The sequence below is a fragment of the Onychomys torridus genome, chromosome 21 (assembly GCF_903995425.1).
Source record: "Onychomys torridus chromosome 21, mOncTor1.1, whole genome shotgun sequence".
Taxonomy (NCBI): domain Eukaryota; kingdom Metazoa; phylum Chordata; class Mammalia; order Rodentia; family Cricetidae; genus Onychomys; species Onychomys torridus.
Window position 1 is genome coordinate 47,349,902 of NC_050463.1, and position 70,033 is coordinate 47,419,934.

The following is a 70,033-nucleotide window of genomic DNA, read 5'->3' on the forward strand; positions in this document are numbered from 1 at the left end:
GGAGGTCCCTTCCACTGTGGATCACACAGGAACCTAACAGTCATTCTGGTTTAGCTATTCATACCACGGGGCACATGATGCCCAGACAGCAGACCCTGTGTCCCTGAGCTGGGGTCCAGACTGAACAAAGAGCCCACTGGACATTAACATTACTCCCTCCCTCCTTCCTGACTGCAGAGGCCACCTGCCCCTGCTGCCAGGTCATCTCCACCATATTAGACTGCTGTCTTAGTTAAGATCACTACTGCCATGATGAAACACCATGACCAAAAGTAAGTTGGGGAGGAGAGGGTTTATTTGGCTTACACGTCACACCACAGTCCATCATTGAAAGAAGTCAGGACAGGAACCTGGAGACAGAAGCTGATGCAGAGGCCGTGAAGGGGTGCTGCTTACTTACTTGCTCCTCATGGCTTGCTCAGCCTGCTTTCTTTTAGAACTCAGGATCAGCAGCCTAGGGATGGCTCCACCCACAGTGGGCTGGCCCTCCCCCATCAATCACTAATTAAGAAAATGCCGTACAGCTGTATCTTATGGAGGCATCTTCTCAAATGAGCTCCCTCCTCTCAGATGACTCAAGCTTGTGTCAAGTTGACATAAAACCAGCCAGCACAACTGTGCACCCTCAAACTGGGAGCCAGGCAGACAAACCCTTCTGAAGGTTGCCTTTCTCAGGTATTTTGTCACGGCCGTGAGAAAAATACGGTCTCCACACCTGGGCCTCCCTGGGCCTCCCCTCTGCCCCCAGCTTCCACAGCTCACTGCCAAGCTTTGTGGGACTGCCCCCTGCACAGGTGCAGGCTAGTAGTTACTGGAAACTCAGAAACGCTGTGGAACTTGCTCCTCGTCTGTTCAACTTTCTCCTCTTGAGCCGTACATACTCTAGCCCCTTCTGTGACCCTGACCCCTACCCTCTGTTTCTCTGTTTTCTCACAGCTTCTCCGTCTTCTGTTCTCCCTTCCTCCCTCTCTCTCTCCCTCCTTCTGTCTCTCTGTGCATTTGTGTGTGTGTGTGTGCACACACACGCGCGTCAGTGCCTGTGCAGGCTGCTTCTAGGCAGAAGGCTGACATGCCATGGGTCCTTCTCGAGGGCCACAGCTCTGTGATGTTTGCAGTGTCAACTAACCTGTCCAGCTTCCTAGTTGTACATCTGAGCCTGTGGACCTCTCAAGGATGCAGCCAGGGCTGCTCCTAGAGTTCTTCAGCTTATAAGTCTCGTCCTAACTGGATCATTCCATGAGCCAAAGATCAGGCTACAGAGTCACCCCACAACAACCATGCCCAGAAAGCCTATTTTTGGGACTCTGTGCACACTCACTCTCATTTCTGGAATCCTGACACCTCCAACACACACTCGCACGCACTCCTTCGAGGTCTGCAGCCTCTGTTTAGACTCCCAGGAAGTCTCTGGCACTCTGGCTGGGCCTAGATCTGCTCTGTGTTCCTTCCACTCCTTGGGCACCTTTGTGACAAGTGACTTGTGTGTGTGACTCCCCTGTGGCGGAGGAATGTTGAGGCACCTTCTGTCCTGTGTTATTCCTTTGCCCTGGAACACTTCCATGAACATGTGCCAAACAGTCAAGAGGTACCCTGCCACCCCGCCACATACACACCCAGTTTGTGCATTCTGCAGACAAGACTGCATGTTCACACATTTCTCAGGAGTTTCACAGGGCCTCCTGGTCTCTGCATTGCTAGGGCCTTCCAGATGCCACCCTGTGGGGGGACTCCAGACCCCTACAGGTCCTCTTTCAGCCCCCACCAGCCCCAGGGGTGAGAGGAGAGCCTCATGTGACTGCTGTGTGCACAGTTCTATCTCCAGAGCAAAGGCCTTGGTACAGTTGGGCAAACTAAGAGAGTCTAAATGTTTGCTCTTGGGTCCTTCTGGGAACCAGAGGCTCCTGCCTTGTGGGGGGGCGGGCCTTGGCTCCAAGTCTTCGAGAAAGGCCCTGTGTGGGGAAGACAACCTTCTAAGACAGAGCCTGGGAAGGAGGGAGAGGCCAGGATCATCTGAGGTCAGCCGTTGGAGGTGGCTTGATAACCAAGTTGCTTTTAAGGAGGTTTGTTGTTTTGGTAACTGGCATCTTCTGAGATAGGTAAATTTGGTCCGGCTGGATCACAGACGTTGCTGGGTCTCGGGCTGATCTTCCTTTGACTCAATCCTCCTTTTGGTCCCTGGCCTCAGACACTTCTGCTAGGTGTCCCAACTGCAAAGGGCTCTTTTTTTATCTTGTAAATGAAACTGTATTTAATGGATGGGGGTGTGTGTGCTTTGAAATTACATAAATTCCAAGTTACAAATTTATCTTGTGTATTAATCTCAGTATGAAGCTGTGATATTCTATTTATTTGATGATTTATACTTTACATTTATCTATTGAAAATTTGATTTATTTAACATTTTGGTCTTTTTTCTTTCTTTCTTTCTTTCTTTCTTTTTTTTTTTTTTTGAGATAGGGTCTCACGTATCCCAGGTTGGCCTCAAACTAACTGTGTAGCTAAAATTGACTTTGAACATCTGATTCATCTTGCCTCTCCATCCCAAGTGCTGACATTTCTGCGTGTGCCACCGTGCCGTTTGTGTAGTTCTGGGCCTCAGACCCAGGGCCTCATGCGTGCTGGGCCATCAGTCTACCGACAGAGCTACATATAACCCGGGCTAGCTTTGATCTCAGTACCTAGGAAAGCCAGCCTCAACTATCGCTCTTCCTGCGTCCACCTCCCGGCTGTACTGACTCCACCTTCACACAAGCCCTAGAGGGTGGATCTCTGTGCCACTGTCAAACTGCAGAAACTATAGCTCACGGCTAGGGTGGCCACTCACCGGCACATGGCCAGCAGGAAAGGGCAGACCCCAGGCAGCCTGCCTGCATGTGCCTTTGGTCTAGGGGACACCTCTAGCAATTAGATTCCCCTCTGTACTTACGGCTGTGAGCCCCTGAGCTTTGAAGCCTCCTCCCTGGATGTAGCTCTCCTTGCAAGGTTTTATCTAAGAAGCTTTCTAAGCTCCAGGGGACCCCTCCAGCGTGTGCTGGAGCCCTCCTCATAGGCTGGAAGGGGGTGGGTGTGCCTGTCAGGAGGGAGAGCTGTAGGCAGAAGCCCAGGAGCCTCAGCCTGGGAAGGGCCAGGCACCAGGAGCTGGAGGGAAGGAAAGCCTGAGGGGAGCCCCCGGGACAGCACTTCCTGGGTGGTTTGCTAAGATCTGCCTCAGCTGAAGCTGCAGAGCTGCCCTGGGCAATGGGGTGGTGGTGGTGGTGGCGGCGGCTAAATCTGACTCTCAGGCCCTTCTCCCCCATCACCAGCACGTCCTCATCACATCACCAACCCTAACATCACCCTGTCAAGCCCTCTCCGTGGTACCACCATGCCATCACGCCAAGTTCTGCAGATTCCATTTGGGTTAGGTGTTACTTTCCTTCTGTCTGTCTGTCTCTCTCTGTGTGTGTCTGTCTGTCTGTCCATGTGTACACGTGTGGCGGTCAGAGCTTGAAGCTGGGCATCTTCCTCCATCCGTCTCTACTTCACTTTTTAAAATTTCACAAAGTTTATTCCAATCATCGACATCCTCGTCGTGTGTGTGTGTGTGTGTGTGTGTGTGTGTGTGTGTGTGTGTGTGTGCGCATGCCTGCTATGATGCACACGCAAATGTCGGAGGAATGTTTTAGGAGATGGTTCTCTCCTTCCGCCTTTATACGCTCCTGTGCTTGAACTCGGGCATCCAGGCTTGTGCAGCAAGGACCTTTTCCTGCCAAGCCATCCCTCCAGTTTTCTTGTTGCTTGTTTGTTTGGAGAGGGTCTCTAGCTCACCAGTTTGGCCGGACCGTGGCCAACAAGCCCCAAGGATCCTCCTGCCTCTACCCTCCCAGCACTGGGATTCCAGGCACACCCAGCTGCATCCATCTTTCCCATGGGTGCTGGGGATTCAAACCAATGCCCTTGTGCTCATGAAGCAAGTACTTTATCAACGGAGCCATCTCCCAGCCATGTATGGACCAGTTTCTACCCATGACCTTCTTTCTCTTAAGGAAAAAAGAAAAAGGCACATTCCTGTCCCCACCAGAGGCCCTTGTTGATAGAGGCAGGGTTAAGGGACACTGGCTGTGGTGCCTAGGTAGAGACTAGAGTCTTAGGTGGCTCCTACAGTCGGGACTGAGTTATGAATACAGCATCAGCACCTGAGGCCCTGGCTAATAACATCTGGACTGAGCTTTCCCTTTTCCCCTCACCGCATGGGTGCCTGGGGTGGATAGAAAGCAGCCGTGTTAGGGTAGAGCCTGGGGCAGAGGGCTTCTGAGGTCCCTTGCAGGTAGACCCGTGCCTGGCTCTGGCGCTGCAGGGCACTCCTGTCCTGCAGGTGGACCCTGCTGGCTGTGTGCTCTGCTCTCTAGAGCAGCCTGCCAGCCCAGAGCCAGGAGTGGGTGGGAAGCCTCTGTGCCAGGAACATGTGATGTCTGCAAACTTCAGAGGCCTGGAATCATCTGGAGGCCAGAGATGGAAGTAGGAGAAAGGTCACGTGCCTTCCAGCTGTACAGCAAGGCTAGTATGAATAAGGCAGCCACTGGCCAGTCGGGTCAGACACTCACAGGCCAGCTCCTGGCCTGGCTGTCAGCCACTGGGAAAGCTGTAGCCAGCCCTGGCAGGCCAGCTAGTCTCTGGACTGACTGGCACTCTGGCCCATGTGTGGAGGGGCCCTCCTTCCTCCAGGCCGCAGACCGGGCTGTGCTAAGGGTTTCAAGGTTGCTGCTGTGTTCTGAGAGGCACAGCAGAGGATCTGGCTGGATGGGGTTCTGACAGATGTTCGGCCTTCCAGAGCTTCAGCTAAGCTCTGGTCCTCCTCACCTGGGGGCAGAGACTCTCAGAGGAGAGGCAGATGGAGGACACAGATGGTCGCTCCTCCTTGAGGCCCAGCTGGGCCTCTCCAGGCAGGCTGTGGCCAGGGGCCTGTAGCAGTATGTCCAGAGGGTACATGCTAACTAGGAAACAGGTCACTGGGTGACCAGCTTGTGACCTAGTTACTTTTTTAAATGATTTATTTATTTTATGTACATTGGTGTTTCGCATGAATGTATGTCTGTGTGGAGGCGTCTGATCCCCTGGAGGTAGAGTTGCAAGCTGCCGTGTGGGTGCTGGGAATTGAACCCAGATCCTCCCTGGAAGAACAGCCAGTGCTCTTAACTGCTGAGCCATCTCTCCAGCCCTGACCTAGTTATGAGGTGTCCTAGTTAGCTTTGGTTGTCAATTTAGCACAGCCTAGAGTCATCTGAGAAGACAGTCTTAATCCAATAACTATCTTTTTTTAAAAGATTTATTTATTTATTATGTATACACAAGAGGGTGCCAGATCTCATTACAGATGGTTGTGAGCCACCATGTGGTTGCTGGGAATTGAACTTAGGACCTCTGGAAGAGCCGTTAGTGCTCTTAACCTCTGAGCCATCTCTCCAGCACCCAATAACTATCTTTATCAGGTTGGTCTGTGGGTACGTCTGATTTTCTTATTAACTGATGGAGGAGGGTGAGCCCACTGCGGGTGGTCCCATCCCTATGTAGGTAGTCCTGGGCTATATTAATCAATGGAGGAGGGTGAGCCGACCGTGGGCAATCCCACCTCTATGTAGGTGGTCCTGGGCTATATTAATCAACGGAGGAAGGTGAGCCCACCGTGGGCAATCCCACCCCTATGCAGGTGGTCCTGGGCTATATTAATCAACGGAGGAAGGTGAGCCCACTGTGGGCGGTCCCACCCCTATGCAGGTGGTCCTGGGCTGTATAAGAAAGCTAGGCAAGCATGAGCTTGTGGGCAAGTCAGCAAGCAGTAGTAATTTACAGTTTCTGCCCAATGCCTGCTGGAGTTCCCACCTCGACTTCTCTCAGGAATGGGCTGTGACCTGGACGATGAAACGAAACCTTGCCACCTCCAAGTAGCTTTTGGCCAAGGTGAGAGAAGAACATGAGGCCTCCTGCCCTCTCACCTCCCTGCCCCCAAGCCAAGGTGCCCTTAGTCCTTGAGACCAGCAGGGCCATCGGTACACCGCTAGATGCCAGGCCCTCGCTAACTGATTGTTCCCACATTTGATGAGCTTTCTGAGGTTGGCAGATACTTATGCCAGGGTCTCCCAAAGCGCTTTCTGGAGTCTAAAAGAAAAAGCCTGGCCATCCTACCCTCCCACGACATAGAGGAGTCTGGTACAACAGGGATGCTGAATGGGGTCTTGGGAGAGCACAGGGTTGGGCCTGGGCCCCACAGTTTTGAGATGGGAGTGGGTAATGTTGTCCAGGAAGAGGGAAAGGGCTGGATTCATGGAAGACACTGGCCAGGCCAAATTTTCCATGGAGAAGGCCCAAAGGCAGATAAGGACCTGGGAGGGGCCTAGTCTTAGTGAAGATCTTTTGGGCTCTGGATGAGGGAGGCTGGAGCTGTGGGTGTTGTGGTGGGGTAGGCTGGAGGAGCCAGTTGTTAGTGGGCATTAGATCCAACTTTTCAAACAGCTTAACTAGCTGGGCATGGTGACACACACCTTTAAACCCATCATGGGGGGACAGAGGCAGGTGGAGCTCTGTGGCCAGCCTGGTCTAAATTGACTTCCAGGACAGCCAGAGCTATATAATGAGACCCTGTCTCAAACAAAATAAAACAAAACCAAAAATCAACAAAAGGTAGCTTAACTGAAGTTACATAATTATGCACCCAAACTGCTCTAATTAAGGTATTTTAATGAGTTTTGAAACTACGCTTCCCTTCAGAATGAACCATCCCAGGCAATTACAGGTCTTTCTGTAACAGATTATTTTGCATTTCCTAGAATTTTATGGGAATGGACTGTTCAGTGTGTCCCTTTTGTGGTTTGACTTAACTCAGCACCCTTGAGGCTCCTGAGTCTTCCTGGTGTCCGTTTATTGTCCCTTCCCTCATGGCTGTGGAGTGGTCCATTGTCTTAGGCTCCCTAGGGCTCAGCCAGCTACCAGAGGCAGTTTGGGAGAGGAGTTACCATTTGGCATGCTGGTGGTTCTCTGGACACCCTGTTTGTAAGGCTGATTTTTTTTCTTTGTTTTTGTTTTTAGGGACAGGGTTTCTCTGTGTAGCTTTGGAGCCTTTCCTAGATCTTGCTCTGTAGACCAGGCTGGCCTCAAACTCACAAAGATCCACCTGCCTCTGCCTCCTAAGTGCTGGGATTAAAGGCATGCACCGCCACCATCCGGCTTGCAAGGCTGCTTTTAACTTGGTCCAATTTAAAGGTTACCCAGTATTCCCCAAGGGGCCTTCATCAAAAAATATTTTAAAGTAGCCTGATGTCATGGCTGACAGAGCAGACACCAGACTAACCAAGGAACTTAAAAGGGGATGCTGGGGAGATGGTTCAGTGAGTGAGGATCAGAGTTCAGATACCCAACACCCATGTAAATGCTGGGCAGGTGTAAGGACCCACTGCAACCCGAGGGCTCAGGAGGAAGATATGGGGGTCCCTGGAACATGTTGGCTAGTTAATACTACACCCCAAACAGCAAACTCTAGATCCAAGTGAGAGACTTGGCTCCAGTGGAGAACAACGGATAAAGATGTATGTTATCAACTTCTGGCCTCTACATATACAAGACACAGGTGCATATATACCACCCTCACATGTGTGGCCCCACACGTCAAACACACCCATGCACATACATGTAAAAAACAGAAGTTGAAAAGTGAAACTGGACAGGGAATGGGGCGTAGGTGCTTTCCAAAGCTCAACCACGGTCTGGGAACCTAGAAAGCTCCGCACATTCACAAAGGCGCGTGCTCGGGAAAGGACCCTGGGAGGCCCTGGGATCCCACCTCTAGCTGATCTTCAGGCCCTGAGCGAGGAGCAGGCGAAGGCTAAGCAGAGTGGTTCATGGCTTGCCTGTGTGACAGTGAGCTCTGCTCCCCACAGAGCCCCTCAGCAAAGACCAGGAGCCTTTGGTGTCTACAGCCCACCACCATGCTGGTGAACAAGATCCAGGACATGCAATGTGGCCAGCACAGAAGCAGCTTGGAGAAGCCAGTTTTGAATAGACACTGAGAAAGGGGGACCTTATTCTAGAGGTGTCACACCTTATCATTATCTAGAAGACCCAGTATGGAAAAAAAAGACAGAATATGAAAACAAAAATGAGAAAGTGTGGCCCGTACACAGGTTGGAAGCATTAGGGACTGATCTTGGGCTCTCCCAGACATGGGGCTAATTAGACAATGCTTTAAGTAATTACTTTAAATGAGTTCCAAGAGGGCCAGTGAGAAGGCACAGTGAGTTAAAAGCACAGATTTGACGACCCGAGTTCGATTCCAGATCCCATGGTAGGAGACTTGCGACTCCTAAAATTCGTTCTCCGACCTCTACATGTACACATGTACATACATACACTATGGCACGTGAACATTCACACATGTGCATACATAAAGACACAATAAAATTCTTTAAAACTTAAAACATTTTAAGTGCAAAGAAATAAAGGAAAACATCTCAAAAAAAGCATTGTGTGTGTGTGTGTGTGTGTGTGTGTGTGTGTGTGTGTGTGTGTTATGCAGGTTGTGCATGCATATGTAGGCATGCAGAGGCCATGGTCAGACATCAGATATCTTCTTCCATTGCCCTCCACCTTTCTACTGGAGAAAGGGCCTCACTGAACCAGGAGGTCACCTATGCAGCCAGCCTGGCTCGCCAACAAGCCCCAGGGATCCTTGGGCCTCTGCTTTCCCAGCGCTGGGATTACAGCGCTGGTCACAGAACTCCGGAGCATCCAAACTCGGGTCCTCATGCTTATGAAGGTAAACATGTACCTTGCCAACTCAGCCACCTCCCCAGCCTCACCAACAGCCTGTTTGGATGCCCAGAGCTCCTCGGCACTTTCCTCCTAACTACTCATTCTTTGAAAGCTGCTTGAACATGGCTGCCAGGTGGAGACAGGCTGGGGAGACTCCGTTAAGCCCCCCTAACAGCTAGCCCAGGCCCGAGGGAGCTACAGCAGTGGCAATGGAGCAGGGGGACGCTGGGCAGGATTTTTGGGCTGGGCATCTGCTGCTTGGAGGGTGGGCTCCCAGAGAATAAAAACGGAAAAGGAGCCGGCTACCAGGAGAGGGTAGACATCGAGAAGGGCACTGTGCCTTCACACGAAGGCTCTGGGGATGTGCAGGGAAGACAGCTGTGTCTGTGGCTGCGAGACAAATAGGATCCCTGGGGACACCAGACTGCCTCTCTGTGTAATGGAGATGATGACCTTGTCCAACCATGCTCTGTTTCTAGACTCTAAGAGAGAGCTGATAATGGGCACAGGGTTCCCTCTCTCCCCTGGGGACTTCCTGGATAGAGGCTGCCAGGCCCCAGGAGCACCAGAGTCATGATCCCGCCTGCAGGATGTTTGCTTAGCCTTATCTCCAGCAAACATGCACACAGAGATGGAGTACTCCGTGTGGGGCCCTGGTAACAGCACCAGTGCAGGCTGCTGGGCACACCATGTGCTCCATCTGCAGCCGGCAGAGCGAAAAGTCCACTCACTCACGACGCCCTGGGAGGACACGGACTTGGAGGGTGAGGCCAGGGAAGAATCCAGCGGGTTGGGAGTGAACTACAGCCATGAAGGGGACCTGAGGCCCCAGGAGGTCAGGGAGGCTGTGGCAGCCAGGGCTTCCACCTGGGCCACCTCCCTGAACAGCTGAGCCAAGCCCCTGGTAGGATGAATACACGCAGCTTTTACGTTGGGCACAGGGTCACCCCTAGACACTGTCGAGGCTAGGGAGTGGGAAGGCGGGCTGTTCATCGGGAAATGAGAGATCTGTGATTTTCAGTGCTCCGGAGAAACAGAATGAGCAGGAGCTGCATAACCAATGGGGATGGATGGTAGACATCAGCAATAGAGCAAACGATAGGCAGACAAGCTATTCACCCATACACACGTGCAGACAATCCCTTGTTGCTAAACAGTCCTTCCAGGGGAAGATAGAAACCATGTCTCTCTCCTAAGGCCCCAATCACAAAGCAAGGTAAGAGTCCACCAGAGTCCACATCACAGAGCACCGGGGAGGGGACAGTCCTACAGGAGGTCACACACCACAAAGTCTTCTCCACACCTGCAGAGATGGGGCCCTGCCCACTACACACTCTAGCTCCGCCCCAAGGCCAGGTGATAGGGAGCAGCTGGATACCCAGGTGAGGTCTCTTGACCTCCCCACCCCTCTGTGAGGGGAAATAAACACAACAATCCCGTCCGGGTGATGGTCTGAGAGTGGGCACAGCTGAACTCAGGATGACGGTGCAGAGGACAGCCCTGTTTATAACCATTTATGGTCATCTTCCACTGTCTCCTTCACACACACACACACACGCACGCACGCACGCACGCACGCACGCACGCACGCACGCACGCGCACGCGCACACAGAATTATCCAGGCAGAGAAGTTCCACCAACACTCATTTGCTTACTGGAGACCCAGGGGAGCTAATTCAGTCTTGGTCTGGAGACCTGAGACTGTGGGGGTGGGGTGAGGTGGGGACGTGGAAAATGCCGGGGTGGAGTGTTGTGATTACAGGCATGTGCCACCATGACCGGACAGAAAGCAGTTTTCCTGGGATGGGTGTGGTCCAGTGGTACCACCCCACTCCACTTCCCCTTTTGACCCCTGGATGGGAGGGGTCCGGCTACAGCTGAAACCTCAGCACCTGTCCCATGCTGATCCAGAGCAAATTCGGCTTTCCGGGGAACCTTGTCTTAGCCCCATAAGGACTAGGGGGCCTTGCGACCAAGTCACCAGAGGGACAGTCCATACGTAGTTCTATTAAGATAGCCCTAGGAAGAGCGAGGAACGTGGCAAGACCTGAGAATCCTATGAACATGGGCTCGCTGGAAGACTTCTTGGGCTGCAGTGAGTGTTCTGATCAGAGGCAATGCTGTGTGGAGTGTCGTGGTAGTGGACAGGCACTCTGTGCAGGTGGGAGTTTTAGCAGGACCGTTCAGCAAGGAAGGAAGGCAAAGCAAATCCAGTGTTTACTCCAGGAAGAGTCAAACACCATCCCTTCTAGGACTGAAGATGTGTCGGAGCACGGTTTAGTGCCAGCCTCTGCTCATGGTTGACTGGGCACTCAGCAGCAGACATGGTCACATCAGCCTTGGGGAGTCAAAGGCTGCCACTGAGCCAACGTATAACCTCCATTCCCACCACGGCATGCTTTGCTCAAGGCAGGTAGATACCACTGTGGGTGGGTGGGTGGGGGGAGGCCACGGCCACTGGGGATGGGGAGGCCACCTCTCTCCAGCTTAGTCTACCTTCTCACACGTTCTCATTCCAAAGTACAGAGTCGCGTGTCGCCAAGGCAATCCATCTCCTTGCATTAATAACAGACACGCTGCGTGGCTCTAACTCAATCATAGACGAGGCCATCTTTCTGATGTCCGCCAGTGGCTCTGCTGCTGTAGGAGAAACGGCTCCTTCCAGCCCAGACTGAGGAGCTCTGGGTCTACACAGCACCTGAACTAGGTCTCTGGACCCCAGAACACATCTTTTCCGTCCATCATTTTGTCCCTTGGGACCAAACAAACACCGTTTTATTTCTTGGCTTTCCAAATTCTCTAGAAGACCTGCAGTCAGAGCCGCAGCTTTGTTCAGAGGCTCTAGGAGTGTCCAGTGGTGAAATTCACACGTCCCTGTCCACAGGTGGTGCCTTCACCAGTGTTCCTTAATAGGAGGACGGTGGCGGAGTCAGTAATTCCTCTGGAGAGCCCACTCCAGAAACTCCACTGCCTTAGGACCTTCTCAGTGGTTATCTTAGAGAAGCCCAGGGGCCAGGGGAGGGGGTGGGGTTAAACCTCCAGTCACCTTCTCACAGAGCTGTGACGTTCATTCTGGTAGCTGGTGGGATTTTCTTTCCTTTGTTAGGATGCTACATTTGTATTTGGTGCAGATTTGAAGCGGGTAGTAGCTACAGGAGTTCAGAAGGCAGGGGTCAGGTGCTTAGAGTTCAGAACCAGGGATCACATGCTTAAGACAGAGGAGACCCAAGCACAACCCGGGATCCCCTCTGAGCACCAGGTTTGACCCCCAGGAGGCAGAGGTCAGGGGGCAAAGCCTGGCTGCACTGCTGGTGACCTCAGGTAGCACGTGGATGTCACCAAGAGGATGACAGTCACACACTCCCATCCTGGAGCACACAGAGCCACAGAAATGAACAAGAGCATCCTCTCCACACTGTCCTCCCAAGCGGGGTCTGTTGACCCCTGGGAACCATCCTTCCCTGAGCCACTCTCTCTGGTCCTCTTAGCAATCCCTGTTCACTAGACAGCCTCAGTCAGAGCTGAGTGAGGAGGGAGCCAGTGGCAGCACTGGGGCCTGGGCTCCCCAAGCTGGACCCGCGCTATTCAGTCACCAGTAGCCCTGGCTGTGGGCACAGGCTGGCCTTTGGGCCTAAGGGTGAAGGTGCAGAGAATGCTCAGAAGTCACGGGAAATCTTCCAGGGGAGTTGGCTTCATTAATTGCATCAGTTCATTAAAAGCATGTTTTGCACGCGGCGGTGCATACATGTAATCCCAGCGCTGGGGAGGCTGAGGCAGGAAGCTTGAGTGCAAAGGCAGCTTAAAAAAATAAATAATGCTGGGCTGTGGTGGTGCATGACTTTAATCTCTGCACTTGGGAAGCAGACCTCTGAGTGTGAAGCCAGTCGGGGCTACATAACACGTTCCAGGTTAGTCACGGCCAAGGAAAAGGATGGAGTGAAGGAGTCTCCGAGAAACAGGGGCCGACATCTTGTGAAACAGATATATAAAATTCAATCCCTTTAGTTTAAAACACATTCAACGATACAATTAAAACAAGTAAAATTGATTTCATAAAACAAAATATAAAATAGTGTTATGTGACCCGTATCCCATATCTTAGAAAACCAGCTATCTTGCTCACATACTTCATTAGAACAGTTTTTACCTAAGTATACAGCTACTGAACCTACGCATACAAATGACCTATTCTAGTTCCCTGAACCTAAAGAGACCCGCAATTGTATTTGTTATAAAATTACATTGTAAAGTTGTTTTTTTTTTTTTTAATATTTAAGTGTGTACAAAACATTCTCCTGCCACAGTAATGTAAATGCACGAGAGCTTTCTAGGTAGCACCCATGGTAGCCGAGGCTTGAAAGCTCTGAAATGTGGTAGTCGCAAAAGCAGGCCCATTTTGGGATGTGTCGTTGGCTCGCCATGGCAGCTGAGACTCCGCAGGGCACAGCTTGCTGACACCTGCATACACATCTCACACACTGGCTGCAGCCGAGTCTTCCCTCAGTTCCTCTCAGGCTGCAGAAGCCCGCGGGATGAGGACACGCTCCAGAGCAGGCGGCTCTGCCACCCGCGATGGCTTTTTGCTATGCTAGGGAACGACACTTGCTTGTGTTAGGGGAAACGCATTCTACCTGCTTGGTCCACGTCATCCAAAATTACCTCTTCTCTGGGGAGGGTTTTCAAAGGAGATCTTCCTGTTCGCCTTCACTATCTGTACACAGACACCGTATTTATATATTATATATTTGTATCAGACATGTATGTACACATTTACAGGCAGACCTTCAAAACGATATTGCACTTATATACAACGCAGCTTTAACTGAGCTGACTCCACACGGTCACCCACTGAAGTTCTTCATAAGAAAGGCAGTCGTGACATCCAAGGAGGTTGCAAGAAAGGTTCCAGTGATGCACCCTATTCAGTAAACATCGGAGGAGGGGAGGAGAGGGGAGAGGGCTCAACCCTTTATTACTCAGGGCTGGGCCCGCTCCCCAAGGCAGCTGGAGTTAGACTGAGGTCAGGAAAGACAGCAAATCCTCAAAGACCAGCTACTGCCTGCCCAACTTGCCAGGCAGCGGCCCACCGCCGTCATGGACACAGGCAGATCTCCCGAGACTTGTAAGTCATGTAGCAGATAACCCAAAGGTTCCCACCGTCTTATATCCAGTACAAAGTCCTCACGCTTTGCTTTCTAAGCACATCAGAAATTCAAACACAGCAACGTATGGATTTCTATCACATGGGAAACACCAACACAGCATGTTACACGCAGCGCCATCTCCTACGTGGAAGGTTCCTTCCCTGATATTCAAGGTGTTGGCAGGGTGGGTGCCCGGGCTCCTCAGCTGGCCAAACTGTAAGTTCTACGGGACATTTTCACTGAACTCCCACACCTGGGGGCTGAGTGCCCCACACCTTAGATCTCTGTCAGGGTGAGCTTGTAAGACCCGCCGGCTTCTTCGATCTGCAGCTGAAAGGTGTCTTCATTTGAATAGTGTTTCACGATGTTGTCGTCCATGTTCACCAGGATCCTGGACAAAGACAGGGCATGAGTCCCCACCAGCCTACTGGGCTCTGGAGCGAGGCTTGCATTTGCTTGATAGCTGGGCATTGACTGGCTGTGACTCGTGGGGACATTGTCACATCCTCCCATGTTGTGGCTCTCTCATTCAGAAGACAGAGAGCCCCATGGTGCCTACGGTAGGGACCAGTGAGAGCCAGGTAGGGAGGGAACCGAATTAAGGATCCCAGCGGTGGAAGCAGGTGGCAGATGGGGACCGTTGCCTGTTTTATCACATCTGGCCTGGAGTGTTCATGCACCAAATGGAACCCGATAGGGGTTGTTCTACATTAGAATCAGTAGAACTCATCCCCAGGGAGTCAGTCACCTGACAGATGACTCTTCCTGGCAAGCCAACCTCAAAGTTTAAACAAAGTAGTTAAGCTTAACCCTTCCTGTCAGATTCAGATTCATCTAGAAAATTCCAATTAGCATTTGGTTTAGAAATAAGACAAAAAGGTCTGTTTTGTTTGTTTGTTTTTTGTTTTGTTTTGTTTGAGCTGAGGATTGAACCCAGGGCCTTGTGCTTGCTAGGCAAGTGCTCTACCACTGAGTTAAATCCCCAACCCCAAAAAGGTCTTATATTATGTATTGTGCTTATTCATGCCAAAGAGCACAAACACTTCAAGGAAAACAGAATTAAAAATCGGAATTTCTGGGGTCAGCAAGATGGCTCAGCAGGTAAAGGTGCTTGTGGCTGTGGCCAAGCCTGGCAACCTGTGTGGCACCCTCAGTACCCACATGGTAGGAGAGAACTGACTCCTGAAAGTTGTCCTCTGACCTCCATGACACACACACACACACACACGCACACGCACACGCACACGCACACGCACACGCACACGCACACGCACACACACACTCTATACTAAAAATTAATTTCTGGACAAGAAGCAATTTTCTGTAGCTTGAAAATACGGCCTAGGGGAGGAGGTTCAAGGAGAAAGGGAAAAGGCTTTGGGGTCAGTCAGAACTGGTTTGAGTCACAGCCCCACATCAGCAAACCACACAATCACAGACAAGCCCTTCCTCCTCTGAGCCTCAGATACCTCATTTAAGAACACTAAGACCCATCTCAAAAACATGAAGTGGAAACCAGGTGAGTGGCGTGGGACGTGTGACAGGAAAGAAGACCCTGACCTCCTCAGGCAGCTTCCTTGCACCCTGGAGGGTGGAGCCACTTTACGGCTGCCGGGCACGGGAAGGGCGAATACAGATTTCCTTTTTCCCTCAAAAAACTGATCTTCAAATTTAATAAGGAAAAGAAAGTGAGGCATGGTGGTTCATGCCTACATTCCCTGCACTGGGGAGCCTGAGACAGGAGGACTGTCATGAGTTCAGGGCTAGCCTGGGCTACAGAGTGTGACCCTGACTCACTCTTCCACTTTCTCCTACACAAAGAAAAGCAGAAACCCCAGATTTAACATTTGCATTTTCATGGCTGCTTCTGGACGGCATGCCACTGACAGCATGTCACATCAGAGCTAGGGATGACTGTCTTCAGGGGTACACAGTGCTAGGGTCGACTGTCTTCAGGGGTACACAGTGCTATGGACGACTGTCTTCAGGGACACACAGGGCTATGGACTACTGTCTTCAGGGGTATATAGTGCTATGGATGACGTCTTCAGGGGCACACAGGGCTATGGATGACTGTCTTCAGGGGTATATAGTGCTATGGATGACTGTCTTCAGGGGTACACAGGGCTATGGATGACTGTCTTCAGGGGTACACAGGGCTATGGACGACTGTCTTCAGGGGCACACAGGGCTATGGACGACTGTCTTCAGGGGCACACAGGGCTATGGACGACTATCTTCAGGGGTACACAGGGCTCGGGATGACTATCTTCAGGGGTACACAGGGCTTGGGACGACTGTCTTCAGGGGCACACAGGGCTATGGACGACTCTTCAGGGGAACACAGGGCTAGGGATGACTATCTTCAGGGGTACACAGGGCTCGGGACGACTGATTTCAGGGGCACACAGAACACTGGTCATTACTCACCCTTTCTTGCACTTCTTAAATATTTTCCCGATCTTGTCATGGGGGACATCATACTTGTCTGAGATCTAAAAGAACAGAGAACAAGAACGTTGTTGTCAAAGCTTTAGAAAACAACCCCACAATTATACTCAAGTGTCCATTTTATCCTTTTTTTTAAAAAGATTTTTATTTATGTGTATGTGTGTACACACATTTACTAATTTTGAATTTATGTGTACAAGCATTTTGTCTGCGCATGTGTCTAGGCACCACATGATGCCTGGTACCTCTGTAAGCCAGAAGAGGGCACTGCATCCTCTGGGACTGGAGTTCAAACAGCTGTGCGCCATCATGTGGGTGCGGGGAACTGAACCCAGGTCCTCTGGAAGAGTAGCCAGTGCTCTTAACCACTGAACCATCTCTACAGTCTGTGTGTGTGTATGTGTGTGTGTGTGTGTGTGTGTGTGTGTGTGTGTGTGTGTGTGTGTATGTGTGTGTGTGTGTGTGTGTGTGTGTGTGTGTGTGTGTGTGTTTTGAGACAAATTCTTACTATAGCCAAAGCTGGCCTCAAATTTGGCATTCCTTCTGTCTATCTGCCCCTCCCAATATTAGGTTTCTCTGTGTGGCCCTGGCTGTCCTGTAACTTTCTCTGTAGCCCAGGCTAGCCTCGAACTCACAGAGATCCGCCTGCCTCTGCCTTCCGAGTGCTGGGATTAAAGGCGTGCGCCGCCACTGCCTGGCTATGGATGACATTTTTAAGGTTTTACTATCGTCAACTTCCAAGTGGTTTGCTACACACACACACACACACACACACAGAATTAAACTGCCCCCCCCCCAGGCCATCACACACAGAATTCAGCAGAACAGACATGACAGAGTGATCCGCCCACCAACTCCAGACTGGTCACAAGGGACAAGACTGACCAGCAGTCAAGCAAGGATGCCCAGGGCGGGCCAGATGCAGGTAGTGCTACAAACACCCACAAAGACAGCTGGGAAAAGAGGTCAAGGTTCCAGTGCGGCAGAGGAATGGCGTTGTCTAATAAAGTGCATCAGCGGGGCTGTGAGGCCCCCTGCATTTTTACAGAGTGACCGTGGTGTGCGTCCTACTTACTGCCTCCATCAGGCCCTTCAAAGATGGCGTCTTGAGCATCAGAGCATCGAAGACTTCTTCTGACTCCTTTCGGACATAGAGCAGCACTGGGTGGGGGCAGGGGAGAAAAGCAGTTAATTCACAGGAGCAAATTCATGAAGAGAGATCACAGGTACTAGTTACGACGGCCAGACACAGCCCCATGAGGGATGGCAACACACACCACCACAGTGCGAGCCTCAGGACCCGACTGCGGCTTCCCCTGAACTCTGCCTCCCCCCGCCACTCGGGGAGGTGGTGGTCTGAAGGGTGGTCTGCAGGGGGTGAAACCAGAGAAGCCAAGTGCAGGAGCTCACTGCGGGCCAAGTATTCCCACTTATCACTGGGACCCAGTGTACCTCTCTTCGGTTCCTCTGTCCGGGTCAGCTTTGCAGGTGGAGGAACTATGAAGTCATCATCGGTTCCAAACGGCCCCCTTTTCAAGACAGACCTGTGGGTGAGCCGAAGCACAGTTAGGTCATCCGCTTCAACTCCGACTTCCGCCTGAGCGGAAAAACCTTTCATTCTTTACGTGGTCCAAGCCAGGCGTCGACCTGGGAGGGGCTCATTAGGCCTAGGCCACCCAAATGACATGTGGATGGGCTCCGTTGCTGGACATCCTTCCCTAACTCAGCTCTGAGCCCAGGAAAGCAGAGCCAGGCCTGCTGTGACAGAAGACACCTAGGCAGGCAGGCTGGCCGCCTCCTCCGCTCGGCTTTAAGGAAGCGTGGGTTTTATGTCACAGGTCAGGGCTCTTCAAGATGTGTCAGGTGGACAGTTGTGGCCGAAATGTATGGTCTACGCTGCAGGAAATTCCAGGCCCACAGGCAGGACAGGCCATTAGAAGGCCTGGGTGACAACCACAGTGTAGCTTCTAAAGGTTTCCAGGAAATAGCGGGGGAGGGTGGACAAGGAGCCTGAGAGGAAAGGTCTGCACAGGTCTGAGGCGCAGCCGGCAAAGGCATGTGTTCTGGGGAGGGTCTGTGAGGCCGGTGAAGAAACAGACGAGTGGGAATAAGGACCACAGTCCTGTTTCAGAACGGGCCTGAAAGTAGCAGTACACCTCAGCTCCTCGGTCACCACAGGTACTTGGTGAAGGCGCCCGCAGGAGCCGTGTCTGAGACACCATCAATGGAAGCAGTGGCACAGGCCTGGTGCTCAGACTAGGCACACCTGGCAACAGACATGGGCTGGGAGCAGGTCCGAGAGGAGGGAAAGCAAAAACAGAATCCAAAAAGCCAGGCACGGGGGCTTGAGCCTGCTACCACAACACTCAGGAGCCCGAGGTGGGAACTGTTCCCGAGCCTGACTCCGGACTGGGCTACACAGTGAGTCCTAGGCCGGCCCGGGCCAGGGTACGGCCCCTCTCAAAAGCCAAAACCAAAACTGAGATGCAGAGAGAGAGGGCTAAGGGAGCCACCAACATCTGGGCGTTCCATCTCCATGCACTTTCGTGTGAGTAGACAAAGAAATGACCAAAGCAGACTACTATTTCTTCAGAACTCAGTCCCGGAGTCATCATGGCGGACGAGCCAGGCTGGGGGTCTGCAGAGAGGAGCATCAAGGCTTCAGAGGGACATGGGCTCCCTGTCCTGGACTCTACACACTGCCTCCCTATGGGGAAACCAGCATTTCCTGGACAGGAGGCTGGGTCTATGGCCAGACAAGGAAAACACTAGAACTAAAGAGGAGTCAGGGCCAGGGGCTGCTCCAGGGGACGGGAGCCCCATGTCAACAGAGGCCATGGGTGAATCCCTGTGAGTGAAGGGGTGGCTACATCCCTGCACTGATACAAATGAGTGAGTACACTGGATTCTAGAGGTGAAAGAGGTATTTACAGGGTACAGTGCGCTGCCTCCACAGCACACGGGACAAAAGGGAAGACGTCTAAGCAGAGGCTTAGTCACGTGGTCACCGTGGGTATGGGCATGAGATAAACGGAGCGGGATGCCAGGGGAGGAGCTGTCAGAGGACAGTGTGGCCATAAGCAATCCTGCCACTGTGCACATCTGGAGTGCACCATGAGGCCTCAACTGCAGAGGCCCCGAAAGCTAAGTCAAAGCAGGTTGGTCCAGACTGAGGTGTTTAAACACACCACCTATGGGAGGCTCTCAGCTGGATGTGGCCTGCCATAACGGCGTTACTGCACAATCAGTGTGACCTGAGCGGGGGTGTGCGGCTGAGCGGGCAGAGTTCCCTCCCACACCGTGGGACACAAGTGAGGTCCTTGTTAATAGGAGGTGGACACCTGGTATTCGGGAACAGAGGGGCTCTGGGACAGCTCTGCATTCTTTCATTGGAAGCGGGGTCTCGCTATGCCGCCCTGGCCTGAGACCCACTGTGTAGCCCAGGATGGTTTCAGTGCCCATCTCCCTGCCTCAGTCTTGCAAGTGCTAGATGTCAGTGGGCTTCACTACACCTCGCTGAGAAAGTTGATGTAAACAGCTCAGAGGAAAACAGGCTCTTCGTGTTGGAGTTGGCAAGTTTGAGTTATTACAGAAAAAAAAAAAAACAACCAAAAACCAAAAAACAAACAAACAAAAAAAACAACAACAAAAAAGTTAAGTCTTACCCTTCACCTTCCAGTTCTTCAGGGGGGATGGGAAGAACCTAAGACCAAAACCACAGATTCAGACTGTTTTCCAAACTCGTTCAAATAGTTCAGACAATAGATAAGTAAATTAGTCCCAAGACAGAGATCATTTTGAGTGTGACCAGTCTAACACCAAATCCTTCTTCTAAAGGACACGATCGTGTATCTTCCAACGCCCAGATATTTTAGAGCTGCCTCAGGGGCTGGTTTCAGTGGCCTGTGGACCCAACCTGATGGAGGCTGGCTGATGTCAACGTTTAGTGGAAGGATGCCCCACTCATTCAGTCCCTCCCTGTGTGTGTGGCTCCCTCTGCAACAGGATGGCAGAGTGGAATAGGGGACGATACAGAGCAAATAATCTGAACCATTCCCTGGTACCAGCCTTCACAGGAAGAGCCAGCAGACTGCAGCTCGCCCTGAGGTGTCTCAGTGGAGTCAGAGTAATGGTAATGCTTCTGCAAACTCTTTAGTCCCTTTCAAATCTGTCTGGTAAGTGCATGGCAGGGTCTCTTCTGTGGTATCTACCTCAGTTAAACTGACCTCAGTTAAAAAGAAAAGCCACACTCTCCTGAAGCTCATGTCCCGCAAAGCAGGGAGTGGCTGGCTTTTAAATGTGGCATGGGTTGCTAAGACATGGCTGTAGAGCACATGGCACATGTCAATGACATCCAGCAACAGGAACTACAGGAAGGGGGCCTTCGGACACAGCTGTCACCCAAGCTGAGTTTACAAGACCACAGACTCGAACTCGCAAAGTGATGCTACTGTCAACCTCTTCAAGTGAGCTACGACGTGAAAGAATCCAAGTGGGACTTAGGTGACAGGTCCGACATTCTGTCTTTGGGTCAGCACCATTTACCATTTGGTTGTAATGGGTAGCACGTCACCTTGACTGAAAGTTCCCGAGAGCTCACTAACTGGTCAAGGGCCACTGCAGTCTGACTATGAAAAACGCCAGGAGTTTCTGCCTGCAGGCCCTGCGGCCTCTCCCAGGAGGCTGGTACCTACGTGACTGCCCCGCTGCAGGTTGGTAAAATGCACATCGGGGATGAAGAGGACAGGCTGGGTATCCAGATCCAGGAAGGGCTTGAACACCGTGATGTCCGTCCGCTTGTGTGAGGGAAGCAGTTGCACCTTAACATCGGGAACTGGGGAGCAAAAACAGGCCACCAAGAGATTAAAGTCATGGGCTGCTGTGTGCGGTGACGCACGCACGGCTTTAATCCCAGCCCCGGGGCGGGGGTGAGGGGTGAGGGGTGGGGTGGGGGGGCAGAGGCTGCTCCAACTCTAGGATCTGGAGGCCAGCTTGATCTACAAAGTGAGCCAGAACCAGCATCCAAAAAGCCTGAGCCCAGGATAACCCAAGACCCCGACTGTCCTGCAGTTCTGTGAGTAAGCCTCGTCCCCATCCAGTCCACACTCTGCAGGACACGCCACCTCCAGGCGTGCCCGGAACCCGGGTCAGTGTGCTTGCCTTTTCTCTTGCTCTGCTTCCGCTCTTCGTCCCTGATTTTCCGCTCAGCGCCCTGCAGACAAAGGAGACAAGAGCCTGCAGGTCAGGTCCTCTGGGAATGACGAGGCTCTCTGAAAGTGAATGCCATCATGGGGCTTGCCACATGCGTTTCCTCTCAAAAGCCCAGCCCTCTCACTGAAGTACATCCTGAGCATGTATGGAAATGTTATATGGAAACCCCTTTCTAACAATTAACATACCTAATACCACTTTCACAACTTCTTAAAAAATCATTTCTGGCTGCATCAATCACAGGGAACATTTTAAACACAAGTAAAGCAAAACTGCTCTTGATAACAGGTTAAAGGTGAAGCTGAGAGAGCCTGCTAGCATACCACATTGCCTGCCAAGGTGTGGGTACCTTCCCCTATCTCACAGGAGGGGACCATGAAAGAAAAAAATAAAATTTGGTCCTGTAAATATCCCCTGTGTGGCAAGGTCATCACAGAGGGCAATGGCTCTGTCCAAAGACATGGTGGCCATGAGTGACAGATGCAATCAGGTATCAATCACAAAAACAAAGATGTCACTAGTGATCTTTGGGCTGTGTCCTGTAAAAGGACTTATTGGTGCTACATGTATATCAACTGTACAAAGTGGCAGCATCATGCAACTAAACCTACAAAAATAGTCACAAGCCAGGTGGTGGTGGCGCACGCCTGTAATCCCAGCACTCGGGAGGCAGAAGCAGGTGGATCTCTGTGAGTTCAAGGCCAGCCTGGTCTACAGAGCTAGTCCAGGACAAGCTCCAAAGCTACAGAGAAACCCTGTCTCGAAACACCGCCCCCCCAAAAAAAGTCACAAGAACTTTACTAGTAAAAACCATGACCAGAAATCAAGTGACATTCCACTTATCAACACTGAATCATTCCCCTTTGTCTAGTGATAACGTCTCTGGACTGTGCAGATGCCCAGCAAGGTAGAAACTGTTGGCTTTGTTTCTGTTAAATATACTCCCTGATAGGAAGGAGGAAGTGAAGAACCTCTCATCAATCTTTGGCATCATTACATGATAAGGATCAGGTTTGAAAACAGGACACAGAACCTCTTGCCTGCTCTAGAAGGTGCTAACATCTTGTACAAGGACATGGTAGATGTACAATATGGTAGATGTACAGCCCGCTTCTAAGAATTGCTATATATGGGGCCAGAGAGATGGCTCAGCAGGTAAAAGGCAATTCAAGGGTAAGGTCTAGAGTTCAGGTCCCCAGAAGCCATGTAAACTGTAAACTGTGGGTGGGCACTACAGCCCTGTCTACATTCTCAGGGAGCAAAAGATAGAGACTGTGTAAGTCTGGAGTAAGCTGGCTAGCAGGAGCTGCCAAACTGGCGATTTGGGTTCAAATGAGAGATCCTGCCTCAACATATACCATGGGAAGTAATCAAGGAAGATCCAAATCATCAAACTCTGACCTCTTATATATATATATATATATATATATATATATATATATATATATATATATATATGTATGTATGTATATGTATATATATATGTATGTATATGTATATATATATATATATACACACACACACACACACACACACACACACACACACACACCATCTCACGTGAATATCCACATGCAAATAAATACATACACACATGCACACACACCACACACAAATAAAATAAAATAATTGCTACATGCCACTGACCCAGACTCCCCGATACAGAGAAGCAGGGCAGTGACCCCAGGCCCCTAGCCAATCCTGAAGAGAGCTGTATGTCTTGCAGTGCCTCCTAACAGCCTTGGAGTGACTTCAGTTAGATGAGGAGCTAGTCCTCCACCCCAAAGGTAGTCTCACAGACCTTGTCATTAGCCATATCCAGAAAGAATAACAAGAAACTCGGGCTCACAATCGATTCTGAGCTGAAGGCCCCTGCAGAATGGGAGGGGGCAGAAGAGGCCCTTCAGCTGTAAACCCCGGCCAGTGGCTCCAGAGTGCCCGCTGAAGAAGAGTAAGGACAAAGGGCACAGGGGATCCCATCCTGAGAGCTCAGCAGCTTCCAGGTACACGGGGTGCGAAGAGGTTCCTCTAAACACACCCCAGACACAGAAACACACCCTGACATGCACACAGGGCGAGCATACTGTCTGTTCTCACCAACTGGACTGGAAAAAACTTTCCTCTCTCAGGGCACTGAGCCAACACCCAGGAAAGTCCTGCTCAGTAGTGCAGGGTAATGAGCCTGACACAGTGTGGCCCCAGAGTCACATATCGGATCATAAGATGACATCTGAACAAATCGACTGTTTCCAAGAAACTTAACGAGGTCTCAGGACAAACCTGAAGAAGAGTTCTAGGTATAAAAACACCCAGCCGCAGCAAGGCAAAATGCACATGGCCAGATGGCCAGCAAGACAGCCAGGTTTCCATCCAAACAGAAAGGAAATCAAACCACGGAAGTGGACCCAGACGTGGGTACCAGGCACAGACATTAAGCTGGTAATGTCATTTCATTCTGTATGTCAAAAGCTATCAGAAAAACTAAGCCTGGCCTGAGGGTGTGGCTCAGTGGGACAGCAACTGCCTAGTGTGCACAAGACTCCATGTTTGCTCAGGACAACAGGAACCACCAAAAACAGTAACATCACTACCAACAGCAAAACCAAACCCACCGCTCCCTAAGCGGAGACATGATTTAAAATGGGTCCAGCTTGAACTTTCAGAGATAAAAATGCCAGTGGAAGCCGGGCGGTGGTGGCACACGCCTTTAATCTCAGCACTTGGGAGGCAGAGGCAGGTGGATTTCTGTGAGTTCGAGGCCAGCCTGGTCTCCAAAGAGAGTTCCAGGAAAGGCCCAAAGCTACACAGAGAAACCCTGTCTCGAAAAACAAAAAACAAAACAAACAAACAAACAAACAAAAAGCCAGAGGATAGAGTTCAGCTCAGTGGTTCAGACCTGGCAAAGGACCAGCAAACCTAGGACCTAATGATGGGAACTCTCTGGAATGAGGTAAGAAAAACCAAACAATGGGCCATCGTCGAAACTCAAAGTGCTCCACAGCTGTACCTGGAGAACCTGAGAGGAAGGAGCAGCCATGTCTGAAGAACCAAGGGCCAGACATGTTCCAAACCCAACGAAAGCCACAAACACACAAATGCTCGGCAAACTCAAGAACGTGGAGCCGCATGGGACTCAAATGTTCACAACCAGTGCAAGAGAAAACTCTTGCTAAGTTACAGACAGGAAGCTCTTAAGCACAGAATAGACCAGGGTGGCTGCAGCCCCGTCAGCAGCACCAGCTGTAAGTCTGTACATCAAGCACCTGTGAGCCGACAGACGGACATCACACCCAGCACAAGACCTTAACTCGAAATAGCACCTCTCACCAAGAAGAGCTGAAGGGTTCACGCCCAGTTCACAGACTGGTGTTACGGGAAGTCCTGGGACGGTATGGGGACTCTCTTCTCTTCACCTGCTGGAAATGTGCTTGGCACAGCACAGGGCTGGCCCCAAAACGCTAGGCTGAAGAACCTGCTGCTTGTTCGGGGGAAGATGACGATGACTCTGAGGAGGAGCTGACTTCTGTGGGAGATGGTGGCACAGGCCTTCAGCCCAACCCTTGGGCAAAGAGGCAGCAGGCTCAGGAATTCAAGGTCATTCTTGCTTCTATAATGGGCACAGGCTACATAAGACAGTGTGTCAGCCACCAAAAGGATGGGTCGGTGAGACAGTAGAAAAGGCAGCGACCCAAGTTCCACTGGTTTAGAAATCCAAACTTGGCCACATTTCCCCTGAAAATGTGCCCAGTGGCTGTTGTTCCCAAAAGATGAGAAACTCACTCATCAACCAGCAAAGTAGCTCATAACAAAGGGATGGTAAAAGGTCCTTAGGAAGGACATACACTGCCCATACGTCAAAGGATGCCCCAAAGTGCTTCACTTCTCATTTCTGACTACAAGTGGGAGTTGAGAGCCGGGAGAAGGCACCGGAAGGCGGCAGCAAATGACAGGGGGGTCAAGCTCAGAGGACAGGGCCGCAGGTGGGCAGCGGAGAGCTGAGCAGCTCCGGTTTGCAGAGGCCTTATGAAAAGAACAGCACGTCCAAGACACTCAAAAAGTGAACTCACGAAATCTCAAGAATGCCCAGGGAAATTATTAGTCAGGAAAGATGTAACAGAACACCAGATGTTAAATTAAAAAGTTTGGATAGAACTGCAGTTTCTCTAGTTTTATAAAAAGAATGCCAACATCTGATAGCTCCTCCGAAGGGCTCTTCTTTGTTGTCGTTTTTTTGAGACTGTGTGTGTGTGCCTGTGCATGTAGCCCAGGCTGGCCTCCGTCTCCCAATTCTCCTGGCCTCTCGGGTGTTGGTGCCACACACCTGGATCATCAGCTTTTCCCTGGGCTCCAGAGGAATGTGGTCAGATGGGAAGAGCCTGACCTGCGACACAAGGGCTCATCCCCACCAGCTCTGACTCACTGTTTCCACGGAAAGCCCACGGGAAGCACCTGTCTTCCACTAATCTCCACCCCTGATCCGGGCCCCGGGAAGGAGCAGATTACAAGGCAAAGGGGAGGGACAGCAGCTACATGACTGACTGGCTGGAAGATGGGGAAATGATCCTGGTCAGTGTGGGAGCCCGAGGCGATCACAAGGGACCAGAAAGCGGAACAATAAGAGGTATAATGAAGAACAGAGAGGGTCTGAGTGACCCAGTGTGAGCCGATGCAGGCTTGAGACGGATGCAAACCGTGTCCGGCAGCAGGCAGAAAAGGGATGAAAACAGACTCTGGAGACAGTCTAGAAAGGAATACACACCTGCTCACACCTCGATGTCAGCTCAGTAAGAGTGAGCTACCACTGGAGAGTAAAAGGGTGATGCTTTCAGCCACAAATTTGTGGTCATTGGTTACAGGTGGAGCCCCTGGCCTGCAGATGCGCCCAACCTGGCAGGCTGTGGAGAAAGGTCTCTGAAGGCGAAGGTCCCAGGCGCCCTCTAGTGGTCAGACGCGGCAGCCAGGCCAGTCTCTGACCACACAGAAGCCCTGGCTCTGCACCTGTGTCCCAGGGAGAAGCACCTGCACCCGAGAAACTTGAAGCGGATGCAGAAATCCTGGGGGACGGCCTGACTGCGGGCCTTCAGGGAGGCGAGTCAGGCGGAGGGTGGTCCGTACAGTAGTTACCGATCTGGGCCCAGGACCTGGTCCGCCTCCTTTACTTTACTGGACACAAACAACAAAGCGTAGCATCTCATCCCAGTCTTTTCTAGTGCAAGTGAGTATCCCCCTTCCTTCTACAATTCAGCTTCTTTTCGTGCAAGGGTAAACGGTAAGTGCCCACTTGAGGTTAGCGGCTGTGTGGAAGGAAGCCCCAGGCTTTCTTCGGGAAGGATGGCTGCCCCAGCTGCTCTTCCCTAAGCCCGCTGCTCACTCACCTTGTCACAGAAGACCTTTATTTGGCAGTAGGCCCGGTGGACTGGCTTGTTGCTGCGGTTGTTATAGCTGTAGGTGTCGATCTGGATGTTGAGTGGTAAGCCCTTCACGCCCTTCTGAGAAGAGAAATCCGTGCTTAAGCAGTTCACAGAGATGAACACCTGGGAAGGAAGAGCAGTGTCTGAGTTGCAACTCCAGCAGCCAGCCCGGCCCGGCCCGGCCTTTGCAAGTGACGGGCCCTCGAGACTCTCGTGATTCTTTATTTTTATCTTTCACATTACAACTTATCATGATGAAGGGGAGTCAGAGCAGGAACACATGGCAGGCACCCCAGCAGAGGCCATGGAGGAACAGTGCTTCCTACCTGGCTCTCCATGGCTTGCTCAAACTGCTTTCTCTTACCACCCAGGACCGTCTATCTAGAGGTGGCCCTACTGGCCAGTGGGCCTGGACTCCCCTGAGTCTTAGAGGCAGCCGAGGACTCATCATCTGGAGAGCAGTTCTGAGCATAGGCGTGGAGAGAAAGAGGGGAGCATGGGAGCCTGACTCCCAGGATCGCTCTTGGATGTCTGCTAGGACGAGCAGACAATGTGGCCCCCACGGCTAATGTCATTTGCCAGGGGCACTGCAGTGTGTCTTGTGGCTGCTGGGGAGCAACTCTGCACTCTCTGGAACCACCTGTACCTCCAATGTCACCTCAGATAGTCTGTAGCAGCCTCTGTCCCAGGGTGTCAGGACTTAACCTAAGCTGGCTTCTCCTAATCTGTAGTTTGACTATAAAATTCCAACAGAATCCACATGCAACCCTAGCCTGCTCATACTCATGTCTCTTTCTTCTGGATGTCTGGTAACAGAATCACTTTGGGCCAAGTCCTCAGAGAATAACTTAAAATCCCAGTGATGTCCACGATTCTTTTGGGGCGGCCTTTCATAATTTAAATATAATTTGGATTCACCACAGGCTTGGGTAGACACTACAATTGGCAAAGGTTTCCACAGGCTTTAACTACGCTAGCTACTGAACAGTCACAAAACACTACTACATTCCTCATTGAGGGAGGCTCCAGAGATGTGGTGAGAACATCCGAGAAGCCATGAAGACATTACTATGGGTTGAGGGAGGCCACTGGTGGACATGTTTCCTCCTGACACAAGGCACTGTAACTGTAGAGAGCAGCAGGCAGGCACTGAGATCACCCGCCACCTCAGCACCTTCCACCAGCAGCTGAACTGCCACTGACCCACATGGGCAGTTTTCCCAAACTGTCACTAAGTCCAATCGGGTCAGTTCCCCGGAACAGCTGCCATGTCCTTGAGTCATATACCAAGCAGCAGAGAAGCTTCCCAGCCCAGTCCCCTCCTTCAAAGAGCAAGTCAGAGGGTGGCACACCTCGCCCTGCCTCCCTCTCAGTCACCCCATGCTCATCTAGCGCGTTTTCTCAAAAGTTAAAGCAAATGGAGACATACAATCAGTGCAGCACAGGAAACTTGGCAGAGCTGGTGGAGTTCTGCGCAGTTAGTGAGCATGCTCCGGCCCCCTTTTATGGTTCTGTGCAGTTAGTGAGCATGCTCCGGCCCCCTTTTTATGGTTCTGCACAGTTAGTGAGCATGTACCATCCCCCTTTTATGGTTCTGCAGTTAGTGAGCATGCTCTGTTCTCTCCTTTTATGGTTCTGGGTTTGAATCTGTCTAATGTGATCAGATGCTTCTCATTTCCTAGGCCACTGGCTTTGGAATTTATTTATGGGCCCCTGCAGTGGATAGGATTAGAAACACAGTTTGTTTTTTTGTTTTTGTTTTTTAATGGGCAATTTCAGAGATGTGAGACCCTTACACCACACAACTGGGACTCTTTCCAGCACCTAGGCCCCACCAGTCAAGATCGGGTGATGGGAGAAGCACTGGCCCGTCCACCTCCACTAAGACCCAGCAGGGGTGGCCTTGGGGAGTAAATGGGTTTGTGACGGGCACTGCGTGCTACGGGAGCACTGGATGGAAGAGAAGAGGACAGGAAAGAGAAGCTAGAGAGACAGAGTTAGAGCCACAGTGACAAAGAGCCAGTGCCAGGCAGGGTACAACGTGCGGCCAGCAGGTGACTCTACCAAGTGGGAAAAGACTGAACAGCCTAACAAGACTTGGCATGTGTACAGTGACAAGATCTGAAGATCACCCCTATAAAACTTGTCTGTCCGAACAGGCTGGAACAGTTGCCGCACTCGGTGCTTGGGACCATGCTGGGCTCTTTGACACGCTGCAGAGCTATCCTGTGCCCAGCAGAGGGCGCTGCCCTCCCACATTTGAATCTCTAGGAGCTGCTAAGGCTGTTCCAGCGGAAAGTGAAGTGCTCGCCCACCACGGTAAAGCTATCTTTCTGCATTGACCTAATCCCAGACTTTACCCTTTGGTTGGAGATCTAGATGGAAGGGGCTCAGATGTGTCCCTTCCTCTAGACTGTTCACACTCTGGCAATGTGGTAGCTTGCTTCTAAAAGTTTTCTAACTATTTCCAGTAAATGAACAAAATTACTTCACTTAAAAAAACCCAACAACTAGAGTGTGTGTGCCAGAGAACAACCCGGGGCATTATCCTTTGAAACACCATCAACCACCTTTGAGACAGGTCTCCCCTTGGCCTGGAGCTCACCCGTGAGGCTGGAATGTACTGTCAGGGAGTCCCAGACATCCTCTTCTCTCTGCCTTCCCAGCACCGGCTGACGAAGGTACAGCACACTCCCATACCCGGCTTTTTCGGAGACCCAGACAAGCACGTTACTGACTGAGTCACCTTCCCAGCCCTGCTCTCTTTTCTTCAAAAAGACTTAAGTCCAGATTCGCAGGCAGGAGTGGCCTGTGGGATTTCTGAACCGTGTTACTGAAAAGTCTGTGCTTCGACCTGCCGCCTTCTCCTGCATATTTAAAACATTTTATACGAAACCATAAACATGCAGAGAGATAGGAGACAGTCTATGGACCAGGGGTCAGTGAGGTGCTTCTGCGTGTAAAGAAAGGCACCTGCACCAGGCCTTCCGACCTGGAGTCAATGTTCAGAATCCACGTGGTGAAAGGGGAAGAGAAGGGCTCCCTGACCTCTGACCTCCACACGCATGCTGTGACACACACGCATGTGTGCGTGCACACACACCAATAAATAAATGTGAGGGGAAAGAAATCTGAAAGGGGAAATAAAATGAGTAAGAAAGGAGAAAAAGAAGGCAGTCTTTGTAAACAGGAAAAGCTGCCAGACCACCGCACACTTCGGTTTCCAACCAAATGGAAAATCCACACTTCTCTCACCCTGGGCCATGCGGCACGATTCCTAACTCAAAAATGGCTGCCTGGGAAAGTCACACTCAGCCCCCCCCCCCCCAATTCCAGGAAGTCTCTGACCCAAAGTGCCATTCCCTTGACGAGAGGATTTCGCAGCAACCCTAACCCAAGCCTGGCCGCCGCCTCCCTTGCTTCCCAGCGTCCATTCTCCATTCAGAGCAGCCAGATCCCAGGCGCAGCCTGGATGCAGAACCTCCGGGGAGTGTCTCACAGCCTTGCTTCCATGGTCTTACTCACTCACATCTGCTTCCTATCCGTGAAAGTTCGTTTCAACTTAGGAGACTTCAAAAGTTATCAAAAAGGGCCGGCTCACCCTAACTTGGCATTTAAAAACTGCCTCCTTGATCAGATAAAACACAACCACACCAGTGGGTGGGAAAAGGCCGGAAGCAGACGCACACCATGTGAAGGACAGCTGCCAGAAGACCCCAGAGAAACAGCACAGCACTTTACTGTCTCACGCAGTAGCATCAGGGAAGAATATGCCAGGCCATCATGGGCATCCTGGGCCAAGCCGAGTGAAACCATACTGGTTTAGGCATTCACCAAAGGCCAGCAAAAAGGGCAACACTGCCCCCCCCCCATATTTTTGCTGGGGGAGCGGGGCGGAGGTAAGGTGCTCAACAGAGGCAGAGCTGATCTGAAAATCAGAGCACCCACCCTGTCCCCACTCTGTCCTTAACTAGTGCCATAACTCTGGACTCCGCTGTCACATGACCAGCCAAGGCAGAGGATCTTCAGGTCACTTCCAACTCCAGACCCTTGAGATGTTCCGTCCACAGTGGATGAGGAGGATGAGCCCCAAACCTTACTGTCTTTACTACAGATAAGATGAGAAAACAGGAGTCTGGGGCCACACACTCCTTCCTGTTTGGTCTCCAGCACCCATCTAAGGTCTGGGCCTGGCAGCACGCACTGTAACCCCAGCGCTGAAGAGACAGAGACAAGAGAATCTTTGGGGTGGGCTTGCCCTCAGCCAGTCTAGAAAGTTGGTGAGCTCTGGATTTCATGAAAGATTGTCTCAGAATAAAAGGAGAGATGGCTCAGTGGTTAAGAGCACAGACTGCTCTTCCAAAGGTCCTGAGTTCAATTCCCAGCAACCACATGGCGGCTCACAACCATCTGTAATGAGATCTGGTGCCCTCTTCTGGCCTGCAGTGACACATGCAGGCAGAATACTGTATACATAATAAATAAATAAATCTTAAAAAAAAAAAGGTGGAGAGTGACTGAGGAAGATACCCATATCAACCTCTGGCTTACACACACACACACACACACACACACACACACACACACACACACACATGAAAATACATTTATCAGTCTACTTTCCATAAACACTGTTACTTTAAAGGTGCCATGCAGCCCTACTCAATTTGGCCTGGGAACTTGGTAGGACACAGAGACCCCCACCTCCTTCCTCCTCCCCATAAGTGTTCCACTAGCGCTCCACTGCACACAGAAGCCCCAGAGCCATGCTGGAATCCCTCACATCCTAAAGCCCACTGGGACAGGCTGTGGATTTGGAACACCTCTGCTTGGGTGGGTCTGACACCAGAACCGCTCTCTGGTGCTCCCAGGTAGTCACAGTCCCGTGAAAGGAATGGTCTCCTACACATTGGCACACTCCAGTGTACCTCAGGTCTCCTTCAGCTCCAAAAGTCTGAGATTATGAAACCCCCCCTCAGTCCAAGATTTCTTCCATGAAGAGTTCAGATCCTCTTACATGCATTACTAACTGAAGGAGTGTTTTACCGAGGCAGAGGCCTATCAGATAGAATAGTCACTATCTTGCTATATATTGATATATAGAATATCACAGATCTTGCTACTCAACAAGGTCAACGTTGGTAAGAAATGTTCTCAGAATGAACACCTCTGTATGAACCAGGCTGAGATTCCAGTTGTGACTCTGAACTGTACTACATGCGATCTACTGAGATCACACCATAGTCACCTCTGCTCCTGACACCTGGGACATGCATATACTTAATGCCTATGTTATTATTATTATTATTATTTTCTTGGTTTCTCTGCGTAGCCCTGGCTGTCTTGGAACTCACTCTGTAGACCAGCCAGGATCAAGAGATCCGCCTGCCTCTGTCTCCCGAGTGCTGGGGTTTCATAGTTCAGTACTTCCATTTTCTACAAGCTGTCCAGCCTGGGCTTGAGGATGTTTCCCTGGGTCCTAGGGTCACACTGTTGTCTAGCTATGCTCAGAGGGCTGAGGGAGAGCTGCGGGTCAACTTCCAGCGAGACACCCAAATACATAAAGTAATTTAAAGAGCGATTGATTCCACATCCCGAATGACTAAGAATGGACCAAGGCATTCAAATCTGTATAAAAATAGACATTCCGACCAGTCTTAGGGGCAGACAAATCCCTTGCTGATAGCTTCACAGGTCAAACTCCAAAGTCTCTTGCAGAAGCCCTCAAAGAGAAAGATGGATGGTTACACACCCAACTGCTCTATGAACACACATGTGGATACACACAAGTGTGCAGACACAAGCATGCACACATACATGCACTACATCCAAGTCTACAGCTAAAGTCTGAAGAAAGGCACACAGGCAGGCACACACACACACACACACACACACACACACACACACACACACACACGGAAGGCCTCTGTGTGGAAGGAGCCTTCAATGCTGACTTGTGTTGCTATGCTTCCTTGTGGCTTATTTTGAGGGAAAGTGTGATGTTATTCAACCAATCAAAACATTAATCTCAAAAGATTACAACTAAAGTTCCCATCCAAAATGGTTATAAGGGAAATAAAAAAAAAACTAAAACAAAACAAAACAAACAAAAAACCAACCCGCCAACCACAAAACCAATGACTGATGGGTCAAAGATGTTCTGCAAGATTCTTTTTAAATGTCCAGCCCATGTTTCTTGGACAGTTCCTCATACCTGGTTGAGAATTCACACGCTCAGAATCCTTCAGAGTTTCATTGGTTTGCCAAGGGCAGCTTCAAAGTGAGGGAATGCACATTAGCTGACTAGGGATGTCAGGGGGTTTCACCCGTATGCTCTCCCAGACCCCAAACTGCTGTGCGAGGCTTCTCGCAGAAGCATCACGGGAGCCCCTGGATACTGAACACACAGCTGGCTGCTCCTCCCATGGCCACCCTCCAAGGAAGGAGAGGAGCAATAGCAATGAGCAGGCAAGGCATGCACTCAGAAATGACCGCCCAGGAGCCACATCCCAGTGGGCAAAGCAGAGGAGGCTGAACATTCACTTTATAAGCCTCTACCTCATCCAGTCCTCTGGGGGCTCATCTTTTCCCTCTTAAGCGCAAGCTGAGCACAGTCCTAGCAAAACCCCTGGACTGTGAAGAGACTAGCCTGGCATGTAAGCTCGCAGGAGGGAGAAAGTCGGGAACTCCGAGCCACACATTTAATTCGTGGAAAGGGCTCCTCCATAAAACACCCAGGATTCAAGGTTGGACATGGCTCAGAGGTCTAGCACCCGGGCCCCCCAGCCTTTGGAAGACAAAGCACCTGGACTCCATCAGCTAAAAGTTACAGAACTTCCAAGGAGCTGAGCCAGGTCCTGAAAGGCAGTATTGATTAGTGTGGTGCTCACTATCCCTTGGTGTTTCCCCTGAATGACGGAAAGTCTGGCCTGAAAGCACCGCAGTGGTGGGTGGTGACCGTCACCCCGTGTTTCTGTCAAGTACAAGGAGTGTGACCACTGACTGGCATCGTTTGGCTTTTTTTCCACTGAGAGATTTGGGTAGAAGGTTGCATGCTGCCCTAAGTTCCTGCCGTGGAGGTGAAAACAGTTTCTTAGGGCTTTCATGATGCAGTGTGCTCAAAGGATACAATACAGTAAGGAAGTCGTCACAGCATGACCCACTCAACGAGAGGAGTCATGCTTTGATTTGGATGGGTTTTCTTTCTTAAGGGGTGAAGATTTCACTTGAGGGGCCCAATTCTCAAAGAGAAAGAGAAATTGTAAAACACGCTGTGCCAGAACTGACTCTTCCCTGACACCTGAGGGGACAGAAGGGACTGTGAGAGCAAGCCCACTGCCCAGACCTGGGATGGGCCTGCAGACCCCGTATGTGCTACGGAAAGTGACAACTGAGCAGGCAGTGATGTGGCCAGGGACAACGACTCCCTGGGAATCCCGCTCTCTGCACAACTTCTCCCTATAAGGAGCTGTCTCCTGCCGGGTCTGATGGCACACGCCTTCCGCATGGGCTCTGGGGACGGAACGCGGGTCGTCTTCACATGTGCTCAGCAAATGCTTTACCCACTGTGCTGGTGAGACCAAGGAGGAATTGCCTCCACTAGACAGGCCTGTGAGCATGTCTAGGAGGCCAGTCTTACCTACTAACTGATGTAAGGAGGGCTGTCTTGGGTTTTTATTGCTGTGAAGAGACACCATGACCTCGGCAACTCTTACAAAGAAAACATTTTGGTGGGGCACGCCTTTAATCCCAGCACTCAGGAGGTAGGGCCAGGCAGATCTCTGTGAGTTCGAGGCCAACCTGGACTACAGAGTGAGTTCCAGGAAAGGCACAAAACTACACAGAGAAACCCTGTCTCGAAAAACCAAAAAAAAAAGAAAACATTTAATTGGGGTGGCTCCCTTACACTTTCAGAGGTTCAGTCCATTATGATCGTGAAGGGGAGCATGGTGGTGTGCAGGCAGACGTGGTGCTGGAGCTGAGATTGCTACATCTTACAGGCAACAGGAAGTCAACTGTCACACTGAGGGAAGCTTGGGCAAGAGAGACCTCAAAGCCCGCCCCCACAGTGACACACTTCCTCCAACAAGGCCACACCTCCTAATAGTGCAACTCCCTTTGGGGGCCATTTTTTCCAAACCACCCAAAGGGCCCGGCCCACTGTGGATGATGCCATCTGTAGGCAGGTGGGCCTGGGGTGTATAAGAACCGCCCCCCCCACACACATTGCCTTTGGTCATGGAGTTTCATCGCAGTACAGAGACCCGAACTGAGACGATAATTACATTAGCCCACCACCCATAGTTTCACAGTGCACTTATAGACAGGTAAGGACTACAGCTCTCCTAGTCTCCAGCGTGACCTTGGAGCCACAGAGCACAAGTCCACATTGCTCCCCAGGCCGTGCTGCATCCTCACAAGTCAGCTCCCTCTTCAGACTAGGCTGTCTCAGTTGCCTCTTTCCCACCTAAACTCACAGCAGCTCCTCAGAAGGGTAAAGAGAACGGCCCACTTCAAACAGGCTTTGCAAAATATCCAGCAGCCGACGAATACCTGGCTGAAAATCCGGCTTCCCTGGAACTCCTAAGGACATGGTGCTTTTGCCTTACTGATGACAGGCCCAACGGCAGAGTTTGGCTTTGCTAATGATGAGCATCCTAGTCTGGAGAATGCCTCAGGCCAGGCTGCCTGCTCCAATCATGCCTGCCCCCTCCCAGAGCTGCACAGGCTGGCTGGCTGATCAGTTAGGGAAGCCAGCTTCCTGCCAAGTGTCCTCTCAAGCCAGTTTTTCTGCCCTAGTAGCAAAGCACTCCTTGTGTGTAGTACTCCCTGGAAGGATGTTAGAAGTGAGTCAGTCTTGTCCAGAAACGTTCAGGGGTGAACCGATGGCACGTTGCTCTGACACTGCAGACTGACTGGTGGGAAAGGCTTGGTTTCGGAGCTGACAGCCAGCCCCTCGTTCACCTGTGACCTACGCATTAAGATGCACTTATAAAGTTCTACCTGCCCGGTGCACATCACAAGCAAAGCCCCGATGGAAGGGAAAGGGAAAAGGTTGGTTCAACTGGGGAAGACGCTTTGGTGAGGTTACCATGGTAACTGGAGACGGTTTGACATTCTCCACATGCACTGATCCTCCTCACAGACGCCACACTACCCATGGTCTCTGGTTTTCAGAATCTTCACTAGAGACAGACAGGGCCAAGCTGTGAGGTTCAGGGCTAGGGGACAGTGATGGAGGAAGAGAGAAAACGGACGGCAAAGCCCTGGTAGGACCAGCTCTCGGGACGCCAGAACCAGTGTCTTCCCTGGCCACTCATGGAGAGGCACCAATGGAAAACTGGAGACTGGGAAGGTGGGGAAAATGGACAGCCAGACAGAACACGGAGTGGAAGGTCACCTTGATCATGAGGCAGGAAGTTAAAGGTCTCTATTTCAAACCAAACAGCCTCTCTCTGCCAAACTTCCTACTTGTCGCAAGTAAGTCACAGGACTTAGCCGATGGCCACATGGCTCCAGGAGACACAGAGACAGCCATCTTGGATACAGTCCCAGTGGCCTTGGGAATCTCATTTTTTATATCAAAATTCAACTCAGTCAAATACAGAGAATATCTACAAGACCCTTTCTAGAATGTAATCTATCTTCTAAAAACAAGTAGAAACTGTAGGATAAGTTCAAATTTACTTATCCAAATCAGTGGAAAGGTCTAAGCAGCTCTTCATGGGGAGAAGCTGACCGATAGCTGAAATGAAAATTCCCCCTCATTCCCAATAGCACTACTTAAAGAGAGTAAAATCACCATTTTCCTAGTACATTTCAATGAAGTTGAGAACCTGGATCGAAGCTGATAGGGTAGGCAAGACTTTAAACTGTAAATCACGACCCAGTTCTTGGCGAGGTCTAATTAGCAGGGAACATTTATTGGGCTTTACGCTGCCCTCCTCCCCCCACCCCCCCACCCCCGACCCTGAGCAGAACAAACAAACAGACCGGCCTCCCACCTCCCCCTCAGCTCTGCCTCCTCCCTGCCTTGGCTGCCCAGGCCACGTGCAGTTAATGAGTGTGTGGCCCCGAGACAGTATCGGGACTGAGTCACCCACTCAGCCGCATCCAGTTCCACTGCTGATGCGCCAGATAATCCAGGGTGCGCCCCACCTGCCCCTGCTCTGACGGGCAGGCGGCTGCATGGCCTAAGTACAGCACAACCACAAGGCCACCGTCAGCGCCAACTGCCCCAACTGCTCGGAGGGCTGCGAGGGCACAGCTGAACGGAACACTCCTGCGCCTTCTCAGACGATCAAATGACCATCAAAAGAAAAGAGACCAGCGGGCAGGAAGGGGTGGGGCGGGCAGGGCCGTGGGAGGAGAAAAAGGACTGAATCGCAGCCTTCCCACGGCAGGCCAGGAGGGGCGTTCCCTGAAGGTGGGAGAAGGTCCAGTCAGCAAGGCTGTTGCCACAGCCCGCTTCCCACACCGCCCACACAGTGTCTCGGTTTCTGTGCCATGCAGAGTGCCAGGGGAAAAGTCACCGAGATAAAAGAGAGGCAGAGAGGAGAACACACGCAGAGGGACTAGCCTGCTCCCTTTCCTCTGTGTTCCATATGCAAGACCTGCTGAACCTGAGGACACTTGGCAGATGTGTCCCAAATCAGCAGAGTGTGTGCTCGGAAACATGCAGCTCTGTATGGGGGCGTGACTCCAGGCACACACAGACCACATTCCACCCCCAGAGCACACAACAGGACAGGTGAGCGGGCACAGAGGTCACAAAGGAGACTCGGCAGGCAAGCTGACTGTCAACCCAGTGTTCTAGAAGCTAAAGGCGCAGAGTCTGTGGATTACAGCAGAGGGGCCGGGGGGGGGGGGGGTGACCTGTGGGAAAGGCCGCTATTCACAAGAACCCCTGACTCCAAGGCCCCGCGTTGCCTCCAAATCTCTACTCCGTCAGGCCAGAGCCACGGCTGCTCTCCTTTGGGTTAAAAATTAAAACACAAAATAGAACACATGAGTGGCAAACCTGCCTGAGAGGACAGAGAGCCACAGATGGGATTTCCAGGAAGAAACACAAGATGGCAGGTTAGGTTGACAAGCTGTCAAAGGAGAAGTCTCCACAGAGGCGTTCATTGTCTCCTCAGAGTGGCGGGGTGGGGGAAGGGCAGAAATTCACCCCCCCCCCCCACCCCACCCCACCCCAAAAAGAAAACACGTAACTCCAGCGACAGCACAAACGGTGTCTAAATGGACAGGGCTGCCTGAAACTCGTTCCACAGGATACAGGTTTCACTACCACACGGAGGCTTTCTTAGCTGCCAAGTGTCTCCGAAGCAAGTCAGAGACACCTTCGGCCCGGCCCTCGCCCTCAGGCACACGCTGAATAAATGCTCATATTGTTACCTGGGTTCTAAAGTCCCGCCATGACTCGGAGTGCTTCAGTTTACAACTAGCAGAACCTCTTGCTTAGACACTACGCTGTACACACTGACGTAGTGTGGCAGCAAAGCCCCCAAAGCCCCAGCTTTTAAAGGAAGAGCCTCAAAGAGAAATCATCCTTGTGGTGGTACCTGGAGCGGCGGCCTCAAGGAAAGGATCTTGGTTTTGTTTTGTTTTGTGTGTGTGTGTGTGTGTGTGTGTGTGTGTGTGTGTGTGTGTGTGTGTTTTGTTTTGTTTTGTTTTGTTTTTTTGGTTTTTCAAGACAGGGTTTCCCTGTGTAGCTTTGCGCCTTTCTTGGAACTCACTCTATAGCCCAGGCTGGCCTCGAACTCACAGAGATCCGCCTGCCTCTGCCTCCCAAGTGCTGGGATTAAAGGCGTGCGCCACCACCGCCCGGCCTGATCTTGGCATTTTTAATACAGATCCGCTCTCAGATGTCTCACTGTATAAAGGCGTGTATCGCTTTCTTTGGTGGATGTTTTTAACATTTTTACTTTAATGAGTGTTTTATCTTTATTTATTTACTTAATGTGTGTGTGGGTGTGGTGTGCACACCCAGAGGCCAGAGAAGGATGAACTATTTCTGCTCTGCCAATAAACACTCTGTCTTAGTCCCTTGAGACAGGGTCTCTCTTGGAACCGGCCGGAGCTAGCCCAGAAACCAGCAAACCCTAGCAATCCAGTCTTTGCCGTTCACACCAGCGTTACAGATGTGCACAGGCACACCAGCTTCTGCCGGGCGCTTGCATTCCGGTCCTCGAGCTCTTTACCCATTAACCCATCTCCTCAACCCTAAATGTGTTTTCAACGACACAAGAGAAAATCTTTGCAGTTACATCAAGCAGGTGGCTATCTCCCGTGTGCCTGAGGGTGAGGGCCAGCCGAAGGTGTCTCTGACTGCCGCGGAGACACTTGGCAGCTAGGAAAGCCTCCGTTTGGAGGTGGAAGGCCAGGAGTCTGTGTATAGATAACCCATGGTCTGCCTGGGCTCTGAACGTCACTTCCTCGCTGTCATTCTAAGGATATTTATCTTTTAGGATATGTGTGTGGGGATGTGGAGGTCAGAGGAGAAAGCGTGGGGTCTGTTTTCTCCTTAGGCCATGTGGGTCCAGGGGGTTGGACTGGGATTGTTGTTTGCCAGCTAACTACCTTGCTGGCCCATGTCCTTTCTTTGAAAAGTAACAGTGTTTCCTAATGTGTTTCCACTTAAGCAGCCTGGCAAGTACACACTTTAAGTCTCCTGCCATCGCGGCCTCATCGCAATGACAAGCATAATATGTGACTCATTTCTCTCTCCCCTCCTGCCCTCCCATTCACACTGGAAATTTAAAGTTGTAAAACAAACCAAACCTGTCCCAGCTTAATGCAACCAAACATGGCACCACCTTATTTTAACATCGCCCGACTGATGCTTCACTAGAATGGAATCCCTTTAAATGCAAGTGTGTTCAGTCTAAACACATTAAAAAAAAAAAAAACACTCTCACAATGAATTCCAAACATTATGCTCAGACAAAACAACAAACTGTCATTAAACTCAGAAGCTGAGCACCCTACAAGCACACACAAAACATCCCAAGTTCAAGTTACCGGGGTGGCCACACCCCTTTCACAGCATCCAGCCTTGATGGCCCCGCCCCAGGAACTCCACTGGCTCTTGCCGAGACCAGGAGACGGAATGAAAGACTTCGTCACTCCACCTAAACACAGGAGTCCTCAAGGTAAAGCTTATGGGACCTCAGGGTAGGCGTCAAATCGGTTCAATCCTCTTTATTTTGTAACACGAGCCTTTCCATGACAGAACACTTGTGTTCCAGAACAACCGCCCACAGTCCTGTGAGCCCCCCTCAGAGCAGCTGGACTACAAGGAGCTGTGAAAGCCTACAGTCCCACCCCACAGCTTTTCCAGGGACGGGATGATGCTGTGCCTCTGACCGCCCTCACCCCTGCCCTAACCCCTCAGCCTGTGCCCTGCGTGGGAGGCAAGAAACGGGAGGAAGCTAACCAGGGAGAGATGAAGTGTGTTGCAACTGACCTGTCACACCCACAGACGGGTCCCAGCATGGAAAGCTGCTGCGGTCCCATTGGTCAGTGAGCAGCCTGGTCACACACTGAGATAATCAGCCTCCTTCTGAAAGAGGTCTGGTGGCAATTCACAGACTGCACCGGGGGCTTGCAGCAGAGTGGTGGGAAAAGACCCCGAGCCCCGGCAGCCTTAAGCCACTGGAGGCACCACATGCAAAGCACACCAGGTTCTATGCGAGCGCTCCCTGGTATCACCCACCCCGGGGGCGTAGCCACAACACACTCTACCTGAAACGCTGATCATTTAGATCATCAGTACTAGGGAAACTTACTGGTTAGAGATTCGGTATCCCCGGGGTCTTTCACATCCTTAAATAGTGTAATATTCACAAAGATCGTGTCTAGAGCAAACAGCAGAGAGAGGCGGGGCTGTGCGCTGAACCACCACCATCTTCTTTGCCGTTCTGTCTATTTGGTTGTGACCAGAGCCACGCCCAGGCCACCGCTAGATGACCTTCCTTGATGCTGCTGTCCAGGACCAGCTGCTTTTCGGTTTATAATCTCCACTCCTCTGCAGCTGACTATCATCCAAGTGTTTTCTAGAGTCATGTCTATCAGTGAGTCCACAACGCTGGCCTGAAAGGGTTAAGCGCTGCTACATGGTGCTGGGTGGAGTGTGAACACAGCGAAATGCCCCAGCACAACCCAGCACAGTGTGAGGGACAGCCCAGCCTGTGAGGGACAGCCCAGCACAGTATGAGGGACAGCCCAGCCTGTGAGTGACAGCCCAGCACAGTATGAGGGACAGCCCAGCCTGTGAGGGACAGCCCAGCACAGTATGAGGGACAGCCCAGCCTGTGAGGAACAGTCACACACAGGACTTCGTTCTCCCTCCCCTCTCTTCCCACTATTTATTTTAGACCTCTGGGCTTCCCCTTCCTATCACTAACCAAATTCAGTGCTGCTGTAAACACTTCAGGTTTATGACCCAAGCCGGATAAGAGCAGACTCTAGGCCAGGAGCTCCAGCAGACCCACAATCCTTCTCTCCTACGAGGGCTACTGTAGAGACCTCGCCTGAGACTTTCATCTCCAAACTTCGTGTGAAGTAACGCGCACATTTTCCCTTGACACGGTGATGCTACACTGAAGGTCTTAGGCTGCTCCACAAACGTCCACTTAGTGCGTGACCTGGGTGAGCTGCGGTTACGGTGGTACAGTCTGGAACCCCAGACCTGGAGTCAGGAGTCTGTGGCTAGCCTTGCTGCAGCATCAGCCACTAGCTGGACAAAGCCTGGCTCCTGCAGGGAGGGAGGGACCTGCTGGCTCAAGGGGGTGCCCATGCAGCTGAGCATGCGCCCACTCTGTTGTAGGCCGGCTCCTCACCCCCTCGTCTTCCTTCTCTGGCCCTCATGTCTTTCCCTACGAATCCTACACTTGAGCACCTTGGTAGTCTTTGAAGGTCCAAATGCAGATGCTGCTGCTTCCTGCTGAACTATGTCCAGTAGCCCAGCTTGGCCACGCAGTGTTAGGGAAGAAACCGGAGCCACTGTGTAGAGGAACTGTAACCTGTCCGCCAGCTGCCAATGAACGTCTTTCACCGTGCAGCACTGGCTGGTCCTGGACTCGCCATGCAGACCTATCTGGCTTCAAACACAGAGGTCCGCCTGTCTCAGCCTCCCGAATGCTGGGATAAAATGCGTGTGTCACCACACCCAGACATCCCTAGTTTTCAAAGCAGCTTCCCTTTCTACCTCTGCTGTAAAAACAAACGGCTTTTCCCTTAACTTCTGTGGCCCCAGCAGGTTCCTGCTTACATCCATGAACTGCCCGTGCACGGGCACACTCCTGAGTTGAGTCCAGGCTGGAGTAGTGTTTTCCCAAGGAGCACACCAGTCAAGACACTCATGATTTACCTTTGTGTGTTCTCAAAACTACGACATCCAATTAAGAGGCAGAAGCCCATGAACAGGTAGGACTCAGAGAAAGATACTGGTCAGAATCCTGGATCTACTCATGCTGGCATGCCAGAGGGTGGATGTTACCATTAGAAGTCAGAGAAAAGGAATGCCATACAGCTCCCACCAACCTGGACGCTTGTGCGAGACAATCAGGAATTAACATATATTGGGCTGGAGTATAGCTCACGGTAGAGCAAGTGCCTAGCAAGCATGAAGCCCTCCCTGGGTTTACTTCTCAGCACTACTAAGAAAACAATGAATTAATTAAAAACGAACATATCTATGTGAGAACAAGAAAGGGAGCCATTTCAGAAGGCAGATACTTTCATAAAGTAAGTAAACAAAACACCCCGACTCTACAGGATTCTGCATGCACACCTACTCACTCTAGCAACCTCGAGGCATTAATTACTTTAAGTATGAAAACAGAAGCATGGACTTGGCTAGGGAGAGCAAAGAATCGACTTGCTGGATTCCAGCACATGCCTGAAACTGATGTCTGGTATCAGCTTCAAAAGGGAGCAGCCTCATTAAGAAATGGCACACACCACCATGTCCCAGGAGCAGGAGAGGGCTGTGTGCAGGCTCTGAGTGGGTAAGAGGAGGGAGCCAGCTCTGCCTCTGCATTAGCGGGAGCAGTTCTGTCCCCGTCAGCCTTCAGCACACAGCCTGCTGCCCCTGTTTTCTCAGCCTTCCTTATTCCCACCCTCGAGTGACACATCAGGTACGCAGAGCGCCCTGCCCAAATGCAGGTCCTTCCAGCCCAGATCTCCAAGGCCCTGACAAGTGCTTATTAACGCCGGCCACACCCAAGAGACAGAACCAGCCTCATCAGCCTTTTGCTTTTTCAATAGTAGTAAAGGTGCAAAAAACAAACAAACAACTCCCTCCCTCCACAGCTAGGGACAGACATGGGTCACGGTAAGTCAGAATAGAGAACTCGAACAGTGTTTCCTTGCTGCGGCTCCCCAGATTCCCAGTGAAGCAGGAAACACTTCTCAGGAGCCTGAGACCAGAAGCGCCCAGAGGGCATGGCCGCCAGCTCCTCTTACCTGGCTTCTTAGAAGCCGCACACTAAGTCCTATCACAGTTTTAAGTTGCAAAATAACTGAGACAAGCATACAGGAAGTCGCATGCTTCCCTGGGCAGCCCCTCGAGAAAACGGAATCCAGTACCAGCTCTGGAGGGAGCAGCCAGCTGACATCTGGACGGAGCGGTGGGGGACGGGGGGGGGGGGGGGGGGGAGGCACAGTTGCAGCCCCCAGAGCTTCTTGCAGACTGTCTCACACAGTGGAAGGATGCCCTTTGCTTTAGATACAACCACCAGGGCACTCGGGACAGAGAACTAACTGCATGTGACTCCCGAGAATCTTATCGTTTGATTTCTTTTCTTTCTTTCTTCTTTTTTTTTTTTTTTTTTTTTTTTGGAGACAGGTTCTCAACTATGGAGTTCCGGCTCTGACCTGGAACTCACTATGTAGCAAGAGGCTGGCTTGGAACTCACAGAAATCCCCCTGCCTCTGCCGCCTGAGTGCTGGGAGTAAAGGCGTGTACCACCACACCTGGCCACATTATTTGATTTTTAAAAGCAATTTTAAGCAACAGAAATGGAAGCAAGCCCTGATAACCATAAGCTTCTAATGCAGTGTCTTGTCCCATAAATTTAAAATTTTTCTTTTCTTTTGGGGAGAGCAGGCAAGAGATGCTGGGGATCAGGCATGCTTTATAAGGCCTACACTCTCAATAGAGATTAAAATTCTGCCTGCATAAATAGAAGGATGTAAAGGAGAGGGTGAAAATGGCAGGAAGGTGATCAGACCATGCATGGGAACCCTGAAGGGAAGGTTTACTAATCTTACAACCAAAGCTTGTGATGGACCTTCCCCAACACCTGTCTAAGGGTTTCTGGGGCTCTGATTTCTAAAGTAACTGCATGCCAGAACTCAGTATTTTTTCTTTTTGTTTTTTCTTGAGACAGGGTTTCTCTCTGTAGCCCTGGTTGTCCTGGAACTCGCTCTGTAGACCAGGCTGGCCTGGAATTCAGAGATCTGCCTGCCTCTGCCTCTGCCTCTGCCTCCTGAGTGCTGGAATTAAATGTGTGCACCACCACTGCCCAGCAAGACTGCAATGATTTTAATGAAGAGAATGGAGAGACCGTCATGGGAAGGGAGACATAACTGAAGAATACGCTTGCTTGTCCCTAGGAATCCCCTGAAAAGTCCCAGAAAATCATCCAGGTGACTCTCTGAATGGAGACAACTGTGCACTGTCAACGCGCGGGCCGGAAGACGCTCCCGAGGTTAGGTTTGGCAACCGTGGGAAATGGGCACTGCTGCTAACTTGGATTTACCCCTGTGGCAGGAACCCCACCTGGCTGACGGGATGCTGCCGCACTAATCCTTACATCCCGGAATGGAGGGAGGGCAGAGTATGAATGCTACTCTGCAAATGAGGAAGTGAAGCCAAGGGAAAGAGGGCCTGGGTGGACCCGGGGGTCAGACAGGAGGCGCGGGCAGGTGACAGCTCAGCCTGGAGGTGTCACATATGGACTCTGCGCTGAGGGACCGCGGCCAGAAAAACGCTGCTTCGGAGGAGGGTGGGAACTGCAAGGACAGTTTCATAAGCTCTAGGAGGGGACGAGTGTAAAACTACAAAACAGATCAGCTGTGAAATCAGGAAGCGCCTCCTACTTCTCTATCAGCTGGGAGGGCACACCCTGACGTTACGAAATACCTTCGCTTCATCGTTGATGTCCCAGGTGAAGGAAATGGCATTGTAAGCAATCTCTTCAATGTTGCTGATAGTATTGAAGCTTTCTTTGTAGTCGGCTACGTGAAGCATTGGACGAGAAAAAAAAAAGTCACCATTGTTAGTTTCAATGTGAGATATCACAGCAGGCAAAGAAATACTCAGTTTTCTGCATTATCCTCTGGACAATTTAAATAAGCATTTTGTTGGGTTGAAAGAAATTCTAAAATAAAGGAGGAAAAATAATCCCAGGACCCTTTTTTTTTTTTTTTTTTTTTTTAAATACGGGCAAGCTTAGTAAGTTAATTCCATTATCATTGGGTCAAAATTAGGAAGTTTAAGTCTAAAAAGTTTAAGCATGGTCTTAAGATGCCAAAACTGATCTCTGGAAGCAAGATTAGAACTCAGATCTTCTAAGCTGGGTGTAGAGGCACATGCCTATAATCCCAGAAACTGGGAGGCCGAAGCTGGAAGATTTTGGTGTGAATTCAAGGGCATCCTGGGATATGCAAAGGGTTTGAGACCAGCCTGAGTAGATTGAAAGACTTTGTCCCAACAAAGAGAGAACTCAGCTCCTCTGATTCTTACAGAAAAGAGAGCCTGAGAATTTCAGAAGACAGAGAAACAGAAGCCCCAGATGGACAACCATCTGTGGGTAGATGATGGTAGAGCCCCAGGTGGATGGCAACCTGTGGTAGATGGTAGGAGCCCCCAGGTGGGCAGCCACCTGTGGACAGATGATGGCAGGAGCCCCTAGGTGGGCAGCCACCTGTGGACAGATGATGGCAGGAGCCCCCAGGTGGGCAGCCACCTGTGGACAGATGATGGCAGGAGCCCCCAGGTGGGCAGCCATCTGTGGGTAGATGATGGTGTTGTGTAAGACTGGAAACCGGAAGGGAACTGAAGTTTGTAGAGCTGAACCCTGGGCATCCACCCCTGGATTATTACAGACCAGTGAGATCAGCACCCTAGCTCAGGGCCTAGCTGGAGAAGTGGTTTCCTTTTACACATCTGGAAATCTCTTTATCATTATCTCCGCAGAAAACCAAGCATCTTCTAAGACGACATCACCCCCCCTCCAAAATGTGCAGACTGGGGAGGTGTAGCTCGATGGTCGAGCGCTTGTCTAGCATGTGTGCAGTCCCAGGCTCCATCCCCAGCACAGCAGAGAAGGGGGAAAACTCCAGGCTGAAAGAGGGATATTCCTACATCAGCTGGCTAGAGTTCCTGGCTCCAGAGTCACATGGCCAACCACTGCCTGGGCACAGGCCCCGAGAAGGAAGTAAGGACAGAGCCCTGATTCCAGGAGGCACAGGACACTGCCTGGAACACATCTGTGGCTGGCATCAGAATTCAAATGCTTTCGGCAGGAAGTTCATCAATGCCAAAAACAACTGGGTTTGGTAGGCTGGGCCCCGAGCCTCCGAGAGCAAAGGTGGGCTTCCGGCCACTCACCGATGTCAATGCACCTCTGTTTGGCCGTGTGCTGCCGGGAGTGCCAGTACTTCCAGTGTCTCAGCTGGTCTTCCCTGCTTTTGTCCTCGGCGAAGACCACCATGATCACGCTCTGGGAACGAGATCCGTGCAGCATTTGGAAATCCACGGGGGAGCAGCTCCCGGGGAAGTCTGTTACTAGATCTTACAGTTAAGACTTAAAGCTACACTGTGGGGGACTAGAGAGATGGCCCAGTAGTTCTGAACACTTGCTGCTCTCCCAGAGGACCGGAATTCTGTTCCCAGCACCCACATCTGGGCCTCTTACAACAGCCTGTAACTCCAGTTCCAAGGGAGCCGATGCTGCCCAGGGCATCTCTATCGTGTGCAATCACTCACAGAGACACAGGACTAAAGGTAAAACTAATCCTCAAACACAATCCACAAGCCCTGGCACTTTCAGGCCTATATTCAGTTACAAGGACCTGGGGTATTAGGAACCAGGGCCTCTGACAGCAGCTTCTCGGAGAGCAGTCGCAGGTACAGAACTTACTCGAACTTTGCTGATCGGGTGGTGGATCCCTTCATTGCTGCTCACTTCCTTTAAGGTGACAGGATAGAACTGGCCTTTGTTCAGGTAAGTCATGGTGCTGTCCCCTTGCTTTTGCCGAAGTGATTTGGAGGCTTCGAGGGTGTACTCAAAGTTGTTCCTGCAGGACACAGAAGCAGCAGGTTTCCAGGTCAGTCTCTTGGAAACTTCTGGTACACCTTAGTCCTGAAGTGACGTGTGTATGTGTGTGTGTGTGTCAGGGTATTACTGAGACAGAAGACCATCAGCAAACATCCAGCAGATGACACCATGTTAGGAACAGCGCGTGTCCCCTTTTCTTGATAGACAGGATCCAAACACAAGTGCTTAGTGACCATTGGTGACCAGAAAGTCTCCGACAGTGGCTACAAAATACTGATTACAAGTTCTATGTAATGATGTAATGTCAACAACTGGCCATTTGGATGCTGGGGCTAGAAATGGCATCAGGAACTGGAAGGTGGTGGCAGGAACCTCCCGGGGCTGGCTGCCAATCTGGTCTTTGTGGAACAAAGGTTGCAAACGGGCTGGGAGCATGGTACTCGGTCATTTGGGAGCACAACACTTTGTCATTTGCCTGCTAGCACTCCCCTGTAGCTTCCGTCTGCAAGTTGTCTCTAGACAGGCACTAGACCAGATATCAGCCAATCACAAAACTTTTTAAATAAAGTTTTATTAGAACACAGCCGTACCACTCGCTTATGCCTTATCTGCAGACCCTTTTTTTCATTATGATCGCAAGGCCGGCTACTCACAGAACTAGAGAGGCTGTCTAGCTGACAGAGCCTGAAGTGTACACTGCCTGACATGTCACAGGGAAAGCCTGCCAGCTCTACCCCACACATAATGTTTGTGAGTGTGTGACCCTTACATCTTGGGACACGCTTATAAAGGAAGTCTAAATCCTGCATGTCTGTCTGTCTGTCTATCTATCTATCTATCTATCTATCTATCTATCTATCTATCTATCTACCTACCTACCTATCTATCTATCTATCTATCTATCTACCTACCTATCTATCTCTCTATCTACCTACCTATCTATCTATCTAGAATGTGTGTGGAGGTCAGAGGACACCTTGTAGAAGGTCCCCTACTTCCACCTTGCTGCCTCCAGGGACTGAACTTAGGATCATCAGGCTAGGCGGCAAACACATTTACCCACTGAGCCATCTCAATGCCCTTGTTTTTTGTTTGTTTGTTTGTTTGTTTTTGTTTTTTTAACTGCAAAATATGATGCACTTAGACACATAAAATAAAAAATGAAATCCTAAACTTTAAAAACAATCTTGAGGTGTTGATATTTCTAGGTTCTCCATGAACCTAGAAAGTGTTCCTACTCCCAGGCTAGGGTGCAGTTTTGCTAAGCTAAAAATAAGTGGTCAGGTCAGAAGAGAAAGTTACGTTTGTTTATTTTATCATTAACAAAGATAATAAAGTCCTTTGTTCACTTAACTTACCCCTAAACTGTCAACTGTATGCACAGTTTTGGGAACAGATGGCCCGGTGATCTACCTTAATTCCCATCTCTCCTTGAGATTTCATCCCGCTACACCACAGAAGGGAGCCAGGGAGGAAAAAAAGTACCAACACCAGGAGCCAGGGAGGCGAAACCCAGAGTCCCACATAGAATCACCACAGGGAAAGTTCCCTACCCAAGGGAAAGCCACAGCTGGCAGAGTCAGAGAGGGCGAAAGCGGGCCAAAGGCACCTCGGATGTGTCAGGACCAACGCACCAGAAGGAGAAGTGGCCACAGAGGCTGAAAATTCAAAAGTCAAATAAAAAGACAACTTTTACCCAGAAACACTGTCAAACACATAGTCCTCTGAATTCATGCCCGGCATCCGAAGACTGAGGTCCGAGGGGAAGAAAACCTGAAATATCAATGGAGTGAGCCACGACCATTTAACTATCATCATGGTTACTAATGACCAAGGTCCGGTATGGATACAGTGTGTGGCATATGGTAACCTACAACCCTTTTTTGAGGCTCATTTCAAAGTGAGAATTTTAAATCTATTTAAAAAATTTAAATTAAGAAAGTCACAAAAAATAAATATCAGTCTGGTGGTGTGTCTTGCACCTTTAATCCCAGCATTTGGGAGGCAAAGGCAGGTGGATCTCTGAGTTCAAGTTCAATGTTTAGAGTCTAGAATCTGCAGCCAAAATACAAGGGTCAGTAGTCAAGTTTGCACCAGGGCCGGGCAAGTCTGCTACCCTTTCCTGGAAAGTGTCAGTTTCTACACCTAAAAGACCCTCAGGGGTGGTAAGACCCGCCTCCAACACCCTAAGTGCCTCTCTTCTCCCCAAGTGAGGTCTGCGTGATCGGACCCTTCCAACTCTCTGGAACTTATGGAGTGCCCTGATGACCACCTCCAACCCTGGATTATGCCTCGAAACAAGCAGCGCCCAGCGAAGAGGCGACAGAGCCGCCACATACTGGCTGGCTTTGGGAGCTTTCTCGGGTCTAGGACGAAAGCTGAAGAAACACTATGAGAATACACTTGTGGTCGGAAGATTATACACAGGCTTCCTTTCTCTCTCCCCAGCAAACCTCTTAGCGGAAACCATAATTGTTAACTCAGCTGCTGGTAAGATTACCCATGTGCCCTTGATGATAATTTTTGGATTTGTCGGTTTAGCTTACAAATTATACCTACAGGCCTTTCTCTTAAAAAAAAAAAAAAAATCTTTTTATTCCTGATCCACTCATTCTGGGCTAAGTTTCAAGCTTACATAACCAGGAAAAGGTGGAACCCAATACTTAGACAAACATGCTGCCGTCTTAGGAAGATGTTTTTGTCTTTTGTACCTCCTGAACGCCCTCCTTGAAGGTCTCTGAGAAGGTGGAGTCTGGAGTCCTCCGCTGAGCGTTGGGAGGCTGAGTGCCGGAGCTGAACTGGTCAGTGCTGAGGCTTCGGTCGAACACCACCACGCGCTCGGCGGCGGCGGCGGGCTCAGGATGGTACACGGATGGGGGGATGCCCACAGCAAAGCCGTGCGGCTGGATTTCTGTCTTGATGGAGTGGGTAGGCATGGTTGCTATGGAGACAGTGACTGTTGTATCAGGAGCTGTCAGGTGGCCTCTCTTATCAGTGCCCAGTTGGTTGCCATGGGGGAGGACAATGTTGAAGGGCACATTCTTCAGGACCTGCACCCTGTTTTCTCCAGCAGAAATGAGGGGCTGCTCCGTCACATTTGGCATGCCGGTTCTTCGAGAAAGGAGAAAGGACATTATATTTTCAACCTTGGTGCTGATACAGGGCTTTGATGGTTTGAAAGGAGTGGGTGTTGGGGCTCCAACCACGGCTCTATGTACACTGAGCACGTGCTCCAGGTAACCCACCACTCTGATGGTCTGGGCTCCCCACAGCAGCTATACACTGGACAGACCCCAACTAAACAGGAGCCGGAGGAAGGACCCATTCCCGGTGACGACCTCACAGCTGTCAGTCAAGGAAAACCCACAGCAAGAGCACAGGTGTTCTCAAGGGACCCAGAGCGCTCCTCCAGGGCATGCTAGTCCCAGCGATCCTAACGTAGACCTTCGTATTTATCAGAAACCTGAAGCTGTGAGTGCAGATTCCAGAGTGAGAACACTGGGTCAAACAAACTGTGCCTCAGCTTGAGCAAGCTATTTTGTCTCTCAGACTCCATTCTCATCTGTGAGACGTAAAAACAATTTGCCCTAGCTGGAGTCTCTGTGGTAAACCGCCATGACCAAACAAAACCTGGGGGAGGAAAGGCCTGCAGATCACAGTCTGACATCCAGGGATGCCATGGCCGAAACTCACGGAGACCACAGAAGAACTGCTCACCGGCTTGCTCCCACTGCCTTCCTTGTATATAACCCAGGTCTACTTGCTTGGGGATGGCACCGCCCACAGTGGGCTGGGCCCTCTGACGTCAGCAGTCAAGAAAATGCCCCACGGACAGGGCCACGGGCCAATCTGCTGGGAGCAATCCCTCATTTAAGATTCCCTCAGCCTAGATAGGTTTGTCTAGGTTTGTGTTGAGCTGACAAAAACTAGCCAGCACAGCGGGTGTCTGTCCTCTCACATGGGTGCCCAGTACGGAGATCAGGGGACGACCGCACACAGCACACAGCAGCTCACAAGTAAGCGCTGCCAAGCATCGCTTTCTAATACTGATGCCATCTGCCTTTCCCAAGGAAAAGCCATTATCATACTTTATCAGTAGATATTTTATACAAAATTAATCGTGGTTTAATATTTAGGTAATATGAATGTGCAGTTTTAAAAATAACCATTTTTGAATATGTGTGTATATGTGTATGTATGTGTACATGTATACAACTCTGTGTGTGTCCATGTACATGTGTGTGTATGTGTATGTACACCTATGTGTGCATGTATAGGTGTGTGTGTGTGTGTGTGTGTGTATGCGTGCGTGCGATATGTATGTGGCAGCCTGCGGAGGTCAGAAGTCAACGCTATGGAGCGTTCTCTCCTTCCACCTTCTTCCCTGGTTCCAAGGACAGAACTCTAGCTGACTGGTCCTTTACCCTGGGCTGTCACTCCAGCCCAATTATGGAGTTCTTCATTGGTTTGTCTCGCCTTTTTCCCGGTACCGGGGACAGAACCGGAGTCCTGCTCTATGTGCTTGGCTAGTGTTCTTCCAGCAGGCTTCCATGAGTGCATTTTTAAAGCCTCCTGAAACCTTACAAACTGAAAACGTCAAGGAACGAAACCAAGGTGATTTTTATACATCTCTGAACTGTAAACTCACTCCTGAGGACGGATCCTAAAGAAAATATCAAGAAGCTGAGGCAGGAGGATTAAAAGCTGCAGGCCAACCCAGACAACTTAAGACCCAGGTCTCAAAATAAAAGTTTTTACTGTGTCTTTGTCATAGCAAAAGACTAGACATGGCTGATAATTAAGTGCATTCTGAGTTCATCTCCAGACACTCAGCAAAAGTATATCAAATAAAACATGAATTTATCCTAGAGTTAAGGAAGAGAGAAGAACAGCTTCAACATTAGAGCTATTGAGGCTGGCAATGAATATATGCTGGCCTCTACCATTTCTCAAAACGATCCACAATAAAAAGTAAAAAATAAAATCTATAAATAAGCTGCTCTCCAAAAAAACATGTTTTAAATAACAATATGGAAAATATTTATGAAACAAATTACATGTAATAAATGCCCACTTCCAAAAACTGTCTGCGCCTGTAACCACAGCCACAGTAAAGAAATAATTGTCAGGAGCGTGGAATACGAACCACTACTCATTCCTTAAATCAGCTTCTGTCCCCTTCCCCTGCAAGATGGGATCTGACTCCCGTGGCCCAGGCTGGCCTTGAACCCCTGCTTTAAGCGACCTAGGATTACAGGTATATGCTACCATACCCAGCTGTTTTATTTTTATTACTAATAAAACAAGGGTTGATTTAAAAGCTGTTTCTAAGGCTGGCAAGATGGGTATTCAGTGGGTAAAGGTGCTTGCCACAAAGTCTAATAACTTGAGTTCGATACCCGGAAGCCACAGATGGCAAGAGGGGACTTCTCTTAAGCTACCTTCTGACTGTCACATGTGTACCTTGGCACCCACAGACATGTGCATGCACACAAATAAAATAAATAAGTGTAACATGTATCTTTTAAAAACGTTTCATGGCCATATGGCTGAGTTGTAATGAATCTACCAAAGTTTTAACCCAAAATGCCTTCAAGAGGAGTTTGGATGTCAATTCACTGAGTTTTACTCAGAGGGCTGTTCCTGAGTCACTGGGATGTAACTTTTCTTTCTGGTTATTTGTTTCATTTGGCTTCATTTTGTTTCTTTTTGCAGATCCGGGGACTGAACCCAGGACCTTGCCCATGCTAGGCAAGTGTACCATCACAGAGCTGCATGCTGAGCCTTGCTTTGTCTGAAGCAGGTTCTCCCAAGACCCAGGCTAGCTAGAACTCCCGAGCCTCCTGCTTCTGCCTCCCAGGTGCTGGGACTCCAGGTATTCGCCACCACAGCCAGGTGGTTGTTCAGACCCTTCCCCGTCTCATCCCCCTGTGGAGGGTCTCAACCCAGATGAACAAAGACTTCAGGTTTTAAAAACTCCCTCTGGAGAAGGAGAGGATGCTAATGTTTTCTAGGAAAGGGAACACTGCCTAAATAAACAGGAACTTCTCAGAGTAACGGAGGCAAGTCAACAACAGGTTCGAACTCTTAGATGACGGGTCACTCCACTGTCTCTTCCCCCAGAACCTTCCGGTTTTACCTGGTGGAGCCGCCCCACCTCTTGACGGTGTACGCCTGTGTATGTCGGCTGCCCCACTTACCGTTTGCTGTGCTCTGGATCCTGGTGCTCCCCCTCTGGCTTCGCTGCTGCTGATGCCCGGCGCTCTCTGGGAATCTAAAGCATTAACACCAATGAAAGGGATTTGGTCTTTATGCAGGGGAGAAGCCTTCACCTGAAGGAACAACCTTTTGTTTCCCAGCGGGCTCCCTTCTTCACTCGACTCCTGATTATCTGCTGAGCGCCAATCTGCTCCAGAGGAGCTACTAGCCTGGTCACCACGGCGGCGAGAGGCCACAAGCAACTGTTGAACAGACTCGGGGCGCCATACACGCAGTCTGTCATGTGAGTAAGGATTTCTTCCTTCTTTATTTAAACATTTTAAAACACGTGTTTTATTTTATGTGTATGAATGCTTTGCCTGTACCTATGTCCATGCACCAAGTGAGTGAATGGTGCCCATGGTCAAAAGAGGGCACCAGAAGCCCTGGAACTGGAGTTAGAGATGGCTGTGAGCCACCACGTGGGTGCTGGGAATCGAACCCGGGTCCTCTGGAAGAGCAGCCAGTGCTCTTAACCACTGAGCCATCTCTCCAGCCCTGTCCTACCTCTTTTATAACTCTTCTTTTCTTTGCCCCAAAGCCAAAAAGCAGACAAAGGACACTGGGCACACTGTGACATTACCCACCTGAGATGTGGCCCAAACAGGTACACAAATGTTGGTGATATGCAGGTGAGATATTTGCGGTGCAAGAACTCTTTCATATTTCACCATTAACAACAAAACAAGGGGCCTGCGAGATGGCTCCGTGGTTAAGAGTGAGCAGCACCCTTGCACGGAAGTTCGGATTCCAGCACTCACATCAGGTAGTTCACAGCCACCCCATAACTCCAGCCACAGAGGATCCAACTCCCTCTTCTGGCCTCTGTGGGCCCCCGCACTCATCTGCAGACATTCCCCCACACATCTCCGTACACACACACACACACACACACACACACACACACACACACACACGACATGAAACTAAGTGTTGTCTGATTGATTAGCAATCTGTTTGTAAAGCATTGCTAGCTATTAAGTAATAGCAGCGGATGCTCACAATCAAGAAAATCAAATGGCCATTCCTGAGCATCTGCCATTGGTCGAGCCCAGGAGACCACAGGCACAGGCCACTTCCCAGCACCCGAGACGACAGTCTGTGGCAGGAACCGTCAAAGTGACACACGGGCTGTCCAGCATGACACAGGTCATCAGTGAGAGGCAGCTGAATTACTGGGACTTCGTTAAGAACCATGAGGTAGACTGGTGCAAACCCCCCACACAGTACACATGATAGTGAAGGCTAGTTCAGCCGTCTAGCAGCAGACAGGATAAATGTATCCTGATCTCAGAATTGTAAAAATGTGCATTTCCCTCAACCAATCCTAAGGCTTTGTGATAGCGGTTACAGAAAAGGCAATTGCCCTGACCACCCGGAAGGGGAGAGCCATGTCAGTTGGCAACAACCCCTTTCCACGGCACCAGGAACCAAGTTGGTTGAAATGTTCAAACTGGGGGAGACGTGGCTACCTTCTTTTATAGCAGCGTCTCCATCAGCTAGGGCCTGAGCAGCTGTTTAAAAACGCCCTTTGATTCTGTGATCGTGGATGCTCGGCTTTGAACCACAGAAAGCCCGAGTGCTCATTAAACTATTTATAGTCACTACAGAAGCAGCCAGCCCGACACTCAGCAAATGACTGTTTTATAGGCTGCTGAATCAGGTGCGTCTGAGAACGCCGTCGGGGTTCTAAGGAGCCCGCAACCCACCTTGTAGTAGTCATAGAGCAGGCCCAGGGCAGCTGCACTGTCTTCATCCCCATTGATGCTCATCATCGCTTTGGTGGCTGCGGTGAGAGGGTTTTCCAGGAAAGACTTCCAGGCCTCATCCTCGCTGGTATAGGAGCGCCGCTGTGGATAAAGGGCTTCATTCTGAAGAACCAGCACCGGCCTTTTGCTTCGGAGGAAGAAATTCAAAGTTAAATCCACATTTCCCGTAGCAAGATGGCTTACTCGCTGTTTAAAAAACAAACAGCAAAACTGAACAGACAGTTCTTTGACATTCCTATAAAATAGGACACACGGCCCTGTGCCAGATGATAATTACAGGTAAGAGGCGGCTCAGTGGCCTCCCGGCATGGACAAAGTACTAGGTCCATCTCCTGCTTTATAACGAATTAAATACCAACACCTTTTGAGGGCCCGCCCAAAGAAAACTCAATGAAGTAAATGAAGTGGTGTCCACGCTCCTCTTAAAGGTATTTTTGGAATAAATAAAAACATTCAGAAAACTCAGGTTTGATTTACAAAACGCTTTTTCTAAAGGCATGTTTTAAATCACCTCGTGGCCTGTGAGCTCCATCAATGACCCTAGGGAGTCAAATGGAAGATACGCTCAGAAGGCACAGCAGACCCGAGGACCCCCATCAGAGCCACCGAGAAGATGTCAAAGCCCATACTACCCACAAGAGGACACAGGGCCGTTCACCTATCAGTGGCACACACAGGGACACGCAAGGAATGGGTACTTTTCAAACACACTCAGGCAGGGCTTGCCATGGTGCTACACATGACTTCCCCCTTTCCCTGCGGATGCCGAAGACTTGAAACAGCGCCTTCCGAGAAACAGGGGCAGGAAGAAGGGACCGAAAGCAAAAGGGACATTTCACTTAATCCTTCAGGGTAGATGAGAAAGTCAGAAGACTCTACTGTTACTAGAAGAAGGAGCCTGGAACATAGCCAAAGGGAACTATAAATCAATAAAGAAGCATAATTTTCTGGCATGGGAGTGAACTACTTATCTTAGAGATAAACGCAACCTACAACAAATGAAGCCATGGAAGGGAAATCAGCCTTTTTAGAAAATAGTGGACAAATCTGATTTCAAACATGTTTACATGGACCCAGGGAAGATGGCTCAGGGGGCAGAGGCATTTGCTTCTACGTCTGACGGCTTGAAGTTCTGTCCCTGGGGCCTACAGAGTGGAAGGAAAGAACCGAGTCCTGCAAGTTGTTGTCTGCCTTACACACACACACACACACACACACACACACACACACACCAGAAATTAATTAATCCATTAAAAATCCTCCTTAGCCGATGACATGGTTGAGCTGGTGAAGGAACCCAAGTGAAATCCCCAAGACCCACATGGCCGAAGGAAAGAGAGGACTTGCCAGAAACTGTCCTCTGACCTCCAGGAGTGTGAATATGTGTGTGTGTGTGTGTGTGTGTGTGTGTGTGTGTGTGTGTGTGTGCAGTGTGTGGCACACACACAAACTCATACAATACTGTAAATAAACTGTGAAAAAGAAAATCTTAACTAGGCTTTAGGATCTGATGGCATAGCTCAGGTGTTGGGCATGTGATTTCTCTCCTCAGGGTCCAGGGCTTCCTGGGATTAATTCCCAGTGCTCCCTTCCCCCCCAAATAAATAAAATCTTTATTAGTTTTTCACATCAGGCAAGAACTATTTCACATCAACAGTGCAGTTTGTGGGAAAATTCCAGAAAATCAATGGTGACTTTAGTGACGCTTTATAGGAGATTTAATTTAAATGATTCAAGCAAACATTACCGATTCCAAAAACTGGAAATGTCAACAGTCTCAACAACTGTTCAGCTAGTACTATTTAGTAAGTCAACAGAAGGGAGAAGGTGGAACATTGACTTTAGCGAGACGAAGCAGTCCTCTTTGTGTGTGCGAGGGGAAAAGAATGGAGGTGTCTGGAACTCCTCTGGATGATGGCTGTCCTGACAGGCAGAACGAGGCTCAGTTCTCATTGCAACACACCAGTGAAATATGTAAATGGCCTAGAGGTGACCCTACCTTTTCTAAAAGAGAGTCTACAAAGTCTGATTATCTTTTCAAGTAATCAACAAAGGTTAGGGCTTGGCAGTCACCCAAATCCTTCAAAAACAGATAGAGATTTAGGAAGAAAAAAAAAAAGAGAGAAAGAAAAGAAGAAAGAGAGGAAAAGGAGGACATCTTTGAAAAGGGAAGAAAAAAGAATCCAACAACTCTGACTGCCCTCAGAAGGCAGAGCTGTCTCAGAGTCCACGTCTTTAACTTGTGCCTATGAAGATGATTCTAAGGGCTTATGTCTGGAGGCAGGCTTATTACTTTGAAATTTAAAAGTAGAGAAGACTTATCTCCATAAATCTCAAGTTTTAGCCAAAGAAAGAAAAATACACAAAATGGCCTTCCCCAAGCCTATGGGTCCTGAGTCCAATGGTGGTACGGTACCCTGGTGAGATACCCTGGCAAGATTCCCTGGTGTACGGCTGAGCTATTATTAATAGCCTAATAGCTACTTCCAGAAGATTCTGACAGCACTTGGCTTGTTCAGCAGTCGTAATGCTAGTTTTTCAAGCTTTCCTTCTTCTCCCATCCCATCCTACATTGGTACAAGCATCAAAAAATAAATATTTTCCAAGTGGCTTTCTGTCTGCAATCACTCCGAAGGCATTTTATATTTCCAAAGTATGCCTCGAGCCAAGAGGTTAGCACTAGGGACTTTTGCCTTGTCGGCAAAGTAGAGAAATAAGCAGACAGACAACTGCAGTCCACTCCTTCATGACCAGCAAGCTGTTGTTCCTGCCCTGAAGGTTCATGGGTGTTTTCCAATGCGCCTCAGACCTTCAAGACAGCCCAGCACTCATAGAACTTCTTCTTCTTCTTTTTCTTTCTTTCTTTCTTTTTTTTTTAAACAAGACAAGATTATTCTGTTGCTGATTCTACACACAGCTAAAAACCTCCTTCAGAAAACAGGCATCAGAAAAATTCACCCTTCACAAGTAACTACGAAGCCAACTCTCAGCTCCAGATTTAATGAGCTGAAATAGTCGGGCTCCGACTTTCAGGGCATCTTTATAAATATAGAAAAGTTGCGAGTAAAACCGAGAACGCTCCGTGCCTCCCCCCACCTCGTCCTGCCAACGTACACCACCCCTGTACAGTTCTCGCTCGCTTCTCAAACTCCCAAAAGGCAATCCCGATCCGAAAGAATTCTCTAAGTGTTATCACCCTGCTTGCAGTTTCTTCCTCTTGATACTCCCGAACAGGAGAAACAGTCTTCTGTAATTACCATCGGTGATGCAAGGGCCCGAGAACACCCACAGCCGTTTTCTCACACAGCAGCCCCGGTGAAGAAAACGCGCGGGCAGCGGACGCTTCCACCTTCCCCTAGATCTCTCCTCGCTCCCGCAGCTCGCTCGGCAGGTGACAGCAGGCTGCCCGGGGTCCACCCGTGCCCACCGAGCCCTGCATGGGTGACGGGGCCCGGGAGCCCTCCGACGGCGAGCCGAGGGCCGGCTGCGCCCCCCTGCTCGCCCCGCCCAGCCCGGCCTCGAGGCCCCTCGCCCGGAGCCCGCGCCGTCGCGGCGGCAGGTGCGGTGGCCCCCGGGGCCCTGGCCGGACTTGCGCCCGCGCCTCACTCACTTGTCGTACTCCTGTGTCATCGCGCTCGCTCGCTCGCTCGCTCGCCGCAGCCGGGCCGCAGAACTGGACTTTCGGGTTGGGACAGTACACCCGATCCGGGGGGGAGGAGGCGGCGGCGGGCGGCGCGCGGCGGCAGGCGGTGGGTCCGGAGCGGCGGCCCCGACGGGTTGGGTTCGCTTTTCTCGCTCTGAGCCGGCTCGGCGCGGGCAGCGCGCACTGGGCGCTGGGCTCGGCCTCCCATTGGCTGGCGACGCGCCGGCTCGGGGCGGGGCTTCGGGGGCTGGGGGGCGGGGACCTCCGTCTGATTGGTGGGATGGCGGGGCTGGAGGGGGGGCGGAGTCTGAAGGGCCGGGCGGGTAGGGCGGGGGCCACGCGGTGCGCGGCGGGCGCTGGGGGAGCTTGTGCGCCGCTGGCCCCGGTGGCGCCGGCTCGTAGTGGCGCCGGCGCCGCGAGGCTTCGGCGCGCACCCGCGTGGGCGCGTCTCACCTTCCAGTTCTCGCTCGCGGTCACTTCCCCCGGCTCCATGGCCCTTCCTCAGGGAGAGATCTTGGGAAGGTTCCGATCTGTCTTTGCAGCTGTGCAGGTTTGGTCGTGTCCACTCTGTGACAGTCTGCACAGCCCCAGAATAGCCCCTTTTCCTCCGGCCAGCGGTGCCTTTTATGGAGCGCCTACCTCGTATCGGAGGCATTGGGCCACAATAAACCTTCTTCCCAAGCTCCAGAGGCCCTCACCAGCCTCCCCGGGAGCGTCTCCAACTTGCCTCTTCATCCGCTCCGACCTCCCCTTGGGCTTCCTCAGCTCCTAGCTGCCTGTGCGCTCTCTCTGGCCAGCTCCAGGTTGGTTTCCACCCTCTTCTTCCTATACTCCCTTTCCTCTGATGGAGCCTTTTCCACGGGTCTGCTTCTTTAACCTCGGCCTGAGGCCTACTACAATTCAGACCGGGTCCTAGACACCGAGGACAGGGCAGAGAGAGAGAGAGAGCACACCAATTTCCCTGCTTTCTAGAGCATCCTAATTTGGGAAGAGCGCTGATTCCTTTGGTGTGCCAAGAGGTGGCAAGCTCTGCGGGCAGGTGGTGAGGGGTACTCCCGTAGGGATGAAGGCACAGCCGTGGGCTGGGATAGCGGGATATCAGCCGTCCACTGAAGAGCTGGGAGAGCAGAGACCAGTTACTAGAGAGTAACTGGACACAAGCGGAAACTGTAGAGCCCCGCAGGCTTCCGTATGGTCTTAAAGGAGGAAGCATTGTGGAGGGCTTGGGGTAGGGTATAGACAACACCTCATTCGTGTTTTAAAATGATCTGGCCGCTGAATGGATGAATTTTGAATGAATATAAAAAATACTAGCAAAAGATAAATAGTAGCCAGAAGCATGGCCCGGGGTCGTGGAACAGTGAGAAGTGATTGAATTCTAGATACATTTGTGTTCGCAGAACTAACAGGATTTCCTGAGAACCGAAGAGCAAATTAAAGAGTTTCATGGATAGATGGTGTGTCTACAATTCCAGGACGCAGGAGGCTTTCAAGTTTCAGGCCAGTCCCAGAGTGAGACTCACCACCACCACCACCACCACCACCATCACCACAAAAAAAAAAAAAAAAAAAAAAAAAAAAAGGAAGAGTTAAGAGTGACCAGAGGTTTTGCAGCTGAGCAACTGGCAGAATGACTTGGCCCCTGAGATGTTGAGGGGCAGCAACAGTCGTTCATGGGTGGGCAAGGGTCCTGTTTAGGATGTGTTAAGTTTAAAATCCAATTTTCATCAGAGTAGATGTGTCATGTAGACGGGTTCTAGACTGGAGTCCAGGAGGAAAATCTGAACCGAAATTTGACCTCTGGGCATGTCATCCTGAGGGTGGAATTCAAAGTCTTGGAATGGCTGGACCTCCAGGGCATGTAGGAAGAAATAGGATGCAATGTGCCCCTGGTCCTGAAGCCTTCAACATGGAAGAAGCCAGGAGAGGAGACAGGGCGGGCAGGCTGAGCTTTCAGGAAAGTGGGGGCCAGTGAAAGAGCTGAGCCAAGAAGGAAGGTGTGCTCTTGCTGAGGACCCAGCACATAAGGTCACCCATGCCTTCGTCCTGTGTTAGCCACCCCTCAGTCAGTAACCATAATAACTATTTCTAGCCTCTGTGCCCAGCCCTGGTGCAATGCTGGGGCCTAGCGCCTGCTCTTTCTTTACTTGATAGTTCTATATTTAAGTTCTAAATTACACACACACACACACACACACACACACACACACACACACACGCATACACATCTGCACATGTGAACGCACACACATGTCTCCATATGCTTGCCAGAGTGTCCCTTCATAAAGCTTAATCCCATGTTACTCCCAGTAAAGCCCACCCTCCCAAGTCAGCTGCTACTCTGGAGATTAGCAGACTCCAATTCACTCACAGACTCATGTGTGTTTCCATTCCCCTATCCAGACTTCCTGAGCCTTGGCCCAGTGAGCCATCCTGTGTGTCCCCCTCCCGTGTGACCCACAGTGCCTCCAGCATACTTCCAACATTTACCATGCCCTGTCTTCCATGTGCAAGATTCTTATGTGAGCTCTTGCAGAGAGGACATTGTTCTGTCACTGTTTGGTTCCCAGCACTGGCATGTACATGGAAATGTCCTAGAGTTGGTTATTAAATGGCACAGTTCTCTGTAGGCACCTAAGGCCCCACGTTCTGGTCCCTCTTGGCCTACCTGAGGACACTGAGGAGCGTTGGTCCACTGGATCCACTGTCTATCACAAATAAACAGCAACAGTGAAGACATGTTAAGCCAAACACTTAGAAACAGAGCAGGAAGGCCCACTGGTGTTAGAGCACAGATGTGGTGATACAAACATATGATCTTAGGTGTGACGGTACACAGTTGTAATGCCAGCAATCAGGAGGTAGAGGCAGCCATCCTCATCTGTATAGTGAGACTGAGGCCAGCCTGGGCTACATGAGACCCTGTAACAAAACAAAAACCTGAAAAAGCCTCTCTCTTATTAGTAAACCTCAAGACTATTCCATTAATTGCTAACGCATTCTGAAGTTCAAATCCACATCTGTGAGCTGTTAGCACTGTGTCTTTATTTTTACTTAAAATTTTTTACACTTATTGACTTGGTGTAGGGGGGCATGTGGGGGTGTATGAGCCAGAGCACGTGTGTGGAGGTGAAAGGACAATCTGTGGGAGTTGGTTCTCTTCTCTCATCATATAGGTTCCAGGGGTCGAACTCAGGTCATCAGGCTTGGCGACAAGCTCCCATACCCACCGAACCATCTCGAAGGCCCTTAATTATACTTTAACATTATTTTTTTTATTTTTTTTTAAAGATTTATTCATTTATTATGTACAGAAGAGGGCGCCAGATCTCATCACAGATGGTTGTGAGCCACCGTGTGGTTGCTGGGAATTGAACTCAGGACCTCTGGAAGAGCAGTCAGTGCTCTTAACCTCTGAGCCATCTCTCCAGCCCTTAACATTATTTTTAATTATAAAATAATAACTACTCATGGTTCAAGATAAACTAGTAAGGAAAGGGAAGAAAGACATTTAAGCAATAGAGTTCAGATGGGCCCTTCCCTCCACCATCCCCACTTCCCTGAGAGAACTAACCACTTGTAACTGTTTTTGTGTATGTTTCCAGATTTTTCTATGGAAATGAAGGCATATAGGATTCTTCCAGAGATGAGCTACCACTTCTTATCTTTCTCCCAATTTTCGTGTCAGAGACTGGAATCTATTTCTTTGAGTGGATGTATGGTAGGGGCCACAAACATTCACAGTAAACATCTTCCCAAGTACATTTTTTGCATACTAGGCCAGGTATAGCCATAGAATAGATTCCTAGAATTGGATTTGGGGCAGGGGGGAAATATATGCACACTTGCATTTTAAAATGAACATTTTTACTATTGTACATGTGTGCACACAATGTGTATATTCGGGCCTGTTTGTGTGCCAAGGGGCATGGATGGCAGTCAGAGGACAACATGGAGTTAGTTCTCCCCTTCCGCCTTTATGTGAGTTTCAGGGATGAAACTCAGGTTCACAGGCCTCTTCTGCAAGCATCTTCACCCATTGATCTAACTCTCACTAGCCCACAACGTTTTTCCAAAAGGCTGTGCCTTTTAGACAAGTAGCTACTCAAACTGGCCAAAGCCATGACCGTGCCAACACCAGCCATTGATATGATATCAGAGATTGATATGAAAAAAAATCTTACTGTTTTGAACTGCATTTTTAAAGTTATGAGTGGGGCTTATCTTTTTGGAGGGGCTTCTTAAATTTAAGAGTGGGAGTTGGGGGGGTGCACATGCTTTTAATCCCAGCACTTGGGAGGCAGAGCCAGGCAGATCTCTGTGAGTTCGAGGCCAGCCTGGTCTACAGAGCAAGATCCAGGACAGCCTCCAAAGCTACACAGAGAAACCCTGTCTCGAAAACACCAAAACAAAAGAATGAGGTAGTATTGCTGGTTTCTGCTTTGTTTTTCTGAGATAGAATCTGATTATATGGCCCCAACTGATCTCAAACCTCTGGGCTCAAATAACCCTTCTCCCTCAGGCTTCTGAGTAGCTGTGTCCAGGCATGTAGGATGCACCCAGCTGCAGTCTGATTTTGTTTCTTTGTTACTATCACTTTAAGTTGGGGGCTGTGTTTGTAGTTGTGTTTTAGGCAGAGTCTCACTAATGTACCCCCATGCTAACCTCAAACTCATGATCCTCCTGTCACCGTCTCCCAAGAGCTAGGGTTACAGAACTGTCACACATGCCCAATCAATGGCACTGTTTTAAAAAGATTGTATCCTAAGTGATGGGTATCAGAGTAGGGAACTCACTGGACCTCCCTCTCAGTGCAGGTTCTGTGGTAGCAGCGGACTCTGGAAACAGTGTGTCAGGGTTGGATGCACATTGAGAGGGTCATAGCATACACAGATGCTCATGCTGGCTTGTGAGGTGCACAGTTGGACAGGTCGTGTGTGTGTGTGTGTGTGTTTGTGTGTGTGTGTGTGTGTGTGTGTGTGTGTGTGTGTGTGTCCCACTCTTATGTCCCAGGACTCTAAGAACAGTTTCTGTGATCACAATCAGCCTGGACACTGCAGTTCCTTCCCAACCTGGCCCCCAACATGTTTCCTAATTGACACCCCAGTTAAAAGCTTCCAACACGTTGTACCCCTATTACGGTGTCCTCTGGACACTGTGGTTCACATGTGCTGACTTTTAGCCCCTTTCCCTGGCTCTGTTTAAAGCAGCCCACTGTGCCACTAGAACTGCTCACTGTCCCTGTTAGAGGACACCCTCAGGCTGCTCTGCCCCCTCGTTAATTACAGTTCCACATGACTTTTTGAGCTCAGGATTCAAATTCTAGGTCAGCATCATGTTTTTACCCAGAGTAGCCATGCCCCTGATAGTACTCAGTTTCCATTTGGGAAGTGAGGGAGTGGTTCTGAGTGCTGTGGAGTTAACTGGAGTGATGCATTTCAGGACTTCCCCACAGTGCGGGGAGGTGTGAGAGAGCGTATGACAGAAAACAGAGGGGAAATCTGGAGAATGAAGGGAGCTAGCCAGAGGGGACAGCAGAGGAGGAGCAGGAATTGGAGTAAGGTCGAGTGACACATACGAATGGAAACATCAGCGTGACACCCATTAGTGTGTGTGCTAGCTCTAAAAATTAAAGACACAGCTAAACTTAAGCAAATCACACACACACACACACACACACACACACACACACACACACACACACAAGGCCAGGAGTGGTGGCACACAACTTTTATCCCAGCATCTGGGAGGCAGAGGCAGGAGAATCTCTGTGAGTTCAAACTAGCATGGTCTACAGACTGAGTTCCAGGAGAGCCAGGGCTGTTACACAGAGAAATCCTGTCCGCAAAAACCAAAAACCAAAAACCAAAACACGAATCCCACATCACCTGGTCCATGGCCATTTAAAGCTGTCTTCTATCCACTCTAAAGATTGTGAGGGGCTAGAGTACATTGCAACACTTGGTCAGAACGTGACGGGACTGGCATTTAGCCCCCAGTGTTCTTCCTGCGTCCCAACAACAGAAATATTCTAAGAACAGGAGCCTGTGCTCCTCATCCTCAGGCACGCCGCCTCGTTGCCTCCTGAGACTTGAGGAGCCATTTGTACACTCCCTGCCTCCCGTGATTTCAGGCCTGTTGACAAGGCTGGTATGGAAAGGATGTCTCAAGTGGCTCAATGATAATGGCAGAGCCTCTGTGCCAGATCTCCAACCACCCCACCCAGCTCACCATCTCAGACCTTTGCCAGCCGGAGATGAAAGACTTCGCACTCTGGAGAGCAGGGTGTGGGCGACAAGGGGGGTTGACTCTCCCACTGCCTCCAGCCCTGTGATGTCGGAAGCTGTTTAACCTTTGCGTCCACCGTGGGCAATCAGATCATAATCACTGTTATTATTAAAGTCTCTGCTAGTTTTAAAGAAAAATGCCACAAATTGGGAATAGTGGGGCATACCTGTAATCCCATCCCTTCCAAAGGCGGAGGCAGGAGGCTTAAGAACTCAACACTAGTCTGAACTGCCCAGTAAGACCCTCTCAAATAAAAAGAAAAGCGAGGAGTTGGGGATTTAGCTCAGTGGTAGAGCGCTTGCCTAGCAGGTGCGAAGGTCCAGGGTTCGGTCCTCAGCTCCAGCAAAAACAAAAAAACAAAAAACAAAACAAAACAAAACAAAAAGATGTTCCATAGATTTCCAGGTATGTAACAGGAGCTTAATGAATACTAAACTTACAGCCTCCTCACTTTTTCCTTATCCTCATATATGCTGTTTAAAGGATAAAAACTTTACCTCTTATTTAAAAAAAAAAAAAAACAAAAACAACTGTCAAGCGTATTAGCATGTTATTCAGGATGGTAATGACATTGGTCTTCCTTGGAGAGTATTAAGTGTCCAGCATGATCAGACACACCCCTCAGCCTCTGATCCTTGAAGCTCTGTGAGGTAGTTTAAGGTCATCTCTCATAGATGGAGAAGTTGCTGTAGAGAGATAATTAGTTTCAGTCTCTTCAGCGTCTTGAACCCCATATTTTGTAATCTATTTTGATGTTTCTGCCCGAGATTAACCCATGGCCCAATGTAGAGCAATCAGGACACACTGAACACGGCAGAGCTGTAGCTGGCACTTCCTAGTGACAGTATGTGGCTTTGGAGATGACGTTTGGTGGTTGCCTAAGCAGATTCTCAAATCTTGAGATCCACGGGCTGTCAGGAGCGTATCCATTTTTGTCATCCACAAGCTCTGCTTTCAAACTGTGTTGCCATGAACACATTTGCCGAAAGTTTGTCCCCTTCCCCCAGCCTGTCTGCCAACTGCCAGGTCTGCTAATCCCAGGTGAGTCTTGTCAGGGACCTGGGACTTGATCCAGACTCCAGTCACCAAGAAGTCAGCTGTGCTCCTGTTTGTGAATGGAGGCTGAAGTGGCCCAGTGGGATAGGGCGGCCCCTGCTTGCTGGCAACTGGAAGAACCAGGATACCTCACATTCTTTTCCTGTGGCTTCACTGTCAACTGATCGTTCCAGCAAGGGCTCAGCAGTTGCAACATAGCTACCAGAAAGCCCTAGGCTCAGAAGCCCAGGCCTTCACCTCGAGAAAGCCCTCTCACCTGTGACTAACAGTGCAGAGGCGTAGCTGTCAGATTCGCTGCCCCTTGAGGGGATCACCCAGGTGGGGTCTGAGAGGCTAGACCACGTTTGCTGGCTCACACAGCCACATCTGCTCCTTGAAGTAGCGGTCCTAGTGGTAACTAGTGGTCAGATACCTTTGACACAAAATAGATACCTATTTAAAATTGTTGGAGCATCACATCCCTTGCTTTGTACCTGGAGAACAAGCAAGGGTCAAACCATGTGCTCAAAGTTCATGCCTCACTGCCCCGGATCTTACAGTGACTTCCCTGCACTGACAATTTCCTTTGCTTGAAAAAAAAAATCACGTATTTTTGCTCTCAATTTTATATGTCCTTTCTCAACAAAACCACCAAGTCCAGTGTCTGGAATGTTGAGTGACTCTGTAGTGCTAATTGGAATAAAGAACTACAGGCTGGAGAAAGAGAGAAAATCAAGGGCATTTCTGCAATAAGTATCAGCAAGGAGAGGCAGGGGCCAGTTGGGGGAATTTTGTGACAGGTCTCCAGGAGCAGATGGTGCTTGGTCTGAACAAAGTGTGAACACGTGTAGTGCTGCTGCTTTGGAGCAGGGAGTTTGCACGGCAATGTGCAGCTTGGATATCCTTCAATCCTATTTAAAATTTTTAATTATGTGATCATTTTATGTGTACTGATGTTTTGCATGTATGTCTGTGTACCACTAGTGTGTCTGGTACCAACAGAGGCTAGGAGAGGGTGTGGGATCCCCTAGAACTGGAGTTAAATATAGTTGTGAGCTGCCATGTGGGTGCAGGAATTGAACCCAGGTCCTCTGGAAGAGCAGCCGGTGCTCTTAATTCCTGAACCATCTCTCCAGCCCCTCCTTTAACTCTCTTAAGAGCTCCTCCAAGCAGCATATAGCTTCATCTCTACTCTGCTCTGAGCTATGGTGGGGTTAGCAGATGATTCTGCAGCATGAAACCAACAGATGGCCAGGCAAAGAGTGAATGGGGTGTATGCGCATGTGTGTGCGAGTGCATGAGAGAGAGAGAGAGAGAGAGAGAGAGAGAGAGAGAGAGAGAGAGAGAGAGAGCTGTCTGTTTCTGAGAATGGAACCCAGGGTCTTACACCCGATCTCTGCCACTTTGTAGCATCCCCAGCCAAGTGAGTGAGTGTGTAGTAAGCTGAGCAATTTTACAGACGGCATAATGAAAATGCTGACGGGCTGGCCCGCACTGTTGACAAAGGACTGTGGTCCAGCTACACAGGAGGCACAGGTTCCAAGGCTAGCCCGGAGTTCAAGGCCTGCCTGGGCAAGGTAGGAAACCCTTTTTGAGACAGAAACAAAACAGAGAGCTAGAGCTACAGCTCAGGGCTAGGGCTCTTGCCTAGGATGAGATCCTGGCTTGCATCCCAGCATTATCAGCAGAGATGGGGGACTGTGGTCCTGAAGTTCTGGGGAGATGCACGGTGAACAGAGAACCATGGAGAGTCCGTTTGTACTTAGATGTGTGCTATGCCCTAGGTGCCTGTTTTGAATACTGCTTGTATTCTTAGGAATTCTAGTTCTTATACAAGGTCTTGAGTTTCTTAACCCTAAGTCTCCTGGGCCCTCAGGGGACGACATGCTGAGCTGACTGACCTACCTGGTTTGTGGTACTGGACTCAGGTGTGCACGGCTGATCCCACCCCCACTATCCAGTTGCTCTCTAGGGAAACACAAGTTCACAAATGCCATTTACTCACTGACCATGGTGTGTGCGCTGGGAACAGGGAACTCTCCCCGGTGAACTGAGCTGGGGAAGGCTGGCTGGAGATGACATCTAAGCAGGGTTCTCAGGGAAGAGAAGTTCTTCCGAGAAGAGAGAGGACATCCCTGACAGCCATGCCAGCCCCGGCAAGAGCCTGGGGGAATGAGATGTCATGGCTTGTCTGAGCCGAGGGAGCATGTGAGGCAGGTGATGCAAAGTAGTATAGGAGCCATGGCCCAGTGACAAGCCACTGGGCCTCTAGACAGCAAGGAGCCATCAAAGGATCTGGAGCCCCAGAGTACTAGTAAACCTATTTTTGGAAAATTACTGGCTGAGGAATGATAAATGCCTGGAGGGAAGGGAGGTTTTGCAATCCCCCCAGAAGAGAGGGGAGAGTGTCTGAGCTGGGCAGTGACCCCGTGGGGCTCTGTCAGGGCTGGATGGAGATCGGTGCCACAGGCAGGGAGGGAGGAGATTTGTAGCTGGTGTGAGTGAGAGGCAGGGGACACCTCTGAGGGAGATCAGGTTTGGGGTGAGGATGGGGGCGGTTCTGAGGATTTCTTTTGATCGAGGGCAATGTTCTCATCCACACCAGCCCCAGCTTAGAAAGGCAGCCCTGTGAGTGGATGTAGCCCAGGAACTCTAGAGCCAAGCCAGGATGCCTGGGATCAGATCTTGATTCTCTGGCCTTCAGTTTGACCCTGAGCAATCGATGAACTTGGTGTCTGAATATTCCCACTCGTAAAATATGGAGAGCCTCGTTACAGTAGTTAAGGGGCAGAGCATAAAATAACAGGGAGCCGTTCACGGTAGGGAAGAGGCTGAGGAGTCTCAGGAGCGGGGCCTTGGAACGCTAGGCAGGAGACGGCTATTTGATGGCAATGAAAGCAATGCCCAGTCCCCTCTCTAAGAACTCAGAGTGACTCGAAACCAGTCCTCAGAAGGACACAAATAAGTCTGTTGAGTGCACAGTGCACAGTGCCCTGCAGTGACTGATGGAGTGAGGAGCATTAGCGATGTCCCCTCTAAGTCATTCCACGGTTGGAGCATCTGCCAACAACAGAATTCTCCAAGGAGCCACAAGCAATGACCCTGTACCAGAGGACCCAGGCGAGCCAACTATGTTAAATGTGCCAAGTAGGATGCCCTGAAGGTGCCAAGCAATTGGAAGAGAGGAGTATTCAGGTGCCAGGGAAGGGTCAGGGAGCAAAGTCAGGGAAGAGGGGACAGGGTGAGGCACCAGGGAGAAGGTGCCCAGCTGCAGGTCCTGGGAAGGCAGAGACGTAAGGAGCATGTGCAGACAATGGGCATCCCGTCCACTCTGGCCTCCCTGCTGGGTGACTCTGGGATACTCCTTATCCGGGCCCCCTTCCTCTGATGCAGGACTGCCTTGTGCAAAGCATGGCAGCTAGACACGGGCACAGTTAAAACCAAGCCACAAAAGGAAAACCGACCCAGCTTTGGAGTAGAGAGGAGTTGGCTGCACTGAACACGGAGGGAGAGAACACGGTGATCCAGCAGGCAGGGGCCTTTCCAGAGGATTTTCCTTGGGGTGTGGATTTCCAAGAAGAGAAAACTAAACAAATTCCATCCTCCTATGCTTTAGCCTTGGGGTTAGTTTTCTTCCTAAGACATTCCTCCATCTGTCTGTCTGTCTGTCCCTCTCTCCCTCCTTCCCTCTTTCCCTCCCTCCTTCCCCCTGGGGAGTATAGACAGGCAAGCCAGTGAGCCCTGGGGATC

General features: G+C 50.4%; 1 protein-coding gene across 1 annotated transcript; it reads right to left on the minus strand.

Annotated features, from left to right (window-relative positions):
* Positions 1 to 12,662: 12,662 nt before the first annotated feature.
* Positions 12,663 to 59,073, minus strand: Grhl1 (grainyhead like transcription factor 1). The gene is made up of 16 exons (XM_036170953.1): positions 58,928 to 59,073; positions 55,258 to 55,444; positions 53,491 to 53,564; positions 50,002 to 50,401; positions 48,987 to 49,063; positions 47,153 to 47,309; positions 46,621 to 46,732; positions 45,151 to 45,245; positions 26,964 to 27,122; positions 21,538 to 21,589; positions 21,072 to 21,211; positions 20,043 to 20,080; positions 17,830 to 17,921; positions 17,453 to 17,538; positions 16,357 to 16,421; positions 12,663 to 14,317 (listed from the first exon to the last, which is right to left on the minus strand). The coding sequence occupies exons 1-16, from the start codon at positions 58,945 to 58,947 to the stop codon at positions 14,203 to 14,205; spliced, it is 1,869 nt and encodes a 622-aa protein (XP_036026846.1). The 5' UTR covers positions 58,948 to 59,073; the 3' UTR covers positions 12,663 to 14,202.
* Positions 59,074 to 70,033: the final 10,960 nt, after the last annotated feature.

Bases quoted from the DNA above. Each gene is read 5' to 3' on its own strand.
- Grhl1 (XM_036170953.1), bottom strand. From the start codon at position 58,947: ATGACACAGGAGTACGACAA. The intron at 21,590-26,963 runs GTGAGTGAGCAG...CTTTGTCTGCAG, and splicing joins TAAAGGTCTTCTGTGACAAG to GGCGCTGAGCGGAAAATCAG. The intron at 20,081-21,071 runs GTAGGTACCAGC...TTTTGGTCTTAG, and splicing joins ACCTGCAGCGGGGCAGTCAC to GTTCTTCCCATCCCCCCTGA.